This window comes from Glycine max, chromosome 13 (assembly GCF_000004515.6).
Source record: "Glycine max cultivar Williams 82 chromosome 13, Glycine_max_v4.0, whole genome shotgun sequence".
NCBI lineage: Eukaryota > Viridiplantae > Streptophyta > Magnoliopsida > Fabales > Fabaceae > Glycine > Glycine max.
This window is the reverse complement of record NC_038249.2, coordinates 30791927-30861958: the sequence shown is the minus strand read 5'-3', so window position 1 is coordinate 30861958 and position 70032 is coordinate 30791927. Positions and strand designations below refer to the sequence as shown.

The 70032-nt window shown below is 30.9% G+C and overlaps 5 protein-coding genes, 2 long non-coding RNA genes and 1 pseudogene across 12 annotated transcripts; 2 read left to right on the top strand and 6 right to left on the bottom strand.

Annotated features, from left to right (window-relative positions):
• Positions 1-1239: 1239 nt before the first annotated feature.
• LOC121173318 (uncharacterized) lies at positions 1240-2780 on the bottom strand. Its single transcript, XR_005887930.1, has 3 exons — positions 2700-2780; positions 2515-2596; positions 1240-1631 (listed from the first exon to the last, which is right to left on the bottom strand). It is a non-coding gene; the product is annotated as an uncharacterized lncRNA (long non-coding RNA).
• Positions 2781-9858: 7078 nt separating this feature from the next.
• LOC100787075 (chaperone protein dnaJ 10-like) lies at positions 9859-16781 on the bottom strand. 3 transcript variants are annotated; one of them, NM_001255471.1, is given in 10 exon segments: positions 9859-10201; positions 10358-10438; positions 11519-11691; positions 11795-11953; positions 13508-13637; positions 13742-13907; positions 15418-15500; positions 15729-15788; positions 16358-16476; positions 16619-16702. In NM_001255471.1, coding segments are annotated over 9 exon segments (1020 nt in total). In that variant the 5' UTR covers positions 16445-16476; positions 16619-16702; the 3' UTR covers positions 9859-10120.
• A 4692-nt stretch (positions 16782-21473) lies between these two features.
• On the top strand, positions 21474-24313 carry LOC106795686 (uncharacterized). Of its 4 annotated transcripts, none has more exons than XR_001384376.2 (4): positions 21474-21818; positions 22945-23105; positions 23277-23354; positions 24000-24313. It is a non-coding gene; the product is annotated as an uncharacterized lncRNA (long non-coding RNA). The 4 variants fall into 4 exon arrangements; XR_005887929.1 differs by having other exon boundaries at positions 22482-23105; XR_005887928.1 differs by having other exon boundaries at positions 21474-22531.
• Positions 24314-26066: 1753 nt separating this feature from the next.
• Positions 26067-27386, top strand: LOC100793245 (aspartic proteinase CDR1). The gene is made up of 2 exons (XM_041007941.1): positions 26067-26529; positions 26599-27386. The coding sequence occupies exons 1-2, from the start codon at positions 26067-26069 to the stop codon at positions 27384-27386; spliced, it is 1251 nt and encodes a 416-aa protein (XP_040863875.1).
• A 10372-nt stretch (positions 27387-37758) lies between these two features.
• On the bottom strand, positions 37759-39243 carry LOC100792722 (aspartic proteinase CDR1). Its single transcript, XM_003541554.2, has one exon. It carries the CDS (start codon positions 39241-39243, stop codon positions 37891-37893), a length of 1353 nt encoding a protein of 450 aa, XP_003541602.1. The 3' UTR covers positions 37759-37890.
• A 4494-nt stretch (positions 39244-43737) lies between these two features.
• LOC100786530 (flavin-containing monooxygenase FMO GS-OX5) lies at positions 43738-52421 on the bottom strand. The gene is made up of 6 exons (XM_003542794.5): positions 51686-52421; positions 50939-51091; positions 45942-46024; positions 45679-45814; positions 45328-45501; positions 43738-44139 (listed from the first exon to the last, which is right to left on the bottom strand). Exons 1-6 carry the CDS (start codon positions 52277-52279, stop codon positions 43960-43962), a joined length of 1320 nt encoding a protein of 439 aa, XP_003542842.1. The 5' UTR covers positions 52280-52421; the 3' UTR covers positions 43738-43959.
• A 5043-nt stretch (positions 52422-57464) lies between these two features.
• LOC100786014 (proline-rich protein 4) lies at positions 57465-59824 on the bottom strand. The gene is made up of 2 exons (XM_003542793.5): positions 59475-59824; positions 57465-58368 (listed from the first exon to the last, which is right to left on the bottom strand). Exons 1-2 carry the CDS (start codon positions 59587-59589, stop codon positions 57683-57685), a joined length of 801 nt encoding a protein of 266 aa, XP_003542841.1. The 5' UTR covers positions 59590-59824; the 3' UTR covers positions 57465-57682.
• An 8116-nt stretch (positions 59825-67940) lies between these two features.
• Positions 67941-69825, bottom strand: LOC100792192 (zinc finger protein 512B-like; annotated as a pseudogene).
• Between the last annotated feature and the right edge of the window lie 207 nt (positions 69826-70032).

Sequence of the window (70032 nt, the reverse complement as noted above, 5' to 3'; positions counted from 1 at the left end):
TATTGGTCTCAGTCATTTTATCCAATGGATCAGTTACCTAGCTAGTGGAGTGCTTCCATTACCATCCATCCAACTTGTTTAGTTGTTTTCTTTAAATGGGATTTTTTTTTTTTATATATATCTCGGTGTGGTGTTGTTAATCAGTTTTAACAGTGAACGTTTTATTGCCCCAAAAATAGACGGTAGTCGGAGAAATTCAATGGTGACACGTAAAAAGTAAGTTGCACTTTGGATCAATAGAATATGTATACGATTGATTGGTTTAGCATTTTTAAATGGGATGTTTTAGTTATTTTAATTTATTTTGTAGTCTGGTCGATCAAAACCCACTTTGCAACCTGTGTTAGAGCACCTCCATCGAGATCCTTGGTGTTTATCCAAAATATAGATCGTTGGAATTCATGGAGCATTTGTTAAATATTATGTTTTTTTATCCATAAAAATTAAACGATACAAGAAATTTACAATATTTATACATATAATTTAATCAATTGAGTTAAATCTCTTTGATATATTATGTGCTTATTTAAACATTGATGCTAATACACTGTAAGAAAATTATATATATATATATATATTGGTGAATAAATATATACAAATTGTGAAAAACAATTCTATATTATTATTGAATCACAATTTACAAATTAAATTTGATTGACTTGCATAATATAAATAATGTTTGCATATATTAACATATGCAAAATAATAGTACAAGAAAGCAATAAAAATATAAATTTTGGTTGGTTTTGTGAAACTTTGAAACAAAACAAGTGCTGGACGTACAAAATGTAAATAATGTTTTTGTGAGTTTATAACATGAACACAACTGTGAAAGAGATCAAAAACAGAATCTAAAAATGTTACAAGGTTAGATTCACTAAATATTTACTCGCTCTCTTCTTGCATAAACATGTCATATATATTCCATTTGCTTTCTGACGTTAAAAACCAAAAAAAAGTATTGTTAATCCTAATTCCTTAATTACGTAAAAAGAGTCTTATAACCTTCTCTATGTCTTGATTCCTCAACAACTTAATGAATGTGTTAGCTTTAAGCTTTAAAGATTATCAACAAATTCAACTCCATTTCCCACTGATGGAGCTTATTATTAGGTATATTACTTCAAATCTAGACTATAAAAGTGTTTTTCAATATTATTCATGTAAAAAATCATGCCATGTGTGACCAATTCACATAAGTTTAAGTGTAGAAGAAAGATATATACTAACAGAACACAAATACGCAGAATACATATATTAAACCATATAAAAGATACATGAAACAGAAATAATTACATCTAATTCTTTACAACTGAAGAACTGATGACCATGATCAGCTCCAAGTTACACATGGAAGGGCAAAGAACAAAAGAGAAAGGTTTTCTCGTAATAGAAAAGTACAGAGATTAAAAAATTATCCAGAACGGAATGAGGGAGAGTGCTTTTACAAAAGAGGATCAGGCCGATAAATACAAAAGCAAAATTTTTATTTTAATTCAGTCACATTCTGATTTAGTTGACTGATAGATTCTACTATTTCATGACATTTTTGCCTCAGCTGACCCTTTTTGAAGCTTCAGTACTTCTGATCCAGCTCCAAATTGTGTTCTTCATCTCCAATCTCTTTTTTTCTAAAAAGAAATGGGATAAATTATTACAATATAACTAAGAAACTAAACAACTAGACTGAACTTTAATTACTTATGAAATTAAAACAAATTGAGTTAAAGCAACCCTCTAAATAAGGAAAAGAGAAAAAATATTTATTCAAAAATCACTTAAATTAAAATAAGTAATTACAGAAACTTAATAAACTTGCTAACAAGTTTACAGGTGCTTAAAATTACAGGCTAGTTTCCTGTACTTAAACGAATCTAACGAGTGGAAGAAGGATCAAGAATAGTCAAGCCGCGAAAAACGATGGCACTAACAAAGAAAAATTAATGTGCCGAAGAATAACGCTTCCCTTGTAGTCACAGTGCAAAGATTCTGTAATTGGTGAATTTATAACTTTGGCAAGTGAACATCCCCAACCATGCTAATCAGAGAAGACCCAACATATCTCCCAAGTTAAGTTTTGGTCTCGTGAGCTGGTTATTATGAGATTAATTCTTAGTCTAGAACCATAGCTATATTTAATGTTTTTCGTTTCTCTCCAAGAATATATATTCTGTGAGAATCAAATTAGATTCTTTCCCACAAATTCAATGTCAACTGAGCTATACCCCAATGAATATGTATTCTATATATAAGAAGATGGGAAACAATCTGTGTGTGAAGAAAAAACACCGGGATGAAAAGTGTAATGCGGCCACGGTGACACACTACTTTGCTAATAAAAGCGGAACTGTTTTTAGCAGTGAAAAAAACATGGGGTTTTCAGTAGTTGCAAATATTGAAGCATCAGGTGGCAATTTGGATGTAACGGTAGAAGGGCCTTAACAACACCCTGCTAGTGCATTATTATACATGTTTGATCATGTTCATAATTAAAACCGGGATTTGGAAACCTACCAAGTGCCCTCATTGTGTTCTTCAACCACCACATCGTGGAAGCCAGCAAAATGCAAGAGGGATCGCCAATGATGGATGGTTCCTAGGAAATCATAACGGTAAATAATTACATTGAAAATTTAAACAATACTAGTAATAATTATGCTATGGTTTTAAGGAGATCATCAATGCATTGGCAGTCTCACAGTGAAAACAGCGATGGCTTCATACCACCGCCTCGTCACAGCCTGCAAAATGCAAGAATTAACTACCGTTTTTAAAAAGTGATTAATTAACTAGCTAGCAACATATATATCACAGAAGTCAGCTAGCTATCAAATTGGAGGAAGAAAATAGTGTAGCTGCATGTAGTCCTTTTTTTTAGTACACAATAATCTATAGCTGGCTGTATTATGCAAAGAGTATTTTTATATACTGAGTACAAAAATATTTTGCAAAAACTCACTAGTGAAAAAATTCTAATATTGAGCAAATGTTCAAAAACCAAAACCAAAAAACAAAATTTTAATATAGTTTTATATGACTAATTCCTTTAATTTTACGGAAAAATAAAACAAAACAGTTACAAATAAATGCAGTCTAAATTGTTGGAATAATGCCTCGCGCTTCATTGAAGGAAACATTTTTTTTTTTATCTCTAGAGACTCGGTGTGGCATGCCAATCCAAAGTTTCTAAGCATGTGACATGCCAATCTGAAGTTTCTATGCAGAATCCAATGCTAAGAATTGCTGATTTCTACTTGAAGAGGTATATGTTCGAGACGCTAGAAAGGAATCCACCTTGGATTCTATGCTAGGTCACAAATTTTTTTACTAGGTATTTAATGTTTGAAATGATATATTACGTTGACATCTAATTTTGAGGTCCTCCCATATACTTTTAGTCCAACGTCTAAGGATGTTGGACCAATGTTGGATCTTGACATTGTATTTATTGTAGATTTCTTTCTAACATTTCTAACACAGATCTTCTAGTGAGAATCAACAATTTCTGACATTGGATTCTACATAGGAACTCAAGATCAAAGTACCACACTTAGTCTCCAATTAAAAGATGCTACTTCCTTCCGTAAAGCCTGGGGCACCATTCTAGTACTTTAGACGCTATATTCATTTGTAAGTGTTTTCTTTATTTACTCATAAAATTTAAGGAATTCCTCAAAAAAAGTCATACTAATTTTTTTTTCAAAATTTGGTTAATATTAAAAAATTGACTAGTGTGTCAAGAAATAATAATAATAATAATAATAATAATAATAATAATAATAATAATAATAATAATAATAATAATAGTAAAATGCATTTTTGTTCCTTAAACATTTGGTCAAAATTAATTTCTCTTTTATTTTAAAAAAAAATATTGGTTTTGGTCCCCTAATGCCATGTGACACACACGTCACATGTGGCAGCTATTAGGCACATGAGCAAAAATGTTAACAGAATTGGGATGAGAGATCATTAATTTCACCTATGCTTGTATAATTGATATATGTTTAATTGGGATATAAATGTGGATTGCTTTGCCATTTCCGCACTCATCATTATAAACCATCCAATCTATAATAGTAAATTGTGGTCTTTTAAATCAAAACCTCTTCAAGTGCATATTCCACATCATCTACATAAGAGCAAATTAAATTTCGACATTGATCTTATACTGATTAAATAGTTTAGATATTGTTAGGAGTACTAAACTTTGGCATCACTATATGCAGCACTCAGAACCTTCAAATCTTTTCGAGTTTTGATTTTCCTTTTTATTGGTGTCAGTCATTTCATCCAATGGATCAGTTACCTAGCTCTAGTGGAGTGCTTCCATTACCATTCATCAAGCATGACTCAACTTGTTTAGTTGTTTGCTTTAAAAGGGAATTTTTATATATCTTGGTGTGGTGTTGTTAATCATTTTTAACGATGAACGTTTTATAATTGCCCCAAAAAATAGTCGGTAGTCGGAGAAATTCAACGGTGACAGGAAAAAGTATTTTGCACTTTGGATCAATAGAATTTGTATAATGATTGATTGATTTAGCATTTTCAAATGGGTTGTTTTAGTTTTTTAATTTACTTCGTAGTCTGGTCGATCCAAATCCATTTTGCCACCTTGTCCATGTTACAGTAAACTGTATCACTTTGGCACATTGAAATTTGTTTTAAATACTAAGTATATTAAATATGCTTAAATTACTAAATAGAATTTTTTATAATATATATAATATTAAAATGAGTGGAAATAATTATTATTAAGCTATATTTTTAATTTGAATAAAAACAGCGATTAATAAAATAAAAATTAATAATAAAGAAATAACCTAATTAATACAATTAATTATTTTTCACCTGTTTCAATTTATCAAAATAAAAAATCATTTTTTATTTCTTAATTATACTATCAGTGTATTTAAATTAAGTCAATTCAAATAATGAAATATTAAGCTTTATATTAGCCGTTTCTTACTGATATTTAATTATTTTTAATAATTTTTATAACTCTAGCTATTTGTCTAAATAATACTTTCAAATCTATTTTTGTTTTTCTTATTCTCTTCTTTTATTCATGTAGTTTTTTAATACGGCTCTTTAACACTTTTTAAATGAAAAAAATAAAAAAATAACAAATAAAAATAGAGATAAAAAGTATCATTTATACCAATAATATTATAAAAATTCAAAAAAATATCTTATATATATAAATTGAAAAAAGGTGAAAAATAATTAATTGTATTGATTAAGTTTTTTTTTCATTCTTTACTTATTTAATTAAAAGACATCTATATAAAGATGAGAACTACCTATACGTGGACAAAATTAAAAATCCTATGAAACTTCATTAGTTTTTGGGATTGATTTTAGACTTTTTTTAGCAGGAAGGAAAAGATGGCCTCCTTCAAGGAGAGGGAAGGGGGGCATACTACCACTCCAGAAGCTAGAATGTTCTAACCCTGTGACAAAACCTATAGGTCGAGAGACAGTCTTAGGTAGAAGTTTCTATGAGGTGTAGGTCTCGCCAAAGATAATAGAGACATGTAAAAGGTTTCCTTGAGCCAAATGGAGATTGACTCTTGAGTGCAAAAGTAAAAGAGAGCTTGATTGCAAGATCCACCCATTGAGTAGGGACGAAAGTCGGTCTTATTGATCCAATGGTGTCAAGTGGAAGGATCATTGTTCAATGGATAAAAGTTAATCTATAGATAATAGGTTGATCTTCCCTAATAGCTCACATCAATGGGAAGGTTTGACACTTTGATGTTCCACTATTTGCCACTTGGGACTATAGTATGTTCCAAGGATTTGGTTATTGGCCCATTAAAGTGATAAGTGAATTGGGTTCATAACATCATAAAAATAGTTTAATCCATATTTGGTGTAGGCGTTAGAGCATTAAAAGGACATTTATCTAATACGAGAGGACAAGGAAGGACACACCTCTAGTGTGTCAGATATCATGCTCCTAGTAGGGATATTTAAGTGATAGTTTTTGTAGAAACCAAATGGTCCTATTGGTCGAATACCTAGTGACAAACTCCTATGTTCCTTTCATTATAATATTTTTGTACAAGTTCTTGGATAACAAGCCTAAGGGTACGTATGTTTTTTTCCTTTAAAATCAGTGAAGAGTTCTTATAAAATGGTACCAGTGGTACCTTAAAAAAATTACAGAAACATGTCCGCAATGGTTAATAAGTATTAGAATCCAATAATTAGATAATAATACCTTTTAACCATTGTCAAGAAAGTGAAGCATTGCCACATAAACTCCTACCCAGTAGCCAATAAAAGTGGTAAGCCCGCCCAAGTGCGTATGTAAATAGTCAACTATGAGTATTACAAAAATTAGACTAACTTAAGAAATTACAAAACAGCTGCATACACTTCTATTTTTACAGAACGCAAGTCCAGCCTTTGCGCACATCATCACCCGCCGTTGTTGTCTTTGTTTTAATTTCTGATACAATTTCTAGGACAAACATACCATTGATCATATGAATAATCAAATGATATATGTCCAGATTTTTTAACCAAGTCTAAATGTGAAAGAGAGCTTCATGGATGTTACTTTGTTTATCAAACAGAGATCCCCTAAAGACTCTTCTAATTGACATAGGAATGAAAGAATTTTGAATTATGGTCACCCTCCAAAAACCACTTTACTCTAGACTTTTATTTGATGAGAGATTTGTTACAAGATAACATCCTCCAAAACTCTCCTTGTAGTTCCCTCTTCCTCACTACTTCATCCTCTTCCAAGCCACCTTCATCTTCTTTCAACTCAATCAAGTTCAATTGGTTTGAAATATGTGATTCTCTTTTTTCCAAGTTTCCAAAATGCTCCAAGTTCCACACTCTTAGATATTTTTTCAACTCTTTTAGCTTTTCTTTTAGTACAAGCTCCCCATCCTTCACATCTAATAGCCTTCCAAGACTCCACGTATTTTGAGAACTTTTTATCCGAGAACCAATAATCAAGGACCTTGAAAGATTTTGGTCCCCAATCAACACAATTATTCTTGACAAAAATTGGACAATGATCCGGTATATTCCTATCAAGAATGTATTGTGTACTTCCCGGCCACATTGTGAACCAATCTCTTGTTGTCATCATTCTATCAAGCTTGCTCCTTGCCCTTCCATTTGGGCGGTACCAAGTGAATTTCCTCCCTACACAAGGTGCATCTTCTAGTTCCATGTCTCTAATGAAAGCATTGAACTGATCCCTCTCAGCAACATTTTCATCTTCCCCCGCTACCCCTACTCTCTCATAAGCCCTCTTCACACAATTAAAATCTCCTATCAAACACCAACAAGTAATTGTGCTACTTGTTTTTTTCTCTCTTAACTCTTCCCACATTCTTCTCCTACCCTCAATGTCATTAGGAGCGTAAATATTGATTATAACAACATCCCTCTCCTTATCTTTCCACAACCCTTCTAGTCCTACATATCCTCTCCCTCCAAACTCATTTTTAAGTAGAAAATAATTTGAATCACACATACAAAGCAACCCTCCCGCATGGCCAATAGATGGTGAGGCTACCCACCCTACATCATTATCTCCCCATAAATAGTAACGTAAGGGTTTGCCATTTACCTCTTTTTTTTTTTTTTCTTTTCTTCTCTTGGATGCATATGAATTGAACTTCTTCTTTTTGTATGATTTTTCGGATAAACTTTCCTCTTGCCGTCCCCCCTAGGCCTCTAACATTGAAAGAGACTAGCTTCATTGGTGCATCTTGCTTGACCCCTCCTTGTGCTTCTCCTGAGCTTGGATTGCTCCTTCTTGATCACTGTCTTTCCATATTATATATTGATTTTTCCTATCATTGTTTTTTCATTCCCTCCATATGACACTACCACTTTCTTCTCAATCTCCCAAACTTTCCCACCAACCTTGTTGTCATTCTTGACCCATACCAAAGGGTTGCAGTTTTTGATGCCATATGTTGATATTTCGCTGCTAAAATGTTCCTGTTGAATCTCCTTCGAGCCACTAAATTTTTCCTTTCAAGAATCATCTTCATCCAGCAATGGTTGTCCTCTGATAGGGCCTCTTGTAGCCTCTCTCCTAAGTAACCAAAACCTGTTTCCATTGCCAATACTTGCATCATCTTGAGGTGCAGGAGCAACAATAATAGAATTCTCCCTAGACCACCATCTGAGTTGTCTTTCTTGTTTTTCTAAACTTCTTTTCATCAGCCACTTCTTTCCCTCTATAGGCTTAGGTCGTTGAATCATTTGGGCATATGTTGGTACCCCCATCACCCTCTTTAGTTTCCCTCTCATCTCTCTCTTGGGGTTAAGGTCAGCCACCCCTGTAGTATTAACACAATTTTCACCCCAAGAATTTTAAGTTAATGTTCAAGTTGATTGCAAAGATAACACAGGACAGGTTAAAAGAAATGAGGAATTCAAACCTTGCATGACACCTTGGACAGCATCTAGTACTATGGAAATGACAAGCAAGGGTATCACTGAAGCAAACTCCTCTTTAATTTTAGCACTATCACTGAAAAGCTGAATCCAAGTGCCAAAGCAAAACAGAAACTAAGGAAGAAAGAGAGCTGCTCCCAATTCATTGGACACCCTTGTACTTTAAATTTAATTTTTAACTTTTCAGTACATGTACTAGAATGTTGTTTCAGAAGATATACAACAATGCAATGCAAGCAAAGGAGAAGAATGTGTTCAACCAACTAACCTTCCAGCCGCACCGAGACCAACAGGGACCATGCATGCAATCAAGGCTACGTATGTATTTGAGAGTGTAAAGAGTTTTTATATTTTGTTAATTTTTATAATAATATTAATTATTTTAAAATTTATGTTAATAATTATTTTATTTGATAGTGTAATTTTTTATACTACTAATACATAAAATTTAAATTCATTTTTTGTGTATTTTTTAGAAAGATAAATTATAATCAATGTACATTGTACAACATGAAACTGAGACATATTTACAGATGTTCTTCCATTCCATATGAACAAAATTTACATACAATTCTATAGGATGTGTTGTTGTCCAATTATAATTAAAGTTTTACTCCGGTAATGTGTAATTTTTTTTTTCCGCCTATTACCTAATAAAACTCTGATTTTCGTTGAAAAACTACACATACAACACTTTGATTATAGTTTGATTAGAAAATAGAAAATGCGTAACATAAAATTGTGTCACACATTGTAGGTGATTTTATAGAAGATTGCGATCATAAAATAAGTCACTAAATTGGTAATTTTTAAAACTTCCGATAGCATGAGTGACATACACGCACACATGCGAACGAAGCAAATCTATTGCAATCTAAATTTAAAAGAAGCTACAAACATGATAGCACGCATGCCCATTTAACTTTTTGGGTTGAAAACATCTTATAATTAAAATTTTACTGCAAAAATATTTTCCATTAACATATTTTTCTACAAAAATTAGTTAGAAACAAATCCATTCTAAGATATTTACTCGTTGGAGTGTTCTTCAAACAAAATCGGCAATATAATTTACAAAAATAGCTTTGGGAAAACTATGTCACTATATATAATGCAACTTGAAGAATTTTATTATTTTTTATCAAATTACTATAGTTTATACTTCAACTATAAAATTATTTTTATAAGTATAAATTTTATGTCATTACTAAAAAAAATCTACATGGTAATATAAAAATGACACATTACTGTACATCCAATAATACCATTCACATCCAGGTGTGAATTTGACTCTTTCAAAGTAAATAAGGATAAAATAAATTATCTCTATTATTGATGGAAAATTAACAATTAGTATTTCAACTCATTTGTAATTTATATATATGTACACATAATATCAACAATCAAGATTACTTATTTTGCCCTCTAAAATAAGTTCACTTCATACGAACTAGATCTCATATGTGTAGATATGGTAAAAAAAATGAAACGAAATCAATTATCAATAGATGATAATAATTAAATACAAGTGTGTGTAATTATGGCAGCTTAATCCAATCCATAAGTCCAAGTGAAATTACATACCATGCCTATTAACAGCACTGTAAGAAACAATGTTCAAAATCCACTGAGTCAGAAGGCCATAAGAATACCGCTCATGACAAACTGAACAAGATGACTATGATGAGGAAGCAGCATCTGATGTTTTGTCACTTTCCTTGCGTAGGCTGTTTTCTCTGTTATAAGCAGACTTAGCACCCTGAGAACCAAAATGAAATATTCTTAATTACAAGTAAACAAAATGTCACAGTTGATTAGTGCAATCATATATATTAGTGATGCACCAACATCAGAAATCAAACACTTATTAGAAACATAGTGTTTGATGCACTAATATCAGAAATCAAACACTTACTTGAAAGATAGTTCCTAACTTTTTCAATGCTTTGGCTCGAGACTTCAGAACATCTTTGGAGGCACTTGGATCTTTAAGAACCTGAGAAAAATAACAAAGACATTTTCTTAAAACTTGTGATGTGATTAATTGATATTTCATAAATGTCATACTTTTCACCGTTTTACAATTAAGTGCTTCCATCACTTTTCCTTTACATAAAACTCTCAAAATTCTTATTTTATACTCAAATAGTTACATGTTTAAGATGAATTTGAAATAGAAAATAATCTATATAAGGTTTAGAAGTTAATAATTTGATGAAATGCCGAAGAATTTACAGGAAGTGAGGTTACGCTTTCGAAGAGGAAAAAAATGAGACTTTTTTTATTTTAATTTTAGATGAAATAGAATGTTTTGATTGGTGGGTTTTAATTGAATGTGGGTTTAAAATAGTTTAAGGGGTTTAGTTTACGGATAGTTTCAGAAAAAAAATGAGAATTCAAGAGTTTTAGATAGGAAAAAAAAGTAACAATAGGGCTTGATTGTAGCAATTAAAAAAAAAGTAACAATAGGGCTTGATTGTAGCAATTAAAAAAAAAGTAAATTACACTAACTACCCCTGGAGTTTTGTAAAATTACAAAAATATCCCCTGATTTTTCTACTTCTACACTATCCCCTTTAATTGATTGAAAAATATACACTGACATTCCCATATACATTAAACTAACCCCCTTAATTGTTTGAAAAACATTATACCGTGGTCCCCTGTAAGGGAGGTTACTGTAAATGTTAAAAAAACAGGAAGTGTTTGTGTAGTTTCACAAAATCTTAGGGGTAGTTAGTGTAATTAACTAAAATATTAAAGGACTTGATTGTCAAAATTAAAAAATTAGGGGATAAAATTCAAGCAAAAAAATGATAGGGGATGAAAATTGCAAATAGGCCATAATAGAGATAGAGGGGCAAAAAACTCCAATGAAGCCTAAAAGATATTAGCACAGTGATCCAAGTTGTTTCTAGAATTGAGGGTTAAAAAGATGAATTCTTCCAAGTAGGCCAAAAATTGCAAATTAACAAATGTCATGCACAGCAGGTAAGTAGGGGGAAAAACTTATATTTCTGAGTTATCAGCCAAGACTGTTATTTTTAAATGATAGAAAGTAAATACTGCAACTTACAGCTTGGCAAACACGTGACAGAGTTGATTCAATATCAATAACATTGATCTGCCATAGAGAATTAATCATGGCATCCTTCTTATCTTCAATAGCTTTGACTATGCTTTCTTCTTTGTTTTCTCCTTGGTTTAGCTTCTTGAGTTCTTCTTGTATTTGAATGAGGGACACAGCTCCTACAGAAATGGATAAGTTCCATTAGAACATCCCAAATTTGGGAAATGTCCATATCCTTTCAACTGATAGACAACACAAATATAACAATAAATAGTCTACAACCTGAGGCTGCTGTTACTTGTGATTTTATACGGTGTCCTTTGTCTCGCACCCACTCTGCCAAAAAGGGAACATTCATATACCGCATATCCTTTCCAAGTTCTCTTGCAGATTTTCGCGTGTAGATGTAACCAATTGTATGTAGCATGGCTTCTCCAAAAGCTGAAAATAATGCCAGAAATGAGTTAACAAAATTCCAGGGGAAGAAAAGAACTAGGAGTGAACAAACATAGTGTTCCTACATGAAATTAACAATAGCCCTGTCATCCTTTTAATGTGCAGCATGTTAATTGCTGTTAGAGATTAAAACTATAAGATGAAGATGAAGTGATAAACATATGATGAAATTCTGTTTGAAGTACATGGCGGAGGTTCTATAATGTAGAGAAATGGATCCTCTCATGTTGAATTTTCAAGTGTCATGTGAAAAATGTTTTGGCACAGTTGTTAGTTACAACTTAAATTTCTATTCTCTCTTATTCATGTTTTACTCAAGGTAGTATAGTTGTATGAGGCGAAACAATTTATTGGAGAGATAAAAATTCAGTTATCTACAATTTCAATAAGGGTACTTGTCATTTCATGAAAATAACGATGGTACATCGGGAAAAAAATTAAATCCCATTCCATGGAGCATATGGAATCATAACCCCCCATCTTTGGAATGAGAAATTCTAAGAGTAATACTCCAATGCTCGAAATTCAATCTAAGTTTGATAATGATTTCAAAATTGGGAGAGACTTGAACCTCCTGAAAGTCCAGGAGTGTTCATTTCATTGTCCTTGCCTTGTTCTTGATTCATAAACAACATTGAGGCCAGGATTGGGAATTAGGGTTCTTAATGAAAATTTATTCCTTGGGAGCTTAATCTGAACCAATTTCTATCAAGGGCGAGAACAAAACCATTTAAGTACTTCACTAAGCATCCCATACAAGTTGATGTGGGAGTGGAACTTGAACACCCCATATACTCAAGTCCCTATCAATTGAGTTTAGTACTCTAAGAGTACATAAGAATCTAGCCTCAATGGGATTTCACGCTCAATTTAAGATACTGTAGAATGAGGCCTAGATTAATGTCTTTTCCTACTAACAAGCATAGGATCACTCAATCGACAGTATAAGCATGGAATAGAATCACCATTCAAGCATAAATGTGGAACAGCTACTACGAGCTCAACACAACCTAATAACATTCCTAACAAAGTAAGAATCATAATAATCCAACTACAGAAAGCCAGGACTATTACAGACTAAGAATTTGGTAGCTTGATATGCTTACAAATTAGACAGTATTCGGACATTGTCCTTCAGTGGGAAATAATGTAATAACATATTAAAGCATTCTGCAAGATTCTAAATTTCACCAGAATGAATATGCGTTTTACTTTCATTGAATAATGCCATTTATATTTCAAAACTGAATAAACATAATTTGCACCTCTACAAAAATTTTGTTATACAAAACTACAAGTATATATTACTTCAATAAACCAGGTTAATTTATTGCAAGCCCTTTCTATACTAAAACCTCAAATAGTACTAAAAAATGGTCTCAGTTGATGGCTAGCTCTAGAATGCATGCTGACATACCTAGAGAATAAAATGACATTCTTGATAAAGAAAAGTTTCAGTAATTGAAACTTCTAAGTTCTGGAGTCACTATCCCTAAATAATAAATAATTAAAATTACATGATAAACAGAGGGAATTTACCAGCTTTAGAAAGACTACGTGCTTCTGATTGTGCCCATGCTGTAAATTCATCTTCTCGATCATCAACAAATGGTTGCAGGCGATCTTTCAGAATTGTTGAAAGCTTCTGCTCCCTTTCCTTCTGCCATGCCTATGGTTAAATAACAAGAAAACAGCTTCAGCTACCAAAATATCAGGGGAGCCATAAAAAGGATTTGGGAAAACTGTCATAAAGAACTAGAAGAAACAGAATACTTTCATCTTTTCTTGAATTCTCTGCCTCAGAACTTCAGGATCCTGTGAGTCTTCCTCGATTTCTATAGATGATAAAGAAGCAAGTGCAAGTTTTCCAATATATTCTTCAAAATATTCACTTCCAAAAATCATTCCAAATACAGTTGTAGGGTCCATCATGGAATCTCTGAATAATAATAAAAAAGAATCAGTGTATTCTGCAGGTTTTCTCAATCCATGAAAACATTCTGCTACATTAGATTCATCTTGAAACATCTAAATAAAATAATGATATTAGCGAAATTCTCTTAAACAAAAAGCTTTAATTGGGTTGATTGGTTGATACTAATTTTGGGATTTATTATGTTATATATTAATTTTAGGGCTTTAATTTTACTTTTAGTTTTCTTGTAAATTAGCTAGGATTGTTTGTCTTTCCTTATTAAGATAATACATAGAATCAATCTGGATATTATGGTACCAGACTTGAAATCATGGGATGAAGACACTGTCCTCTTGTCTTTTTTCTGTCTTTCTAGTTCAATACAAAACAGCTTTATCAATGGCAGATAGAAGAAGGCCGAAATTCTGCCATATAAACACACCATCGTGCCTCATGGCGGGCCTCCCTTCACAAATTTTCTATGGCGGTTGGCAGAAAATCTGCCATGCCATTCCGCCATGGTGGGCGCCATAGCTGCTATTTAACAACACTGATACAAATAGAGTAGTTCATTCTCTCATCCATCAAATAAAATGATTTTTTAGCAGCAGCTAGTAAGATTCTATTTGTATTAGGTCTCCACTGTAATTTTGATACCTCAACATCGTGGAAAATACTCACAGGACTGGCAAACTTAGGTCAAATTATAGATTTTTATAAGCAACATCTCTGCAGCTCTAATTCTTGCTTGAATTGATTAATTTTGAGAGGAATTTCTTTTTTTTTTCTTCAAAAGCTTAGCAAAATTATGATTATAAGGTATATTTTGTCAAAATAAGCTAACCCGAATACATACTAAATACCTCAAGGAGTTTCATTAAGATAGTTCCATTAGACCTGCTTTCTAGCTTGCAACATGAAGAAACATAACCTATGAGGTTGGCAAGTACTACTAGCAATATAACAAAGACCATGCTAGGAACCTTCCTATGCTTGATCATGCGGGGAATGAGATATCAGATGGACGAAAAGGGTAAGTCTGAATTTTGGAGAGTGAAATTCGGATAGGTTGAGTATAAGAGAGAAGGAGGGGAGATAAAGGGGGCACAAAAAGGTTGAGTGTAGTTTTGGCCTTTTGGGCAGTGAGGAAGCAAGCCCTCTAAGTGTCTATAGTGTCTCTATCCTTTTCTTCTTGTTATTTCTTTTACTTCTTTTTACAGTAGCTTTTAACCCATTTTCTGGACTTGAATCACACCAATATTTGATCAGATTCAGAAAAATACAGAGTATATTCAGTGAATAATACATATTTTTAATTCCATTTTCAATCAGTAATAACTGAATATAGTGACAAGAAAAGGAAAAGTCAATGAAAGAGATTAAACAATTAGATCTGAAATTGCTTTCTGACAACAACCTACACAAGTTATCTTTGAATAGCAAAGGCAGCACTGCACCATTTGATGGAGCATGAATTTCTTGCACGCAATTATTAGCTAATTACTTTCAGTCGTGTAAGATCGTATAAACTTACTGTGGTACTCCCTCCTTTCCATGCTCATCATATGCTGCACGCTTCCCAGGATCACTTAAAACCTGGTAAGCCTCACCAAGTTTCTGGTAAAGATACCAGGCAACCAGACAGAAAAATATTTTGAGAAAAATAAAGCAAACTGAATAGAGGGAGGGATCCAAATGTATAAATTCTCCTATGATTTATACTGCCAAACATCTAACAGTAAGGACTAAGAAGGATGTAAATAACTTTGTTAATGAAATCTAGTAATAAATTAATAATGTAAAATTGCATGGTCTTATGAAGCCAACAAAATTCTTAATGATTACCTGAAAATTTTCTGCGGCCTTAGGATCCCCAGGATTTTTATCGGGGTGAACAATTCTAGCCTGCAAAGGGAAGAGAGAGAGATTAATAGTCATTAAAGTGACACAAAGGAGGAACTGTCAAGTTTAAGATTCAGTCAGGAAAAATAGAAAAGGTAAAAAACCAGCATTAATGTGGTCTTCTAAATATCCAATCTAAAAATATGTAGAAGAGAACCATTATTTCCTTTACTCTCTCCCACAAGCCACCCTATAATTTTTCTGTGTCACCAATTTGGTTAGCACATTCGTAGGCAGAACAAGATCATTAAACAACTTCAGGAGTTGACTCTTTGGGGCATATTGAACTCCAAATTTCACAAACAATTCAAAATAGAAAACATAAAAATAACCAAATCAGCTGAGTTATCTGAATTGTGTAGCACCAATCTCAGAAAGGATACAAATTCAAACAACAAAGAAGCTGAAACCATATTTATGTAACTACCTAATTGTTTCCAAAACATAAATACATTGTATAACAAAATTCAACATTCCCTCAGATCAGATAATAATACAATAACATCCTCAAATCTGAGTTTCTGGTTGCACAAATCAGAAAAGTGAAGGGCATTCATTTCATTATTTATTACCTTGACATAATAAGCCTTCTTGATCTCTGCAGCAGATGCATCAAAATTGACACCTAATATGTCATAATATGCAGTGTCCTTCACCATTGCTTGTGACTTTCAAATAACAATTCACACCTCTAAAATTAAGCAAATTGAATAAATCCCAAAAGGGGGCAAGAAAAAAAACTAGTTAGATGCATGGTGTCAATAGAAATCACTTAACAACAAGAGAGTGAAAAACTCGTGAAAGAGTTTGCTGACACAGATTATGGAACCGACCCAGAAAGCGAAAATCGAAAAAGTTTCCAACTTGAAATTGAGAGAGTTAACAATTCGAAGGAATCTCAAATTTCAGGTGGATCCGTGCCACAGAGGAAATGGTGTCGTTTTCAAGAGACCACGTACTTGATGATAATGCTTTCTGATTTTTTTTTTCTTTTTCTTTCTAAGGATGAGACATGTGGATTCTAAATTCTAATAATAAAATGCCACGTTGGTGGAAGGAAATTAGGTACTCTTGCATTTCAATCTCAACAATTTCAATTCACTAGACATTCCTGAGTTTCAATATATAACATATTACCTAATTCATTAACATTAAAAAAATTATTAATTTAATTTATAATAATAAATTTATCTTTACTTTTTTTAAAATTATCTGTCATTAATATTTTTTATTTATAAATATATTTTATTTCCTTTTTTAATGAGAAATACTTCTAATCTAAAAATAATTAATACAAGAAATATTATAAATTATTTCTTATAAAAGAGAACAACTAATATCTTAAATTTTATAAAAAATAAGTACAATGTAAAAAATTAATAACATTGCAAATAAATTTATATCCGGTGTCTTAATTTTTAAAATGAGGGCGAGCCCTGGTGCAGCGGTAAAGTTGTGCCTTGGTGACTTGTTGGTCATGGGTTCGAATCCGGAAACAGCCTCTTTGCATATGCAAGGGTAAGGCTGCGTACAACATCCCTCCCCCATACCTTTGCATAGCGAAGAGCCTCTGGGCAATGGGGTACGAAGTTTTAATCCTGCCTAGGGTAGCTTTGCTATTCTTAGCCGGTCCCAAGCCCGGATAAAAGGAGAGGGTTGTGTTAGGCTTTCGACAGCCAACGTTAAACTTTGTCGAATCTCTATGACATGGATCAATTACGTAATAATGTGAATGCTAGGTCGTTGCCCGGAAGCAACGCGCTGTATGGCTCGAGTACAGTGTCAAAAGAGCAAGAGCCGCTGCATCGCCGCCCGGATGTAGTGAAAAGTAAGCAAGGGTTCCCACATTTTCGTGAACGGGTGTGGGTAAAGAAGCTAGTTCATGACAGGAGGATTCGCTTTGGTACATGGAATATAGGCACACTTACTGGAAAATCTATGGAAATAGTGGATGTTATGGTGAGGAGGAAGATCAATTTTATGTGCCTACAAGAAACTAAGTGGACAGGTGAAAAAGCGAAAGAATTAGACAACTCGGGATTTAAGCTGTGGTATACGGGAAAAATCAGATCAAGAAATGGGGTAGGGATTATTGTGGACAAGGAGTGGAAGAAGGATGTCGTGGATGTAAGAAGAGTAGGAGATCGTATCATAGTCTTAAAATTGGTAGTGGGACAGGACACCTTTAATGTTATTAGTGGGTACGCACCTCAGGTTGGGTTAGCAGAACACTTTAAGGTAAAATTTTGGGAGGATCTAGAAGGGGTACTTCAGGATATACCCCAAGGAGAGAAAGTTTTCCTAGGAGGGGATCTCAATGGACATGTAGGTAGCGTGGCTAGAGGTTTTGAGGGGGTGCATGGGGGTTTTGGCCTAGGGGAGATGAATGGGGAGGGTAAATCCATCTTGGAGTTTTCGGAGGCTTTGGATCTTTCTATAGCCAATACATGGTTTAAGAAAAGAGAGGAACATCTTATCACTTACAAAAGTGGAGGGACATGTTCTCAGATAGATTTCTTCCTTATCAGGAAGTCTGATAGGAAGTATTGCTTGAACTGTAAAGTTATCCCGGGAGAGAGCTTGACTACCCAACATAGAGTTTTGGTTATGGATGTAAGAATTAGAGATAGGGCAAAGAGAAGAAGTCCTCTGGTAGCACCAAGGATCAAATGGTGGCACTTGAAGGGTGAGAAACAAGGAATCTTCCAACAAAAGATATGGGAGGGTTGGTGTGGACAATCACAAGGAAGTGCAAATAATATGTGGAACAAGATGTCCCAAGAGATTATTAAAGTGGCTAAAGAGACGTTGGGTGAATCTAGAGGTTTTGGACCTAGGGGTAAAGAATCGTGGTGGTGGAATGAAAATGTTCAGAGCAAAGTTAGAGTAAAAAAGGAGTGTTTCAAGGAGTGGTCTAGGTGTAGAAATTCTGAAACTTGGGATAAGTATAAGATAGCTAGAAATGAAACCAAGAAGGCGGTGAGTGAGGCAAGAGCCCAAGCTTTTGACGGACTATACCAAGCTCTAGGAACCAGGGACGGAGAAAGATCTATATATAGGCTTGCTAAGGGTAGAGAGAGGAAGACTAGAGATTTGGATCAAGTAAAGTGTGTTAAGGATGAAGAAGGCAAAGTCTTAGTGCATGAAAGAGATATCAAGGAAAGGTGGAAGGCGTATTTCCACAACTTATTTAATGATGGATATGGACATGACTCTAGCAGTCTAGACACAAGAGAAGAGGACCGGAACTATAAGTACTATCGTCGGATTCAGAAACAGGAAGTAAAGGAAGCGTTGAAAAGAATGAGTAATGGTAAGGCAGTGGGGCCAGACAACATACCTATTGAAGTGTGGAAAACTCTTGGAGATAGAGGTCTTGAGTGGCTCACCGAACTCTTTAACGAAATTATGAGGTCAAAACGCATGCCGGAGGAATGGAGGAGAAGCACGTTAGTGCCAATCTATAAGAACAAGGGGGATATACAAAATTGTGCAAATTATAGGGGAATCAAGCTCATGAGTCATACCATGAAATTATGGGAAAGAGTGATCGAACGGAGATTAAGAAAGGAGACTCAAGTTACTGAGAATCAATTTGGTTTCATGCCGGGAAGGTCGACCATGGAAGCGATTTATTTATTACGGCGGGTGATGGAGCAATATCGCATGGCCCAACAAGACTTGCACTTGATTTTTATTGACTTGGAGAAAGCGTATGATAGAGTGCCTAGAGAGATTTTGTGGAAAGCTCTAGAGAAGAAAGGGGTTAGGGTTGCATATATTCGAGCTATCCAAGATATGTATGATAGGGTATCGACTAGTGTTAGGACACAGGGTGGAGAGTCAGACGATTTTCCCATCACAATTGGTTTACATCAAGGGTCAACCCTTAGCCCCTACCTTTTTACCTTAATTCTAGATGTCCTCACGGAACAAATCCAAGAGATAGCGCCGAGATGCATGCTTTTTGCAGATGACATAGTCCTCCTTGGAGAGTCGAGGGAGGAGTTTGAATGAGAGGTTGGAAACTTTGGAGACGAACTCTAGAAACACATGGCTTTCGCCTAAGCAGAAGCAAATCGGAGTATATGGAATGTTAAGTTCAACAAAAGAAGGAGGGTTTCTAACTCAGAGGTGAAATAGGAGACCATATTATCTCTTCAGTCACACGGTTTAAATATCTTGGGTCTGTAATACAGGATGATGGGGAAATTGAAGGGGATGTGAATCATCGCATTCAAGCAGGATGGATGAAATGGAGAAAAGCATCGGGGGTGTTATGTGATGCAAAGGTACCGATCAAGCTAAAGGGAAAGTTTTATCGGACTGCGGTAAGACCGACGATTTTGTACGGAACAGAATGTTGGGCGGTCAAGAGCCAACATGAGAATAAAGTCGGTGTAGCGGAGATGAGGATGTTGCGGTGGATGTGTGGTAAGACTCGACAGGATAAAATTAGAAACGAAGCTATTAGAGAGAGGGTTGGAGTAGCGCCTATTGTAGAGAAGATGGTGGAAAATAGACTTAGGTGGTTTGGGCATGTAGAGAGAAGACCGGTAGACTCTGTAGTGAGGAGAGTAGACCAGATGGAGAGAAGACAAACAATTCGAGGCAGAGGAAGACCCAAAAAGACTATAAGAGAGGTTATAAAAAAGGATCTCGAAATTAATGGTTTGGATAGAAGTATGGTACTTGATAGAACATTATGGCGGAAGTTGATCCATGTAGCCGACCCCACCTAGTGGGATAAGGCGTTGTTGTTGTTGTTGTTGTTGTTGTCTTAATTTTTAAAATAACAAATAATATTAATGTAAAGAAACTAATTAAGAACAATTTAATTTATTTAACTATGTAAATAAGTTCATAGTATGTAACCGAATAATAATTAAGAAATATTGACATAATATATATACCAGTTTTCTATTTTTTAATTTTTAAGTTTTGTAAAATTGTAGAATTATGCTCAATTTACCCATCTTTAAAATATAGTATATAAAATACTATAATATACATGTAAAATATTCAACATTACAACAAATGGATAGCAATTTTTTTTACAGGAAATAGACAATAAAGTAAATATACTTATATATCAATCAAAATCACAATCAAAATAATTTTAAAATTATTAGATACATGATAAAAAATATTTTAGAAAAAATATAAAAAGTGAAGCAAATTGAAGATTTTAAACAATTATAACAAAAGGTTACTCATTTTTTAGTTTTAGAATAATATTCAATTACTTATCATACAAATTTGGTGATGCATTCATGTCAAATATCTAGCATAATTATAAATGGAAGCATGATGAATTAATTGAGAAACTATGAGGAGTCTACAAGTTGTTAAATGGGGAGAAATAAGTAATTAAGTAGGAATAATAAGTAAAATTGAATTTGATTAATTATTATTAATAATTTAATAGAGTAACTAAGGTACTCATATTTAAATAATAGCTCAAAAGTTTTCAATTTTATATACATATATATATATATATATATATATATATATATATATATATTTTCTTTAGATTTAAGAAGAAGAAAGAGTATGAAAGGATGACAGCAGAGGAAATTTTTTTATACAAATTGTTAAAGGTAAGTTGTATTTTAAAAAAATTTAATTTATATATATATTGACCCTTTCTATTGTTTTGAAGCAACATGCTTCTACTGATTCTTTTGTTTTGCCTCTTCGCCACCATGTGTTTGCTATATCTAGATATATAGTATTATTTTATATGAGTGGAGAAATCATTAACCAACTTTGTATGTTATAATCTGCAGGTTGATAATATTGGAACAAATGAAGCAAGACAAAATGAAGAAAATCTAGCCTCGCAGTGCAAGCATGACACTATTTTAATGAGGAAATTCGAATATACTGCAGATAGTGTGGTTGGATTGCCACTGAAATCAAATATATCACACCATGATTTGAAAGCACAGTTTGAATTTGATGAAGATTTCTTTACTACATGGATGTCTTGGCCATTTGTAATGGCCTTACTAGCTAAGACAGCTTTAATGGGTTTGTGCCTCTGTGGTTCTAGTTGAGAAATGAAATTCTGTTCATTTTAATCATAATTACATGCTTTTAACTTGAAAGTTTTATATTCTTTGCAATATGAATTCAGCTAAATTTGTTTGGCTGTATTGTTCCCCTTGGATTATTAAAACAATTTCCTTGACAGATTTGGCTATCCATATGCAAGGAATATTTTAATTTTTATATTCAGTTACTATTTTGAATTATGAATAATGTTAACTTGGTATCGAAATGTTATTTGCTTGTATATACAAAAACATATAGGGTAGGTATAGTTCAACCATTTGATAGATATACTACTCACTACTGCTACTGTTATTACTGCTACATAGTTTTTAAACATGCGTGTGTATGTTTCTTTCTTAATTCTGATTGGTGAAATGAACCTGATTGAATGCCATCTTCACAGTAATTCTGTCTGTTACTTATTGTATTTTAATTTTCACAGGACATCTTCACTTTGTAAGCTTGTTAATAAAATATAGTACTTATGTTGTTAGAGTGGATTAGCTTCATGGCCCGCAAGATTGACTAGTCCTCCTCCTAGATGAACTGTCACACTCTGATAAAAAAAATGAAAATAACATGTCACACATGTCTTAGAAAATTATAGAATAATTAACTGTTCTCTTTCTAATTTTTTAGCACCCCAATCTGGTTCATCACAATGCTTTTTCTCCTGGTTTACACTGATGGTAAGTGACTACATCTTATAATAATTCACCAAGCCAAATTATTTTAAGGATTATTAATTAAATGTATTACTATGATTACATTTTCGTGCATTATTTGTATATGGAGAGACTATGATACTCTTATTATTGGCAGGGGGATTTAATGACTTGTTTATGATCTCTGATGTTTATCATAATTGTAGAGATACAATGTATTTGTTCTAGAGACTTCAGTTATATTACTCTCTGGATTTTGATTTTTTTTTAAACGTTTAATTGGCTAGATCTTCAGCACATGCCGTCTAATTAATTTGATAAGTCATTGGTTACTTAAATACAATTTTATAAGGCAGAAGCAAGTGATTCTATATTGAGAAGCAATCTTTCATGACTAGTTTTTATATACATATTTTGTTCATCTTGTGCTTTTTCAGTCATGGATAGGGATTTTGAACACAAACACGATCAGAGTCTGGTGCACTCAGTGGAGGACAACGGAGTAGATTATCTTCTAGAAAGGGAGGGAAGCAACTGGGATGCGAATTTAAAATGAAAAGACATTCTTTCTCTAAGAGAACAACAAAGATTGGGGATGGTATGTAAATATAATCTCTTGAAATTTTAGACAGAATTTTTTAAATTTCTTAAGCATTTTTGTTTCATAGAGGTGCCCCTTAGAAAGTCTTCAACTCCTTTTCAGAGAAATTGTTGCTTTTTTTTCATTGTTAATCTTGTTTCATATCCTAACAAAAAATAGTGTTGGCAGTGCAATAGTGTTGATGTTGAAGAACACCTATACGGGCTTGCAAAAGATATGGGAATCACAGTTGTTACTTCCTCACAAGTAAGTTGATTATATATGTATATTGAAAAAAAAAATACTGTCATGGTAAATTTAGTGAATCAAGAGTACTTCACTAATTAGTTGTTTTGATCTTGCCTCATTTCGTGTACACTTATTTAATTTCTTTAGTTCTATATATATAATATGCATGATATAACATTTTAGTAATAAATTTTGTCAAACTTTTTTAAATTTATATTTTCCTAACACATTTTTATTAATAGTTAAAATTTATTGAAAATTTCATCCAATTTTTTTATATTAAGAACTATAAAATTACATAAGTCTCACTTCTTGTATAATAATATTTATTTGCTATTTTATAAATTTTAATAAATTATAATTAAATTTATAAAAATATAATTAACAATAAATAATATATTAAAAAAAGTTATAAAAACAGTTTTATTGTATGCTTTCTCCCTTGCATATACTATTTTATTAAAAAAAGTTATACTATTTTAATAAATTATAAACATTTTTTCTTATTTTTCACCACATACGTGAAGACAAGAGCTTAATAGTTAAGCTTAGAAAATGACTGATGAATTTTCAGCCTCTCGAAGGTCTTCTATTATTTCAGCTTTGATATAACCTGAATTTTCAGTTTATTTTCAACTTGATGCTAAATTTTGATGTGTGTAGATTCGAGTAATTTCCCCGTGTTAAGAGAAATCAAGGAAGAAACCTCTGTTAATTTGGCAAGCAAGGTAATTAGTCATGTGTTCAAAGCGAGTTGATACAAATTTACTTTTACATGTTTGGGTAAAATTGTGATGATGTCTGTTACTGGAAATTTGTCATAACTAAACAGTGACCCTTTTCAAGTACTCTATGTATATGATATGATATCTTTTTTTGTACTGGATTGTGGGCAATGGAGTTTTGGCAAGTGATTTAGTGGTAATGACATGCCAAGAACTGTAAAGTTATTGATTGGATAATTTTTTTTATTGATATTATCAAAAGCATCACTTGGGTAGCATCAGCAGTATATCAATTAAATTGAACAAAAATAGGTCAAACATAATATTCTATTATATAGACCACATCATACATTGATCAATGACGCAAAATTTCAATTTAATCATAGATCTCGAGTTTGGATTTTAGAGATGTAATTTCATCGAAAACTCAAAGGAAAAGTTGGCTGCCTATGTCTTGCAAGGCTCGACAAAATTGTTTTCCATGTCAGATATTTGTGGTTTAGACTAAAAAAAGTTAAAAGTGAATGTTGAAAGAATAAGTTTACGATACAGAAAGTTTTCGATATTGAAAAATATAATAAATATAAAATCCAAGAATTAATTTATTTAGACACGCATATTAAATTATTATATAATGTAAAAATTAATTTACTTCAATATTTATCCTCTCTGACAAAAATAAATATTAAGTAAGATTGAATTTTAATTTTATATTTTTTTATAATTTTCAATAATACATGCAGGATGTAATAAATTAAATTTTCCAATCCTATTAATTTATTTATTCTTTATAATAATCTAATATTTAAAATTTCCTAGAAATTGCATAACCTTCGAGGTTTTAATTATTCATTTATTAATTGTAATTAATAAAATTCATGTTTTTTGCGTGCAAAACATATAAATACTGTGAATGAAAAATATTAGATTAAGTTAATAGTAAAAATATAAAATAAAATTAGAAAATATTAATTAAGGATAGAAATTAGGTCATAGGAGGGTGAGTCAGGCTCTAAGACCAAGTAGATGGATATAGTTGATGGACAACAAGTGAATATTCTTGGAGGAATTCATAAATTCGTTTGACTTTGACTAGATTCTAAGCTAATTTGATCAAAACATGGAATTGCAATTTTTTTTGTTTTAGTATGTTTATATATTAAGTTGCATTTAATTTTTATTTTTTTTATTTCAAACTTTAAACTAAATTGATTTCTCTTTCCTGAAAAAAAATAATAGGATAAGTCAATTTGGTTTAATATCTCAATTAAATCACACCAAAATAGATAAAATCAAATAATAATTTCTATTCTATTTTATTCATATTTCCAAATTAAAGGTGAATGCTGAACAAATAGTTATGAATATTGAAATTCATGTTTGTTTCTTTAAATTCAGTTGATATGAACCTAAAATTTGATGGCTGCTCTAAATGTTAAAAATTAAAAAAATGGAAGAACAAAATCCAAAGATTTATTTCTTTACACATACCTATGATTGCATGATACAAAAAATATTTTCTTCATATTCTTATGGAATTACATAATTAAATTCTAGTTTTAAAATTGTATTCTTATGGAACAACAAAATCCAAAGTTTTATTTTTTTACACATACCCATGATATTACGTGATACAAAAATTATTTTCTTCATATTCTTATGGAATCAAATAATTAAATACTAATTTTAAAATTGTATTCTTATGGAAGAACAAAATCCAAAGTTTTATTGTTTTACACATGCCTATGATATTACATAATCCAAAAATTATTCTCTATATATTGTTATGGAATTACATAATTAAATACTAATTTAAAAATCGCAAGATTTTAATTATATGTGTGTGGTAAGGGCATAATGAACAAGTACTGCATTTCAGGCCATACTCATTCATAAATGCCACAATCTCTAGAATCTTATAAAAAGGCATGCAGTAAGAATTCACAAGCAGTTACAATTCTAAATAATCTGAGAGGTTGTGTATTTAGTTTTGTGCATCTTAGTGATGGCAATGATTACACGTTATTGCTCTCTTGCTCTGGTTTTATTGTGGTGTTTATACAACATCTCATTCTTGAAGGCCAATGATGGTGGCTTTAGTGTGGAAATGATCCACCGCGACTCGTCAAGATCACCATTGTATCGTCCAACAGAAACTCCGTTCCAACGAGTTGCGAATGCTGTGCGTCGTTCGATCAACCGTGGGAATCATTTCAAGAAAGCTTTTGTGAGCACAGATTCAGCCGAATCGACTGTAGTAGCAAGTCAAGGTGAATACCTAATGAGATATTCAGTTGGAAGCCCACCATTCCAAGTATTGGGTATTGTTGACACAGGTAGTGACATTCTTTGGCTGCAATGTGAACCCTGTGAAGACTGTTACAAGCAAACCACTCCAATATTCGATCCTTCAAAATCGAAAACCTACAAAACCCTACCTTGCTCTTCTAATACGTGTGAATCTTTGCGTAATACCGCTTGCTCTTCGGACAATGTGTGTGAATATAGTATTGACTATGGTGATGGTTCACACTCAGATGGAGATCTTAGCGTGGAAACCCTAACTTTAGGGTCCACTGACGGTTCTTCTGTCCATTTTCCTAAAACCGTGATAGGATGCGGGCACAACAATGGGGGGACCTTTCAAGAGGAAGGATCTGGCATAGTTGGCCTTGGAGGAGGACCCGTGTCTCTTATATCTCAGTTGAGTTCTTCAATTGGTGGAAAATTTTCCTATTGTTTGGCACCAATATTTTCAGAATCTAACTCATCTAGCAAACTCAATTTTGGAGATGCTGCTGTGGTTTCTGGGCGTGGAACTGTCTCAACCCCTCTAGACCCATTAAATGGACAAGTATTTTATTTCCTAACCTTGGAAGCATTCAGTGTGGGAGACAATAGAATAGAGTTTTCAGGCTCCTCCTCTTCTGGATCTGGTAGTGGAGATGGAAACATTATAATTGACTCTGGTACAACACTCACGCTTTTGCCACAGGAAGATTACTTGAATTTGGAATCAGCAGTATCAGATGTAATTAAATTAGAGCGTGCTAGGGATCCAAGTAAACTCTTGAGCCTATGCTACAAAACTACATCAGATGAACTGGATTTACCAGTCATCACAGCACATTTTAAAGGTGCAGATGTTGAGTTGAATCCTATCAGCACCTTTGTTCCGGTGGAAAAGGGAGTAGTATGTTTTGCTTTCATTTCAAGTAAAATTGGTGCCATCTTTGGGAACTTGGCACAACAAAACCTCTTGGTTGGCTATGACCTCGTAAAGAAAACTGTCTCCTTTAAGCCCACAGATTGTACCAAGGGGTGATTTCCTATGGCCTCTTGTTTGGGTCCAATAAAATCAGACAACCCCCATTATCATTATTCATTCTATTCTCCCAATATTTAATAATTAAGAATTAAATGTTTTTATTCTCTCAATTATTTAATAGTTTTTGTTTTAATTCCTATTCTAACCTTAATCCTACCTAAATTAATATGCTAACTAATAAATATTTTAATCAACCTGAATTTAAAATCTGCACTAAAAAAATTCTACCTAAAGTCTTCATTTGCTATACATGTCACGAATCACGATAATACACAGATATGCTTAAAAGCACTACCCTAAACTGTTTCTCATTTGGCATAATTTACCGCAAGAATTTGTCACCACACTAATCATTGTTTATTTTATTTTCAAATCAATAGCATTTTGATTGTGAACAATTACTCAATAATGTATCATTTATGTAGGCTTCATTAAAAAAATATTTCAATTAGCATTTTAAATGAAATTAAAGGAAATAATGTTTAATAATAAGAAAAGTTATCAAATTGAAGCGAATATATGATAAAATTAAAGTTTATGGTGTTTATTTGTAAAAGAGATAGAGTTTAGGGAGGCTTAGTGTTGGATAATATACAAAATTTTAAATTAGTATTTAATTATGTAATTGCATAGAAATATAAAGAAATTAATTTTTGGATTATGCAATATCACAGGCATGTGTAAAAAAAATAAAACTTTGAATTTTGTTATTCCATAATAATACAATTTTAAAATTAGAATTTAACTATGTAATTCCATAAGAATATGAAGAAAATAGTTTTTGTCTTATGTAATCATAGGTATGTGTAAAGAAATAAATCTTTGGATTTTGTTCTTCCGTTTTTTTTAGTTTTGAACATTTAGAGCAGTCATCAAATTTTAGGTCCATATCAATTGAATTTAAAGAAAACAACATGAATTTCAAACTTTCAATATTGATAATTAACGATTTGTTCAGCATTCACCTTTAATATGGAAATATGAATAAAATAGAATATAAATTATTATTTAATTTTATCTATTTTAGTAGTGAGATAGTCAACCGAATATTTTTTTTAAGGAAAGAGAAATCAATTTAGTTTAAAGTTTGAAATTAAAAAAATGTAACTTAATACATAAACATACTAATAATTTATCTCCTAATTTCTATTCTTTATTAAAATCATGAATAAAATACTATTGATTATTTAAAATTTAAATATACTTTTAAAAAAATCCTTGTTTTAAATTCTTAAGTTTCATGAAAGTCCTTTTAAATTTACAAAATAAAATTGATATTAGTATAATTCTAATATTATTTATAATTTTATTTTACGTTTACTATTAATTTAATCTAATTTTTTTTATTCATTGTATTTATATTTAATGGGAAAAACATGAATTTTATTTACTATATATAAATTGTTATATAAAATGAAAAAAAAACAATTATATTGGAAATTTTAATTTATTACATCCTTCAAGTATTATTGAAAATTATATTAAATATAAAATTCAATTGCAATCTTAATCTTTATTTTTGTTTGAGAGGATAAATATTGAAGTAAAAAAAATTACAAAAGCTAATGACACTAATTTTTGGATCTTGTAATTCCATGTTTTGGTCAAATTAGCTTAGAATCTAGTCAAAGTCAAATGAATCTATGAGGTCCTCCAGGAATATTCAGTTGTTGTCCATCAATTATATCCATCAACTTGATCTTAGATCCTGACTGACCCTCTTATGTCTTAATTTCTATCTTTAATTAATATTTTCTAATTTTATTTTATATGTTTACAATTAATTTAATCTAATATTTTTCATTCATTGTATTTATATTTTATGCACACAAAAAAACATGAATTTTATTAATTACAATTAATTAAATAAATAATTAAAACCACAAAGGTTATGCAATTTCTAGGAAATTTTAAATATTAGATTATTATAAAGAATGAATAAATTAGTGAGATTGGAAATTTTAATTTATTACATCTTGCATGTATCATTGAAAAATATAGTAAATATAAAATTCAAATTCAATTTTTACTTAATATTTTTTTATGATAGGATAAATATTGAAGTAAATTAATTTTTGCATTATATAATAATTGAATATGTGTGTCTAAATAAATTAATTTTTGGATTTTATATTTTTTTATATTTTTGAATATTGAAAACTTTCGGTATCCTAAACTTATTCTTTCAAGATTCACCTTTAACTTTTTTAGTCTAGATCACAAGTATCATGCATGAAAAACAATTTTATTGAGCCTTGCAAGACTATTACATGTGATAAAAATTTTCCTCTAAGTATTTAATGAAATTATATCTCTAAAACTTAAACTCAAGATCTCTAGTTAAACTTATACTTTACATCATTGATCTACATGCTATGTCGTCTATATCAAGGGATATGTGTACGCAGCCTTACCCTTGTATATGCAAAGAGGCTGTTTCCGGATTCGAACCCAATTCGAACCCATGACCAACAAGTCACCAAGGCACAACTTTACCGCTGCACCAAGGGATATGTGTAAAGAATGGAAAATAAATATATTTAAAAATATGAATGAAATATAATAGAATACAATGTAATAACATATTATTATTTTTTTATCTATTTTGTGCAATTTAATTGATATACTCAATTAAATTTGACTCAACTCTTTTTAATTTAATTTATTTCATAAGAAAAGAAATACTAATTTATTTAAAAATTTAAAAAATTAAGAATCAAAGGAATGGGGAAAATATATTCACTAGTGCAGAAAGACCATTCTACGATGGTCAAACTAAATTTTCTATGGTGATTTTGAGTCGTCTTGAAATGTAACATCTTGAAAAATCAAGATTTTTCACCATCGTTTAGAGAAAATCTTAAAAATTTGTTTTTTTATAACAGTTTTAAACTAAAAACCATCTTAGAAATGAATTTTTAAAAGAAAATAAGAAATATTGATAATTTTAAGATAATTCTTTCAAAAATAATCTTAAAAAATATACTTTCTAAAATGATTTTTTTAATAACCATCTTAGAATTTATTTTAAAAAATAAAAAAAATTAATGAAAAAAGTTCTAATAGATTCGTTTAATTTACAAATTTGGCTTCAGTTAAGGAAATGCTTTTTTTCTCATTCTGCCTCCATATACATAAATGACTACCAATTATGCCAACATTCTGAAATAATAATTTAGAGATTTCAGAACCATAAAACTTTATTAAATTAAATATGTTACCATAACGCATGGACTGAAGCTTAGAAATGTTGATGTCAGCCAAAACATATAAATGAGAGAAGCATTTAAACGCATCAACTTGTATATATAGATAAGTGACATTAAAATGTGCCCATGAAATTACCCTACCCGATCCCAAGTCCAGTTAGATCCAACATTTGCAGACTCCAAGAATGCCTTGAATACATCTTTAACCTCCTAATAAGGAAATATGATGAATAATTAATGGCTAGGAACATAACACATACATAAAATATTGATATTCCACTTTCATACCATCTTATTTGCATAAACTAGGGGTTCTGGCTTAAGAGAATTTGTATCAACTCACTTTGAACATATGACTAATTACCTTGCAAGCCAAATTAACAGAAATTTCTTCCTTGATTTCTCTTAACATGGGGAAATTACGCGAATCTACATACATCAAAATCTAGCATCAAGTTGAAAATAAACTGAAAATTCAGGTTATATCAAAGCTGAAATAATAGAAGACCTTTGTGAGGCTGAAAATTCATCTCATTTTCTAAGCTTAACTATTAAACTCTTGTCTTCATGTATGTGGTAAAAATAAGAAGAAATGTTTGTAATTTATTAAAATAGTATAACTTTTTTTAATAAAATAGTATATGCAACGGAGAAAGCATACAATAAAACAATTTTCATAACTTTTTAAATATATTATTTATTGTTAATTATATTTTTAGAAATTTAATTTTAAAATTTATAAAATCACAAAAAATATTACTATACAAGAAGTGAAACTTATGTAATTTTATAGTTCTTAATAAAAAAACAATTGGATGAAATTTTCAATAAATTTTAACTATTAATAAAAATGTGTTAGAAAAATATAAATTTAAAAAAGTTTGACAAAATTTGTTACTAACATATTATAACATATATATATATATATATATATATATATATATATATATATATATATATATATATATAAACTAAAGAAATTAAATAAGTTTACAGTACAGGAAAATGAGGCAATCAAGATCAAAACAAACAATTAGTGAAGTACTCTTAATTCACTAAATTTACCATGACAGTATTTTTTTCCAATATACATATATAATCAGCTTACTTGTGAGGAACTAACAACCGTGATTCCCATATCTTTTGCAAGCCCGTATAGGTGTTCTTCAAGATCCACACTAGTTGCACTACTGCATTATTTTTGTTAGAGTATGAAACAAGATTAACAATGAAAAACAAGCAACAATTTCTCTGAAAAGGAATTGAAGACTTTGTAAGGGGCATGCTGTATGTAACAAAAAAATTTAAGAAATTTAAAAAATTCTGTCTAAAATTTCAAGACATTATATTTTCATACCATTCCCAATCTTTGTTGTTTTCCCAGAGAAGTAATGTCTTCCCATTTTAAATTCGTATCCCAGTTGCTTCCCTCCCTTTGTAGAAGATAATATACTCCGTTGTCCTCCACCGAGTGCACCAGACTCGGATCGTGTTTGTGTTCAAAATTCCTATCCATGACTGAAAAAGCACAAGATGAACAAAATATGTATATAAAAACTAATCATGAAAGATTACTTCTCAATATAGAATCAGTTACTTCTGCCTTATAAAATTGTATTTAAGTAACCAAAGACTTATCAAATTAATTAGATGACATGTGCTGAAGATCTGGCGAATTAAACGTTTAAAAAATTCAAAATCCAAAGAGAATATAACTAAAGTCTCTAGGACAAATACATTGTGTCTAAATAAATTAATATTTGGATTTTATATTTATTAAATTTTTAATATAAAAAACTTTCCATATCGGAAACTTATTCTTTCAACATTCACCTATACTAATTTATTTGAAAATTAAAAATTATAAAAATTAAGTCTATATTAATATATTAATATATAATATTTTATCTCTTAATTTCTATCATTAAATAATATTTTGGAAAAACTATTATGAATTGTTTGAAATTTAACTATATATTAAAACATTCTTGTTTCTGATTCTTATATTTCATAAAATCATTTTAATGTTCAAAGTTAAAATTATAATTAATATAACTATAAAATATTTATCATTTAATTATATGTTACACATTAATTTAATCTAATTATGTTTCAGTCATTGTATTTTTATTTTATGCATCAAATCTCAAACATGAATTTTATATTCTGCAAATAATTAAATGAATAGGTAAAATATAAAATGCTATACAATTTATCTTAAATTTTATATTATATAGAATGAACAAAATAGTGGGATTATTGGGGAAAAAAGTTTTTCTTGCATCTATTTAGGAGATGGGCTACAAGGTTAAATGGAGGGGTAATTAGAGCCCAATATTGAATTAAGATAATAAAAGACCACCTGTCACCCACCCCCATCCCACACATCACCAATTAGTGTACATCCCCCAAAAAAATGTAACTAGAAAATTAAATAACTATACTCCACCTTGTAGAGAAAAAAGCTTAGACAAGGAAGGGCTTATAAATGGCTATTAAGGTCTAACAAATGGGTTGATCTCTTAACCTAAAACAATGGAATGTTGAATTAAATAATAGATTGATGCTAACGGATATAGAAGTACTTTTATTGGGTGTTAACTAAATTTGGGCCCAATAGAGTAACCCATGGGTGAGAAATTTATGAGAGAGACTAAATATAAAAAAGGAGACGGGTTGTTGGGAGCTCAATAAGTGGTTATGTTATGTAAATGTTAAGTCACACTCACCTAACTTTCACTTAAATTAGGAAATGTGAAGGAGGAGAGTGGCAGGAAAGGCATAGAGAGGTAGGGAAAAAAGAAGAAGGATCCAAAGTCATGTTTAGCATATCGTAGGCAAATCCAAGGTTTAGTGCAACCCATTACAAGTTTTTTCCTACCTATAATTGTATTGATTCCTTCTACTTCACCCCTAGTATGTTTTTCTAATTCTGCCATGTATGTTTTGATTCATGTTCTTCATCTATGTTGTATAAGTATGTTGTGATAAGGTTTTTTTTTTTTATTAATATATAACTAATGAGTTATGTGTTAGGGTTTTGTTGATGGTGAAGTCTAATAAATATATTTGTATATGAGTTGTATGATATATGTCAAAATGTTTATTAGAGTTCACCATCAACAAAACACCCATACAAACTCATTAGTCATACATTAATACAAAACCCTCTTTTTAAACCCTATCATAACATATATGACGCAGATGAAAAAGATGAATCAAAGCATACATGGAAGAAAAGGAAAAACATGCAGGGGAAGAATTCAAAGGAAACAATACAATTAATGGGGTCGGAAAACATGTTAGTGGCTGCACTCACCTTGGATTTGCCTAGGATTTGCTAAGCATGAGTTTGAATCCTTCTTTTTCCTTGCCTCAACACCCGTTGTCCTCTTCTCCTTTCATTTTTCCTTTGCTTCTCTTTAGGTCTCGAAAGTGAGTTGAGGGTGACCTAAGGTTTACCTAACTACTTAATCCCTTATTGGGCATCCAAAAACGCATTCCCTTTTTATTTAATTTGTTAATTAAATAATTTTCACTCATGGGTTTCCATGTTGAGCCAAATAAATGTCAGGTTTTTAATTGTCAGATTTTTGGAGAATTTTTATTTTTATTTGTTTATCGTGGGTAAAGTTCAAGTTCACATTAAATATTATTTTATCAACTACACTTTTATTCATTTTCTTGTCTTTAATTAATTTGCACATACATTTATTATGAAATGGAAAGAAAAAGGCGTGAAATAAAAACTCCACACATATTTTATTAGAATCAAGAAAATTTATTATATTTATCGGTTTCTAGAAAATAACCTTAAAAGACAAATCAAAAGAAAAAATTAAAAGAAAATCAATATATAAACATACTAATAATTTATCTCCTAATTTACATTCTTTATTAAAATTATGAATAAAATATTATTAACTATTTAAAATTTACTATTTTTTTTATAAAAAATCCTTAATTATTTTAAATTCTTACAATTTTTAAAAGTAATTTGAAAGTTACAAAATGAAATTAATATTAATATAATTCTAAGATTATTTAAATTTATTTTTATTTTACATTAATTAATTTAATCTAATATTTTTATTCATTGTGTTTACATATTATGAAAAAAACATGAATTTTATTTACTGCAAATGGATTCTTATATACAATGAAAAAAAGAATTGGATTATAAATTTTGATTTATTACATCCTTCATGTATATATTATTGAAAATGTAATTAATATAAAATTCAAATACAACCTTACTTAATCTTTGTTGTGGTTTGAGAGGATAAATTTGAAGTTAAAAAATTATGAAATATAATGGGATTAATTTTTTGGAATTTACAATTCTTTGTTATGTTCAAAATAGCTTAGAATCTAGTCAAAGGAATTAATAAGGTCCTCCGTATCTTACCAAACACACTAGTCTAATCAATATATTTAAGTTCATATCAGTTGGATTTGAAACTTTCCATATCGATAACCAACCTATTTTTTCAACATTCACCATTAATTTTAAAATATGAATAATATAGAATAGAACATATCAGTTAATTTTATCTATTTTTGGTGTTATTTAATTAATTCAGATACTCGATAAAATTTGACTTCTATTTTGTTGTTCTAAAGAATATATATATATATATATATATATATATATATATATATATATATATATATATATATATAATTTTTAAAACTAAGACTAAAATAGAAAATTAAATGTAAATTAATATTATTTACATACATGCACACATAATTTATGAAAAAAAACATGAAATTTATTTACTACAAATAGATTATTATTATATCCAATGAAAAAAAACAATTGGATTCAAAATTTTAATTTATTAGATCCTTCATGTATTATTGAAAAATGTAATAAATATAAAATTTAAATGCAATCTCACTTAATTTTTATTTTTGGTTTGAGAGGATAAATATTGAAGTAAAAAAAGTTATAAAAACTAATGACATTATAGCCCATTTCAGCGATTGCGGATTTTTATTTTTGGTTTTCAAATCCAATTTAAAAACAAAACATGTTTGGAAAAAATAGAGATAAAATGACTTTTAAATTTTTTTTAAAACAATTTTACCCTTATTTTCAAAATCAAGAATTATTTTTTTATGAATTTGATTTTTAGTTTAAAAAGTGACACTTTTGTTGCCCCACTACTATCATTGTGACACCATTTACCCCACATAAATCTATTTATACAAATAAAACAAGTGAAATATAATATTTAAGATTTAGAAAAAAAATTCTTATAAAGTAAAAGACAATGCATGACTTTAATGTCTTTGTAGTCAACGCATAAATAGATAATAAAAAATAAAAATGTATTTGCTCTCCAAAGGCCATTTCAAATACATAACTAAAATTATTACAATTAAAAACATAAATTTAAAGAGAAAAATAAACATAGGTTTAATCCTGATGTCACAACCTATAAGAACATTACATATCATAAGAAAATATAAAATAAATTCATTTTAAATTAAAGTCTAAGTCCCTCCTCAAGATTCATCATCACTATGGTACTAAATCTCATCCTACAAATGACAATAAGCCCATACACAAACAACACAAAAAGATAAGGAAGTGAGATACATTTCACCACATATAACATATTAAGTATTTAAAACAAGTAAAAATAATATATCATCATACTAGCAAACATTTGTACCGTAGTCACACAATCATTTACATTCTCTTATACATGCATGTTTTATGATGCAAATTCCACCTAAGACTTTATATGCATGTGATGTCAATAAAAATACTTTTAAAAAAAAGCCCAAGAGAACATGCAATTGTCAGATTTTCACACCATGAAAAATCTGACAATTGCGACAGACTTCAGAGACGACCGAGCAGGTCTAAAAGGAGACCTTCTTCACGTTGGAGGGAACATGGCTATCTAACTTGACAACGTTTCGATCTGCATATTTGAGGACCCGCGTGCTCCTTGGTGAATGAGTAGAGGATGGCGCAACGCGTCAAAGCCTTTGGGAGAGACGTTTCGGACCACCTTGTCTTTGAGGGAAAAGAAGAAACCCTACTTTTCCATTTTGAAGAATGAGAAAGAGAATTTAGAAAGTCAATAGGTCATGAGACAATAAAAAATATAAAAAATGAAAGGTGCATTTAACATGGTTTTACTAAAACCGATTTTAAATATCTTATTCCAAGATGGTTCTATATAACCGTCCTACAAAGTGTTGTAGAAGAGTATTTATTTAGTAGTGTTCATTGAGATGAGACTATCAACAACACGTTATGATTATCTTATCTTACAAGGATATTCCAATTTATGAGATCGTCATCAATCACATGGAGGTTCAAAATCAAATAACCCATAAGAGTAAAATCATACTTCAACTCTTTCATGTTCTTTCTGGTTAATTCAACAACATCCCTAAAAAAGAATATAGTAAAAAAGAACCATATAAAAGTTTTAATATGATAATTAATGAATCAAAATCAAAACTGAAATTTTGAGATTTTGATGATATGAGCAATCTTTTCCCGTTTTCGCCATCTGTTTTCTTGCAATGCTGTTCAAGCAACAATTACCCCAAATTATAAGATCTGAAATGGATTTGGGCAGACCTCACGTCCAGTTTTTCAAAACCCAAGGTTTCCAAAGAGGGATTAGTTCCAAATTAAAAGCTCCTTTCATCGAGGCAATTTGGAGGAATCTGAGAGATTCGCCCCTTTTAGATTTGATGGGAAACTTCCATCAGCGGACAACTCAAGTTTGGAACAATTGTCTACCACTAAGTAATTAAACAATAGATCAAAGGAAGATATGCATGCATTAGAGCAATGATTCTAATTGAGAGCATGCCCCAATGAAATCATCTTTAGATTACTAACACTACGTTGAGATCAAGCAACTTGAGCCTAATTATTTGCAAAATCATTTGTGCCTATAATGGTAGAGTTTCATTATACATATAATCAGCAATATTCATAATTTGAATCTAATTTGCTAATTATTTACTAATTCAAAATTCACCAAAATTAATCTTTTATTGTTTTTCCTTTATATGTATTAACAATTAATAATTCACCAATGACGTTTGTATATAATATAATTTATAACAAATAATAATTCACCTATATATAGTTTATTTGCAAATAACCAAAGAAACTCAATATAATTTTAGGAGAAAAAAAAACTAATCCTTCTATTGAGAGAGTAATAAAATGAACAATGATAGTAAAAAAAAAATTGGAAACGTAATTCAGTTATTTTATTTGATCCAATAGTAAAACAAACAACAACCAATCACTCCTGGGTACAATCTGTAGGCTTAAAGGAGACTGTTTGCTCCATAAGGTCATAGCCAACCAAGAGGTTTAGCTGTGCCAAGTTCCCAAAGATGGAAACAACTTCACTTGAATGGAAAGCAAAACATACTACTCCCTCAGCCACTTGAACAAAGGTGCTGATAGGGTTCAATTCAACATCTGCACCTTTAAAATGTGCTGTGATCACTGGTACATCAAGTTGACCAGATGGTGTAGTTTGGTAGCATAGGCTCAAGAAATTACTTGGATCGCTAACACGATTTGCTTGAATTGCATCTGCTACTGCTGATTCCAAATTCGAGTAATCTTCTTGTGGCAAAAGAGTGAGTGTAGTACCTGAATCAATTATTATGTTTCCCTCTCCATTACTAGATCCAGAAGAGGAGGAGCCTCCAACAAACTCTATTCTTTTGTCTCCAACACTGAATGCTTCCAAGGTTAGGTAGTAAAATACTTCTGATCCAGTTTTTGAGACTAGAGGGGTTGAGACAGCGCCAAGCCCCGAAACAACAGCGGCATCTCCAAAATTGAGTTTGCTAGACGAGTTAGATTGTGAAAACATTGGTGCCAAACAATAGGAAAATTTTCCACCAATTGAAGAACTCAATTGAGATATAAGAGACACGGGTCCTCCTCCAAGGCCAACTACGCCAGAGCCTTCCCCTTGAAAGGTTCCTTTATTGTTGTGCCCGCATCCTATCACGGTGTTAGGAAATTGGACAGAAGAACCATTGGTGGAACCTAAAGTTAGGGTTTCCACGCTAAGATCTCCTTGTGAGTGTGAACCATCACCATATTTAATAGTGTATTTACACCCAATTTTGTCCGAAGAGCAAGATGGAGTACTTATCACTGATTGACACATGTTGGAAGAGCAAGGTAGGGTTTTGTAGGTTTTGGATTTTGAAGGATCGAATATTGGAGTGGTTTGTTCGTAACAGTCTTCACAGCGTTGGCATTGCATCCAGGTAATGCCACTACCAGTGTCAACAACACCCAATATTTCGAATGGTGGGGTTCCAACTGAATAGCTCATTAGGTATTCTCCTTGACTTGCTTTTACAGTGGATTCGGCTGTGTTTGTGGAGGCAACAAAACTTTTTTTGTTGAAATGATTCGCACGGTTGATGGAACGACGCATGGCATTGGCAACTCGTTGGAACGGTGTTTCTGTGTGACGATACAGTGGTGATCTTGACGAGTCGCGGTGGATCATTTCCACACTAAAACCACTATTAAGGACCTTTGAGTTTGAGAAAGAGATATTAATGTAAAGACAAAGTAAAACAAGAGCAAGAGATGACGAAGAACGTGGCATCATTGCTGCCATTACTAAGATTGGCAACAAAAGTGAAAAAATTAACAACCTAGCTCTCGGATTACTTAGAATTGTGTAATTGCTACTAGTGCATTCTTGGTGGCTTTTTATAAGATTCTAGTGATTGTGGAATTATATGGAGGAAAAGATTTTGCAATGATTGAAATGAATGAGTATGGCCTGAAATGTAGTAATTTTTAATTTGTTTCATTACCACATATGATTATGATCTTTCTCAATAAAGCATTAGAATCTACAATTTTAAAATTCCATATTCGTATAAAGATTTTTGGTTAAAAATTCAAAAGCAAAAACACCCATTTATGGCACCCTTTTGCACATTAACTATGGCAATCAAAGGGTCATTCATGCTTGTCAATTGAGTTTATCACTAGTCTTAGGCCATTAACTCTTATTTCTTTCACAAATAAAAAAATTGGAACCTCATTCCTTTTCCTCTTGCACAAGACCTTCAAGGGAGGAGAGGCCACCATTTTCTTCTTTTAAGCTCCATACTAGTGTTCTTGAGACTTCTTCTCTCCAAGTTTTGGTAAGAAGCTCTTAAACCTCTCTTTTCTTCTTATTTCTTCATCATTTTCGTCCAAAACTATTATTTTTTGTTCCAAAATTTCTTTTTCATTCTTTGAAACTTGAGACTTCTAGATCTGAGTCCTTGTTCCTTTGAGAATTTTGTGTCATATGTTTCATTCAAGGTAAGGGAGGTCTTTCCACTTCTCGAACCCTAACCTTGTTATCTTTGGAAATTAGGCTTCATTGCAAGTTGTATTGACAATTTAAATTTAATATCTGCTCTCACGAATGAAACTGCCAAATATGGTGTTTTCTTTAAGTTTTAAGATTAAAACTGAGTTCTTTAGGTGTTAAAACTTAGGGCTAGTCTTAAATTTCACTTAAATCAGAGTTTTCTAGCAAAACTTATGAATAATACAAGTTTAAGAACATTTTGTACAATAAAATTTTGTCATAAAATTGAGCTGATTGTTATAGTTATATGGATTGTTAAAGTTTTAATCTCAAAAATGAGTTAGGTAGATGTGAAAATGTAGAGTAACATATAAGATTCATGAAAAACTGATTTTCGAAACATCGAGAACCCTGAAATTAAGTTTAGAAGTGGAACTTTGTAAAATTGAATGTCAAAGTAATTTTAGACACTAGACCGCTTAACATTGGAATTCATGCCTCTAGACAAAGTTGCCATAGAATTATTTATTTTGGAACTATTGATTTAATTGTGATATTATTGCTGAGATATATTGCAAAATCTGAAGACTAATGCATGCTCTGAAATTATGGTGATTTTATGTTGATAGAATTTCTGAGACATGTATATTATTTTATTATTATGGAATGGTAAGACTGACAGAGTGTGAATTCTGATAAATTATATTTGTGGCGTGCAAATTTACATTTTGATATATATATATATTATTATTTTATCTGTACACGTTGTGGTTTGGGTTCGAGGATGTTCAACCTTTGACAAATTGTTTGTTATGATTGTTAGATGGTTGTAATCATAGTATTATGATGTCTGATTGTTTGTGTAACAAGTGATTTCTGCCACTTAAGGGTCCACGATTGGTACCTTGAAAGTAGTATATAAGCTTAAGCCTCGTCTCTCTTTCTTGTTTGTTTAGATATGTGTGGCACGAGGGTTACACACGTGATGCAGCAGTAGAAGTCAAGAGGATTGGAGAAAGAGTAAGAAATCAATGGTTCTATTTTCTTATGTGAGAAAGTGAGATTACATTGAGAAAGTGAATGATAAACAAAGATACATTGGGATATAGTGGGCGGAGAGGTTTGAAAACCTGGGGGAACTAGCAAGTGATGACTATCTGACATTTGGTGCGCTCATTTAGCACGGATGACTGTTAACGTTTTAATTATGTTGGGATTTACGTCGGCCAAGTGCAAATGAATCCCAATTGTAGTAATGAACCAAAGCTTAAGTCGTCTTCCAAGGGAATAGTGGAAGGATGAATATTCCAATTAAAACATTTTAGATAAAGATATTTTTGTGTTTTTATATTTTAAACTACCTAAAACTAAAACTAATCAAAACAAAAAATAAAATATATATTTTTCTAGAGAGATTAATGTGCTGAAAATTTAATGACAAATTAAAAGAAAAGGTAGAGTTATTTTTTACGCAATAACAATTGTAAACAAAAACAATAACATTGAGATGCTAAGATTGTACTTGGAATCCCCCTATTTGTTGCAATTCCTTACACTTCTACGTCATTATATCGTTCATCCTTAATTCACTAATGTATTTTATCCCTAATCCTTTGGATGATGGACCCTAAGTCACTTGTCTTGATTCTCAATCCCTTAGCCAACCAACACAAGTAATCAACATTATCGTTTGGAAATTAGTGAGACTTAATCAAGATTATTTTATCCCTGGAGATAACCCCAATTAAGTATCCGATTCAGTTCAGGTTTTAACGAGATTCACCAAAATACACGTCAATCCCTGGAATCATCTATGAGGTGCACAAGTTCACAAAGCAATATTAAGTATAGAAGGTGAATAATGAACTCAAATAATATATTAATGCGAAAAAATTACATCAAATAGGATTCAATCTTTTTCTCTCCTAGCTAAGAATGAAACTAGCCACTCGTGAAATACAAAAAGAGAGAAGAGAAGAGGGTTTTTTAGTAAAGGGTGATGTGTAGTGGTGTATTTTATGTTGTTGTTTATACCTCTCTATTTATAGAATCATAGGTATGTTTAATAAATACAAATAATCTCCTTAATTTACAAAATAATATAATCTATACAAAGAGGAAATTATCTCTTCAGCTCATATAATTTGTTTTAATTGTTACAATTATCCTTCAATGAAAACAGTTATTATTTATTATTTTTAAATAATAACTGAAAATGGAAACAAAAGAAAACAGTTAAATTGAGATTATTAATTTTGATATGAAGTAAAACTGTAAAACAGTTAAAATTCATCATAATTATTAATTTTAATTTAATGGTTATTATTTGTTTAAACTGAAATTCTGTAATTTTTTATGAATTGAGGAGATACATTCCCTAAAATTTTGTATTGGTATATTAAGGCTTAACTTAAACAGAAAATTAAATCAATCAGATATTAAAAAAATGCAATCAAATTGCTCTAAAAATTTTAATATGATATTAAGATTTAATGAAAAAAATAATCATATCAATCTTATATTAAAAAGTGATATCTTATTGGTCTAAAAATTTATATTCGATATTAATATTTATCTCAAAATTTAAATCTGATATTAAGATTTAAAGAAAAAATAATTATATCAATCTAATATTAAAAAGGTGACATCTCATTGGTCTAAATTTTTTTATCCTATTTAAGTTTTAATTTAATATTTATTGCAAACAAAAAATCGAATGAATCAGATATTAAAAAAATAAAATCAAATTGCTCTAAAAAAATTTAATCTGATATTAAGATTTAATATAAAAAATAATCATATCAATCCAATATTAAAAAAAGAGATATCACATTTCTCTAAAAAGTTTAATATGATTTTCCTAAAAAAATGAATATGACATTAAAATTTAATGAAAAAATAATCATTAATATGATATTAAGAAAGGGTATATTCTTTTTTTGTCCATGAAATTTAAAAATATTATTTTTACTTCTTGAATTTTGTAAAATTATTCTTTTTAGTCTTTAACATAATAAATTAACATTTCGTTACATTTTTTTGTATTTTGTGATAGTTTTCAAATGTAAATTTAAGCATGTAAAAATATAAATTAATTTAAACAGCTAAAAATTGTCACAAAATATCAATTTAATATGTTAAGGACTTATTAAAACCTCTTAACAAAAAACATCTTGGAAAAGTTACTTTTGATAAATTAGTTTCATCATTCACAACTCTTTTTAGATAAAAAATCCTACAAATGTGCGTGTAAATCATAAATTGTAATCAAATTTAAGTGAATGACATCTTGGATTGGTGAATTTGGTGATTCCATAAAAAAGATAATCTTATTGTCGTGTGTGACGAGAAAGACACTACACATAGTGACAATGAAGGTGAATGGAGAATCACATCCGTATAGATCTATAATGAACAAAATCAATGAGTGTCTCATTACCTTTTGAAATTTAGAGTGTAAAAGGATTTTGAATGGGAAACTTTGGAGAGCTTAGATGAAGAGGACAAATTGATGTTGGAAGGAGGGAAAGCTAATGAGGTTAGATGCTGAAAGTTTTATCCTTTAAAAGAAGATTAAAGGTTCTAAGGAGAGAGAAGGAGTTGGAACAATTTGGAAATTAAAGATTTTTTTATTTTTCTTTTTAGGATAACTTTTAATTAACGGTATTTGAGTATCATTAATGACATTAATTTCAATATAACGGAAGAATCATCTTGAATTAATTTAAAAAGATAAAATATCAAAATAAACTTTTTAAAAGATAAATGAATAAAATAAGCCAAAAAAATTAAATAAAAATATTAAAAAATAATAATTAATATATTTAAAAATAAGTTATCAACAAGATAATGAGTACTTCATGCTGATACTGTAACGACTTAAAAAAATAGGCCTATATTTCTTACACACTCGTAAAAAAATAAGCCTATATTTCTTAACAAGATTTATTTTCAATGATTAATTTCTCACTGAACCATTTATTTTTTCTGAAGGAAAAATCTCGCAGGGAAAATATACCATCTTTATTTTTCTGAAGCCGGAGCACCATGAATGATGGCATCCCAATAAGTATCATCCCATTCATCTCTGTACTTTTCATTCATTTCAACAAAGTTCTTAAAGCACTGTTTAAGCATATTCTCTTTCCATTCTTCCAACGGAGGCAATCCAATTTCAGCCACTAGCCAGTGTTTATAGTCAGCCTGCAAAATAATTTTTAAATTCAGAAAATTAAAGGTACTTGCAGTACTTTCGTAGCTGTACCACACTGACTCCATTAAACTCAAGAAGGTCCAACTTTAATTTTATGATTTTTTTTACTTTAATTTCTATCTATTGTTAGTATAATTTTTTACATTAATAATCAATTAAAAATTATTATTGTATAATTTTTAAAATAATTATTTTTTTCTATATACTATTGTAGCTATGAGTACAGATATGACATGTAAAAATTGTATCCTGACAAAAAACAAAATGTATGTATATTTCACTGAGAAGGGTATAAACAAATTCTAGTTCCTTACATTGATTCATCCTAGTATAAGAGAGTTTTAAATAGTATATTTCACTGAGCAAGGGTATAAACAAATTCTAGTTCCTTACATTGATTCATCCCATTGTGATTAATTTTCTGATACGTACTACTCCATGTGAACTGCAATATTTTATATGATATATATAACTATCAGGGTATTTTACAAACACTATATATTATGAGATTAATTTCTCGATCAGGTCTCATGATCAGTTATAAGTAAGACACCTTTTAATAATTATTATTTTTCTAGATTTTTAAATTTACCTTTTCTCTAAGAATATAGCTTGTTTAACAACAACTCAACCAATCAATAAGAAGTTATTTTTAAAAAGACAATCAATACCTAATTTTTCAAGTTGGGCTATTTGAGCATCAATCCCAAAATTCAACGTTGACCGGATAATATTGATTATCACGTGTCATAATCTTACTATAATATGTGATACTCATTATCCAATGGGATTATGACACATGACAGATAAAGTTATCCATTATTAGTCAATGTTTAATTTTGAGGCTGAGGATTCAAATAGTCATATAAAAAAAATGAACTTAAATTATAGAAGGACCAATTTAGTGAGTTGAAATAAATAAGAAAATTATTTACAATTAAATCTTTTAATTTTAATGTTAATTTGGTAGCATAAGTTTAAAACCCATCTCTCGTTATAAATTATATTTTGTACTAAAACCTTATTGTTGTAAAATAAATGAACAAGCTAGTTTGATATATTACAATGCAGGTCTAACCAAGTCCAAATGTTGAATATCTGGTTAAAAGAAACAAAACTCAAAAGAAAATATTCAACAGGTTGTTTAGTTCGATTTTTTTTAATTAAAAAATTGTTACCTGAAGTGGATAAAGGGAATGAGTGTAACGCTTGGGCAACCCATTTTCCTCCATGAGTTGATAGTATTCTTTAACAGATTCCATCATTTCCTTTTCTGTAGGTAAAAGAACTTTACCAGACAAAACTTTTGCAACCCACTTGCATTGCAACTCAATTATTTGGTAGACTGAATTCTGGCCACATCAAGTTATATAATTCACTTTAATAATTACAACAAAATATCTCAACCTATAAATAAAAATAATAATAAATTTAATTTAATGAACTTTGCATGAAAATAATTTATTTATATGAATGACTATAAAATTAGTATAACTTTGTCACCCAAATTAAAAACTTGTGATATTAACCTTGAAGGTTAAACCAATGAAAGAGAGCCATGGAGACAATGCAGGAGGAAAGACGTGTTTGTATAGTGGCCCAACGCGATTATCATCAACGGTTACTAGTCCATTGGTTTCAAGGAAAGGAAAGTGGTACTTGTATCTGTCATATTAAAAAAGATAAGGTCTAAAAAAAATGTGTACACTGCACCAAATGAGAATAATATTTTCCTTATTATTGTTATAATTAAATAAAATATAAGGAAAAAAATGAAACTTTGTGATTGTACCCTGTACAGTGGATTATGGCATCTGCATAAACGGAGAATCCATCTTCAAAGGCAACCAAACCATCTTCAAATACACATTTGACCTGGCAAAAAGACAAGAGTGAGGATCAACAACATCTTCTCATGCATATTAATCTTGAAAAATTAACGAATATATATTGTGTGAAATGCATATAAAATACAGAAATGATTTAAATTACTTAGTGTGGATATGGGATACTTTTCTCAGGTATATCTCTTGATGTATCCATATAATTCTAGTTTAGAAAAATAATTTTTTTTTAAAAATAAACAGAAAAGAAAGAAAGTAGTCCTAGTGGTGTTACCAATTAAAGTTTTGACACAAAAGTCAAGTTAATTAAGTAACTTTGGTCAGCTTTTAATAGTTTTGGTCCGTGACCCTGCATATTTGAATATAAAACTATTTTCTAATAAATTTGATATATGGAATTTTCACTATTCCTTCTTAAAATACTTTCTTCTCCATTCTTGAAATTCCAATTTCTGGTATCATAGAACACATGTTCAAATCATAGTTTTCTGCTACAAAAGATTCGTGAGTTCATGGAGGTAGAATCATCAGTTTCTCAATAGCTTCATCAACATAACAAGATCGTGATCATGACAAGCTCGAATGGAAATCTCATGGGCAATCTTCCAATTCTTGATGGAATGAATTGGGGAGAATGGCGGATTCAGATGCAAGTTGTATTTGGATTTCAAGATGTTCCTGAGGTTGTGGAATGTGAAATTGCAGAACTTGAAAAACAATCAAGTGATCTGCAGAAAGCCGCATGCAAAGATGCCAAGAAAAGTGATTGCAAGGCTTTATTTTTTATTCATCAAAGTGTGGACAAGGCAAATTTCCAGAAGATTGCTCATGCAAAGACAACAAAGGAGGCATGGTGCATCTTGAGAAAGGCATATTCAGGAGATGCAAAGTTAAAGAAGGTGAAATTACAGACTCTAAGGAGATAGTATGCGATGATTCAAATGGAACCAACTCAGAAGGTAGCTGATTATTTCACAAGAATTCTCAGCATTACCAATTTGATGAAGGGCTGTGGAGAGAAGCTTGATGATCAGATGATTATGGAGAAAATCTTGAGGTCACTTTCACCTCGGTTTGATTACATTGTGTGTGTCATAGAAGAATCCAAGAATCTTGAGGATTTGAAGATAGAGGAGCTGCAAGGTTCATTGGAAGCACACGAGCAAATGCTGAATGATAGAGACACAGAAAGATCCACGAACCAAGCTTTACAAGCTCATTCCTCAAAAGGCAAAGGAAGAGGGAAGTGGAGCACTGATAAAGGAAAGGGAAGTCACAAAACTCATAGCAAGAATTCTAAAGAAACTCAATCAGAAACTAGAGAATCTTCAGGACAACACAAGAATGGAGTGAAGAGTGGAGAGGAGGGAAAGAACTTTGATCAACTACGGATACAGTGTTTCAATTGTAATAAGTATGGACACTTTGCCTTAGAATGTACTCACAAATAGAAAGAATGGAGGAACAAGGCTGGTGATGAGGCAAATTTGGCAGAAGGAGTTAATAGTGACTCTGAGCAGGTTTTGCTAAGGGTGACTAAGAAATCCGACAAAGGAGGATCAAAAGTTTGATATTTGAACCTTGTACATACGGTGAAAAATTGTATTTTGTAATCTTTGTAGATGAGTTCACAAGAATGTTGTGGGTTTATCCAATCAAAAGGAAGAGTGAGCTATTTTTCATAAATTTAAGGCATATGCAGAAAAGCAAAGTGGAGCAACCTTGAAGATCTTGAGGATAGATGGGGGAGGATAATACACCTCTAAGGAATTCGAAGACTTTTGTGAAAGCAAAGGCATAGTACATGAAGTTACAACACCCTATACTCCTCAGCACAATGGTTTAGTTGAGAGAAGGAACAGAACTTTGCTAAACATGATAAGGAGCATGCTAAAATTAAAGGGGCTATCAAAGGAACTTTGGGAGGAAGTAGTCACCACAACTGCTTATATACTCAATAGATCACCTACAAAGAAGTTAGAAGTGATCATACCAGAAGAAGCATGGACAGGAAAAAAGCCAAGGGTGAGTCACTTCAGAATTTTTGGCTCACCTTGTTGGAAACATGTCCCAGATGAGAAAAGAAAGAAACTGGATGACAAGAGCACTGAGATGATCATGGTTGGTTATCATCCCATTGGAGCATATAAACTGTATGATCCAATTGAGAAGAAAGTCACTTATAGCAGGGATGTGATTTTTTATGGAGAAAGCTTGTATGACTGGAATAAAACTAAGAAGGTTCAGTCAAAAGGCATGTCAGTGCTTGATGAACTTGGTGAAACCAGTGGAGAAGAGCAATTGGCAATAGCATAGGTGGGGCATCTCCTGCAGTAGCTTAAAGACCTCAAAGAGTATCAAAGCCTTCTACGAGGCTAAGTGATTTCGAGGTGTACACTGATGAAGCAATCACAAGTGAAGGAGAATTAGTTCACTTTGCTCTTCTAGCTGATGCAAAACCATTAGGATATGTGGAAGCACTGAAGGAAGAAGTATGGAAGAAGGCTATGCTGGAAGAACTGGCAACAATTGAAAGAAACGATACTTGGAAACTGGTTAGGCTGCCAAAAGGAAAGAAGCCTATCAGTTTGAAATGGGTGTTCAAGGTTAAAAGGAAACCTGATGGAACTATTGCAAAGCATAAAGCAAGACTAGTTGTAAGAGGTTTCATGTAGAGGGAAGGTCTTGATTATACTGAAGTGTTTGCTCCAGTTGCTAGAATTGAAACAGTCAGGATTGTAGTGGTCTTGGCTCATTCAAGAGGTTGGAATATGTGACAGTTGGATGTAAAATCAGCCTTCCTCAATGGATTACTTGAAGAAGAAGCCTATGTAACACAACCACATGAATTTGAGAACAAGGAAGGTAGAGACTTGGTGTTCAAACTGAATAAGACTTTGTATGGTCTTAAACAGACACCAAGAGCTTGGAACAAAAGAATTGATGGGTTCCTACTAAAATTGGTTTTGAGAAATTTAAGGTGGAGTATGGAGTGTATGTCAAGGAAGAGAATGGAGACATAATCATACTATGCCTATACGTGGATGACCTTTTAATCACAAGCAGTAATGAAGTTGTGATTCAAACTGTCAAGAAGCAGTTGCAATAGGAATTTGATATGACAGACCTGGGAGTCATGTCTTATTTCTTAGGAATTGAGTTCATTCACAAGAATGGAGGACTGGTGATGCATCAAAAGAGTATGCATAGGAAGTTCTTAAAAGATATAAGATGGAAGAATGCAACTTAGCTAAGAGTCCAGTTGAGTTTGAATTAAAGCTAAGTGTTGGTCTTGATGAAAAGCCAATGGATGCCACATTGTTCAAGCAAATGGTGGGAAGCTTGAGATATTTGTGCCATAGTAGGCTAGATATTGCTTATGGTGTGGGTCTGGTAAGCAGATATATGAATGATCCGAGGACTTCTCATATGGCTGCAACAAAGAATTTTGAAATATGTGAAGGGCACACTTGATTATGGCTTGTTATTCTCCAAAGCAAATCATAATCAAGGAATAAGGTTAATTGGTTTTTTTGATGCATACTGGAGTGGTGATGTAGAGGACAGCAAAATCACCACTGGATATGTCTTCAAATTACTTGGATCAACAATTTGCTGGAGTTCTAAGAAGCATGAAGATGTTGGACTTTTAACTTGTGAGTCAGGGTACATGGCTGCTGCCTCAGCAGCTTGTTAATCAGCCTGGTTGGAGTCACTTTTTGCAGAATTGAAGATTCAGCTTGATTCAGTTGTTCAACTTAACATGGACAACAAGTCTGCTATATGTCTTGCCAACAACCCAATTGCACATGGAAGAACAAAGCATATTGGGACAAAGTACCACTATCTCAGGGATCAAATGACGAAAGGAAGAATAAGTTTGGCTTATTGCAAGTCAAAAGAACAAGAAGCTAACATTCTAACCAAAGCACTTCATGGAGAGAAGTTTTACAAGTTCAGAGAAAAACTTGATATAGTGAATTGCTTAAACTAGAATTAGGGAGGAATGTTGATGTATCCATATAATTTTAGTTTAGAAAAATAATAAAAAAACAGAAAAGAAAGAAAGTAGTCGTAGTGGTGTTACCAACTAAAGTTTTGACACAAAAATCAAGTTAGTTAGGTAGCTTTGGTCAGTTTTTAATAGTTTTGATCTGTGACCCCGCATGTCTAGATATAAAACTATTTCCTAATGAACTTAATATATGGAAGTTTTACTATTCTTTCTTAAAATATTCTCATCTTCATTCTTGAAATTTCAATAATCTCCTCCTAAAATCACGCCAAATTAACTCATTTACGTGAAAGTTAATATTTATTAATTTTGCAAAATGTGAAAAGAGAATATATAGGTACCTTAGGTAATGGTAACCAAACAAGGTTGAATAATATAGTGTGTTTAAGTCTTTGCATTGGATGAAAGTTTGGGAAATTCAGCAGGTATGTATGGCAGTTTCAGATCACATGCAAGTATTAATTTGCTTTTCAATTAATTATTAATTTGATTTTTAAATAATTCAATTTGGTTTTAATATTTTAAATGATTCTGTTTACTTCTCGAATTCTTAAAAATTTAAAAATTAAATTGATTCATTTGTAAGAATTTAAAAATCAAATTAAATTTTAAAAAAATAAAAATTAAACTGATTCATTTTAAAAACTTTAGGATTAAATTAAAATTTTAAAAAATCTAAAGATCAAATTAAATTATTTAAAATATTTTAGAGATCAAATTAATAATTAAATGTTACTTTTACTTGTTTAGAGTATGTTATTTTATATCATAAAATTGAGAATCAAAATCATAATCATATGCTTATGTTTAAGGATATAGTTATCTAATTTAAAGTAAATGATTAACTTTAATTCAAAAGATGCTAATAAGCTATATCAACAAAAACCTTATAAATATCTCCTAAAAAGAAAAAAAAAACCTTATACATACCGCTGTGCGAAACATTATTTTGCCATAATCTCCGAGCTTCATTCCCGCTAAATCTGGATTTAGTCTTGTTGCTACATGAACTTCCCTTGCTACTTGTGCTATTTCTCTTGAGATGTCAAATGCACTTGGTCCAAGACCAATTAAAATCACAACCTATTAAATTGAAATTAATTTACATGGAATTAATGTAATTAAATAATAATAAAAATGATATTAAAGTTAATTTTTTATAGCTGCTTTACCAATATATGAAATCTTATTTTTTTTAATCAAGAGGAATGATACCTAGGCATCTCATTATATCTTTATAAAAAAAAAACATCTCGTTATAAACATCCCACCGTCACCTATGATCATTTCTCTTTGTTTTTTCACTTTTTTTTTTTTTTTTATCAAATCATAAATCTTATTATCCTTATATTTTTTATTCTCTTTTAAACTGTTGTCATGGGAGTTTAATTAGGATGTCCACTAAACTTTTTTCTTATCAATATAAGATTATAATATGGCAAATGCCAATAAGTACTTTAAGTGCACTAGTTAAGAAATTAAGAGTAAATTTTTTTTATTCAGAGACACAAAATTATAATTTACATGAGTTTTTTTAAGATTTACACATTACACTTGTTAACCATACCCATATAATAATAAACTATATTTTATTCTAGAACATGGTCAACAACGACGTAGACGATCATTCTGTGATATATAGATACTTAAAAACATGGAAATTTTATTCTTCTGTACCTGATTATGGAAAGGTTGAGGAACTCTGTAGTTATGCGAATGCATCTGGAACCCCCGCCACGTGTCAATCCCGGGTACCTCCGCAAGTTTGGGTTCCACAAAGTGCCCCGAACAAACCACAACCGCGTCGAACCCCTCCCGACTCACTGAGTCACCGTCTCGACTCGTTCTTGACTCAACCACCCACTCGTTTCCCTTTCTCTCTACTCTCACAACCTCCGTTTCAAACTGGGTCAACTCGTTAATCCCGAACTCGCCCGCGAACCCTTCCAGAAACCGCAGCACCTCCTCGTGACCCGGGAACGTTCTCGGGTCACCCGATTCGTTTTTTACAAACGGAAAGTCCGAGAAGCCCATGAGCTGGCGCGGGAGGTTGGTGCGCAGCGAGAGGTAGAGGCTACTGTGGACGGTTTCGCGGGTCGGGTCGAGACCCAATGGGTCGGAATCTGTTTTTGGGTCGTAGGCCCACATGCCGCCCACGTGATTGGACTTTTCCAAAACGACGACGTTGTGGCCCTCGTGGCGGAGTTCGCGCGCGGCGGCGAGGCCCGAGACGCCGGCGCCGATCACCGCGACTTTCAGTGATCGATGCATTGAGAGAAATAGAGAGAGAGAGAGAGAGAGAGAAAGTTTGGTTTGAAGTTTTGTTTGGATTGGAAGGTTGGGTTTTGCGAAATGATTTTTAAAGCTTAAACGTTTTGAATGATCTTTTTATGCTTTGATTGACTTTGTCTTTATTTGTCTACGCAGAAATAACATAAATATGCTTTCAAATAATTTTTACTTTTTGAATGCAGTTTAACTTGGGTAAGGCAAATAAACCCGCAACCAGAGCTGTTATTCCAAACCTGCTCTCACTTAGGGGATAATATCCATTTTTATCCAATATGGATAAGGATATTTCTCAAATTGTTAAAGTGAATATAATTATTAAATTATACCCGTATCTGTACTTATTATTATTATTATTATATTATTTTATAATTTTTCACAACATATATACCTAATATATATATATATATATATATATATATAAAAGATTTTAATGTTATAATTTTTTAAAATACAAATCAATTAGTTTAATAATTAAATAACAAACTCAAAAATATACACTTAAAATTTTTAATTTTTTAACTTTAATTTATTTTTTATTTATTGTATTTATATATTATTTGAACTAAAATTATGAAAAGGTATAGTGAGCTATTTGTGGATATATTTAAACTCACAGAGAGATGAGTATTAAAATTCTAAATTAGTCTCTTTTATACTTGTATCCACCTCATCTTTTGCGGAGATGGGAAGGATTTAATCCATCCTTCACCTACTTTGTTGTCATCACTATTTGACTGTTAGAGTATCGTGTAGTTGAATGTTTGGTTAGAGTAGAATTGAGTTGGAATTTTTAGGATTCATTGACCATTCTTTTTTTTTTATATATATACAAAATACTAATGAGTTTATTTAAATTGTTTTGACCATTGATAGGAAATAATTACATATTTGATCAATAAAAATAATCATTTTTTTAATTTTGATAAATTAATTAATTGAGTCTTATAAATATAAATAAATGTAATAAAATTGACAGATAATTCTTCTTATTCTTTATATAAAAGAAAATAATTAATTCATTAAGTCTAATAAATGTAAGTAAGTTGATTAATTTAATTAATAATATTATAAATTTAAAATTACTAATTTAACTTCAACTATTTCTAGATTGAAAAATATTTTTAACAATTTAAAAGTTTAAAATTTCAAGAATTCAGTTATAAAAATATTTAAATAATTAAATTACTAAATATAAATATAAATTTCATTATTAATTGATTTCATTGAATACTTTTTCTGCATTTAATAGTATATATATTGAAATTAAATAATTAAGGAACAAACAATAATCCACACACATAGTTTTTTTTTAATTATTCCTGCATGTAATTTTAGTAGTATATATTAAAAGAATAAAGGAAACAATAATTTAGATAATTGATGATCAGAAAAAATAAGCATTATGTGTTTCTAAAAATAAAAGTACGACTTTATGATAAATGGTGGATCTAAAAAATAACTTAGGAGAGTAATGAAATAACCTATGTAGTTGTGCGAATGCATGTGGATTCCTAACTTTGAAATTTCGGCAGAAAATCTTCAAACGGTTGTGTGATCCACACGAAAAGATACACAAAAAGCTGTCTTTTGGAAGAGAATTTCCATCCATTTGCTGTCTGGTACGCTACCTCATCCGGTCCATGTAAATTGTAATACCTTAAATTTTAAATTAAAAATATTATTTGAAAACACTCATATTTAATTTATTTTAAAGATACGCGTCACAATTTTTAATTGTCTCCAATAATTAGTAAAGTCTCATAACATTTCCAACCCAAATTTTTTATATTGATTTCTTATTCATCTTTTTGTGGTCCCCGCGTCACTTTTTATAGTTCCCATATTGTCATATCAATCATAAGAAACTCATTCAAAATTTTACTTCAATACAAGAAATCACAAGAAATTTAAACATTTAAATTATTTTATTATAAAAATAATTAATTTATTTTTTGTAAAAGCTTTCAATAGACTTTCTTTTCTTCCTTTCCCACGATTGTTTTCTTTCTTTAGATCAGGGCTCTTTCCTCCAAAAGCTTCCCAACAACACTGGCAACAACAATAATTTCTCCTCTCAAACACAAATCCTTCCTCATCAACATGACCCAACACCAACAATGCCCTCCTCATCAACAATGCCTCTCTCGCCTGAGCCTCCCTTCCTATGCGCCAATGAGGCCGTCATCGCCGGACTCCTCGACGCCGAGTCACACCACATGCCGGAAAAGGACTACCTTCGTCACTGTCGTGACAGCTCCGTCGACATCACCACTTGCTTGGCCGCTTTCGCACCTGGACTTTTCGTTGTCAAGGTAGTTTCATGCTTGGAACTGTTCATCTTCTTTCATTTTGTTTCAGTTTCTTTACATATTCTATGAAAATAATAATATTTTATTTGTAAGGAACCGTTCCTTATATATGGAATCCAAAGTCCACTGAAGAAATTCAATCTGCCACATCACTGTGTGCTCCAATGCCGAAGAATTTGCAAGATACCGTTCCTTAGCCTAAGAAATCGTGAAAACACCTCCCATTGGAGATGCTCTTATATTTTTTTAAAACAAACATGTCAATTGAAAAACGATAAATCTTTATATTGAATTAAAATAAACATGGATATAGAATAATTTAGTCTTCATACATAATTAAATAACATCAATAATGTCACACGAGAAATAATACAGATACAACTCATAGTAGTATAAAAGTAAGCAAAATAAATTTTATATCCTTATCACAACAAAATACATGCCCTCGGAGAAAACATTTCTTAAAATACATCAAAATCAAAAGAAAAAAAAAACCCATAAACTAGAGCAGACCATTATCATGCTAATCATCGCTCTCTCCTCATATGTCGGCTCTAACTGCCAATGAAATTCCCTGTACTCCTCAATCTCCTCGGATGATATGTCTGAATGGTCTTTTCGATCCTTTATTACTTCAACTAGGTGTATTGGCTCCGCGTTATATATGAGAATGTTACCCTATCCATCATACTCCACTAGAGTCCACATGAATTGCGGATCACGACGAAGCTCTTCTAGTCCAAGATACAAGCGAAAGTCCTCATAATAACTGAGCTTTGAGCGGAGATATAAATCCCCTTAACGTATGGTCTACGATTTATAATGCTATAACAAAAAAAAATCCTCATCATCTATCATTATCAATGTCTTGATTTATAATGCTAAATTAATAAAATAAATAGTATAATCATTAAATTAAGAATGTAATATAAAAATATCCAAAACCCTATATTTTTTATTGTTTTTCTTTTTTTACTCATTCATATCGAAGAATTTCACATCAAAATATTATAAAGAGAACCAATCAAAGCATTGTTGTATAGGGAGTGGAAAAATAATTAAAAACACCATTACATGGAAAAAAAAAAGGTTAGCATGCTCACTGTGAAATAAAATGAGGGGGTCTCCACATTGGAGTAAAAAAATAAAAACAATAAAACCCTTATTTATTTAAAAAGTGTAAGCAATAGATTTGATAAATACATTAAAAATAAAAAATTAAGAAGATATAAAAAGTTAGAAGCTATTATTTTAAAAAATGTCATTTCAAGAAGCATTTAAAAAATATTTAAAAAACTTGCTTATTAAACAACCAAATAAGTTTTACTAAATATAAAAAAAAATATAGTGTTATTAAAGGCACAATCTGAATCTATACTAATAATAAATTATTTTGTATCCACATTTCATTGCACAGTTTTTTTAAATCACTTTTTAAATTTTTCTTCGAACCTACAGTAATTTCTGACTCTTTCTATATTGTTATTTTTTTTATATTTTGTCACTTTTAATTTTTTTATTAACTGCATTTAACTTCTCTATTTTCTTTTTATTTTTTTATTTAAATATTTAAAAATTTTAGAGAGACACGGACTTCCCTTTACCAAGAAGAAGAATATCAAATATCACAATATCTTCGACAAATACCTAAGAGTTTATCTCATGTACGTGGTTCATGGTTTCATTTTAAATTTAGGGTTAATTACAAATTTAACCATTCAGCTTTCATTATTTTGTAAATTTTATTTTTGCAAATTTTACCATCTAAATTTTCAAATTTTATGCATTTTGCCACTGTTGATGAAAGGATGATGATTTTGACTTTTGACATCAATTTTAATTATCACCGAGGTAGAAAGTCATTTTTCTACATTGATTATAATTATAACCGATATAAAATTCTAGAAAATTGACTTTTCATATGATTTTGTCACCAACATGATGGTAAAATACGCAAAATAAAAAAATTTGAATGGTAAAATTTATAAAATGTTGAAAGTTGGATAGTAAAATTCATGAAAAAAATTTCAGTGATAAAATCCGTGAAATTATGAAAGTTAGGTGGTAAAATTTGCAAAAATATAACTTAAGTGGTAAAATTAGAAAAATAATGAAAGTTTGGTGGTCAAATTTGTAATAAAACCCTAAATTTAATAATGATTTTAATCTTTTAGTTTAATGAATTAATAATTACTTAGCTTAGCTATATAGGTTTGAATTAGATTTTACTACTAAATACTTTTAACAAAAAAGGTACAAAACAAAAAAAATATACATATATTTATAGTAAAAAAATATGAATTGATGTTATTTCATTTTTTTTCTTTTTGGTAATAATATTTGTGTAAGTTTGATTTGATTTTATAAATTAATTAATTATGCAAATAAATTGTTTGGGTCAAACATTTCTTGATATCTTAAAACCCTTTTGTCAATCCCCTATTTTTGCAAATGTCTTTTTGATTTTGTTTCTTTTTGCAAAAAAATTTCACTTTAGTTCTTTTTAGTCCAAAATGATATATAACAAAAATATAATGATAAAATATTACAAAAGATTATTTTTCTTTTTTCTTTTATAAACTGAAGGACTAACAGAGGGCTTTTAAAATCTTACTAAATAAAATGTTTGATTTGACCTATACAATTTCAAGAACTAATTTAGTGATTTACTTGTCGTAATATTGTTTATGATAAAATGTAATGGTTAAGATTTATCTCTCATATAAAAAGTTGCTACATTAACGATGAGCCTCTCTCACCCACACAATTAAATATAATTTCATAAAATATAAACCGGAAATACTATTTAAAAACATTATTTAAGCAAAAAGGAATAATTGGTAAAAAAAAAAAGAGAAAAGGAATAACTGGTACCATCTATTACATTAATATAATCGATCTACAAACGATCACACCGAGAACTTCATTGAACAGAGAGCATGAACTACTTATTTTCCATTACAGTACACGAGAGGAGTACGAAGTTTATTTTGAGATACGATGTAGCTGTACTTATAAAGGCATTTAGAAATGGAACCGATAACTTTATAGTTTGAGATAGAGTATTATACTCTTATGGAGTTGGAATTGGCTTGTGAATTGGCAATGGTGGTAGAAGTGGTTTCTTGAATTTGGGGTGAAGTGGTAGCTTAGGAATAATAGGCTTTTTGAAGAAAGGCTTTGGTTTTAGAAATTCCTCCGACTCAACAGTCGGGATGGGCTTTTTCACTATAAATGGTTTTGGGATAGGCTTAATAATGGGAATTGGTTTTGGCACAGGTTTAATAATTGGAATTGGTTTAACAACGGGAATTATCTTTGGAACAGGCTTAATAACAGGAATTGGCTTAACAACAGGAATTAGTTTTGGTTTAGGCTTATAAACTGGAATAGGAATAGGTTTAACAATAGGAATTATCTTTGGAATAGGTTTAACAATAGGAATTATCTTTGGAATAGGCTTAATTATAGGAATTGGCTTTGGAATAAATCCTTTGAATTTTTCTTCTTCATTAGGAATTGGCTTAGCAACTGGAATTGACTTTGGAATAGGCTTAACAATAGGAATTGGTTTTGGAATAGGCTTATAAACTGGAATTGGAATAGGTTTAATAATAGGAATTGGCTTTGGAATTGGTTTAACTATAGGAATTGGTTTTGGAAAAAATCCTTTGAACTTTGCTTCTTCATCATGTCCTTTTAGACTTGGTTTTGCTAACTCTTCATTTATCACCTTCCCATCTGTGTTCACTTCATTCCCTACATAAGAAATGTAAAAAAAAAAAAAAAAGTTAAACACAATAAATATTTTTGTTAATACCTAGTAAATTTGATTTTGTTCAAGAATATAAATAGAGTAAAAAAAATATAAATACAAAAATAATATAAAATTTCATTGAAAATCATAATAGATACTCTCTCATCAGATTATAATTATTGTCCTAAATTGTTTTATAAAAAAAATAAATAAAAAAAACAAATGAAAGAGAATATTAATATTACAAAATTAACTTTATTATCATTATTTTTTTATTCTGTAGCTCATATTATTAATATTATAAGAAATATAATTAAAAAATTAATTAATGTTACATTGAAAAAATAAAATGATAATTATTTTAAAATAAATAATTTCTTTTTATACGACAATTATTATGAGACCAAGGAAGAATATAATAATATCTCTCTCGCATAATTAAAGACTATAATAATTAGCTATTGCATTGATCAGGTAGGTAGTAGTTTTTCGTTTATGGGAGCCACTAAATCCAGGCTCAAGGGGCAGAACAGAAAAAACCACAAGTTAATTTCAGACATATATACTGCATTCCAAGATAAATGATTGAATTGAATTTGGAAGACAACAATATCAGTCAAAGAGTAATTAAAAGCACCATTCATTGGCTGAATCTTGTGGATGAAGGGTCGATCTTAATTTTTACTTGAAACGTAGGCTACCGACATTCGTACAGTAGTACTTCATGAATAATTAAATTGTTCATTTCTAATTAGTATTTGCATGTCAAGTATATATGGATCTGTTCTTCCCAACCTGAACATAATTACTACGGTGGTCACACATATAGGTGTACGTATTTTTATACATATTAAATAACAAAAGGACTTACTTATATATACTTTTGGTCGTACGAGACTTTTTTTTGAAGAAAAATTAACCCAAATTTGAAATCAATAATTTTTAATTAGTCCTTAGATTAGAGATTATTATTCTGTATTGTCAAATCACACATGTAAATATTAAAATGAATAAGTTTTTATTAAGGTCGAACACAAAGAAATTAACATCATGTTTCATAAACTAAAGTATAACAAAATTAATGTCAGCAATAGGATGAGGCACAAACCTGAAATTTCAGTTGTGGCCGAAACAGAAGGAGCATAGCTGAAGCTAGCAAGCAGCAACAAGGGAACCCAAAAGCGCAGAAGTGCGCAATGCATAGTGGAAGAAGCCTTTCTCATCGAGAAAACAACAACTAGGCCACACTAATCAAAGCTCAGAAGGGAAATATCTGAAGGCTTGAGTTACTCTTGTCCCATACTTGCATTATTTATAATACTTAACTTGGGACTAATTGTACGTTCATGGCCCTATTGGTCATTACATTTTTTCTTGAAATGCAAACCGGAATTTCAGATTTGGTCAGTGATTATTATTATTTGGAGGAGTGGTTGGAAGCGTGTTTAGAGAGATCACGTTTAACACCGTTATAGTTGATGAGATTATTATATTGGTGCTCCCTCCATTAAATGAGCCTCACATTTTAGGTGTTTCTTTTCTTTTATGGTTTGTAATTAATCTTCACATATAGCATGACGACTAGCCATTGTAGTGCATATCATTGAGTGTAAGTATCGTAAAGATTTACTACAATGAAAGGTAATTAACTACAACTACAAGCATGCTGCATGCATCGATAAAGGTATCAGAGCAATAGATGCAAGCTCGCGAGAGAGAAAGTGTGAAAGAGAGAACTTGAATTGAGTGAGGATCGAAAAAATTGACTGTTTAAGAGTGTGTACATATGCCATTACTAGATACCAGTATTAACTAATAATTAACTGATTCGAATTTATTTTTCACCCCGTACAAACTCAATCAAGGCTAGCTAAATATGGAGTTTGTATAGATGGACATTAAAGATTTTCACTTTTAGTATCTAAACAAAATTTTGATTGGTCTTAAGCTCTAAACTTCTAAAAGTGACAGAAGAAATGGCAAGGGATTTTTCGGAAGAATCTACAATTCATAATCCCTCAAAAAAGAAAAAGAAAGGTCTAAAAGTGATGTAAGGGGAAAGTAGAATACTATGAGAATTAATTCTAAAAGTGATATGAATTTGATGGACATATCAAGCTTTTAAATGCGAGGGAGTGTTAAAAATGAGAATCAATTTATGGCCTTCTTAGCATCTGAAAGTGATATCAAAGCTTGATTTGATGTGCAACTCATGCTTCAATGCCGTTTTGGATATGGAGAGGCAACTCCAGACCACCCTAACATTGCCCTCCAAATTCATGAAACCCACAAGCCCACATGGTTGATGACAATGAAAGGGGTTGGTTCAGTAGTTCGATCAATGATAAACTCATATTTGACTGTATTTCGATGTGAGTTTTTTGTCATATCCATGTCTTTTGACATGTCTGTATTTTTTTTTATTGGGGTTTCTAGTTTTACAATGATCATGAGTAGCTAGTCTCTCTAGTTCAGGATTATGAAGTAATCATACTTTTGTACTCCTTTTTTGATTTTAATGAAATCTTCGATGTTTTTCTATCAATTAAATCTCTTCTTTATTCTTTATTATTAATTTAGAATTGATCACTTCAAATCTTAATCTATTGCATGACATTGACCATCTATGTGTAATTGATTGGTTTAGGAAGAGATTGCTTCTACGTAACTTACATGATCAAACTGGTTATGAGAAATTCTAGTTGATTAATTAATTGATCACCTTTGTTTTGATCATAATCCTTTGACCTAATATGATATTCCTATGATCAATTTGAGTATTGATTAAGTTAAAAAGCTTATTGAACTATGATCAAAGGTTAATAATTGAATTTGAAAATACCGGTAATTGACAATATATATTTGAGATTTTGTTAGAATTAGAATTGGGGTAAATTGAAGTGTGTGAAATCACAATCCTAGGTTGCTTATTATAACTGCTTTCACATCAACTTTTCTATCTTTGATTCTTATTTACTAAATTGAATAATTGACCTAAACTATTTTTCATTTAATTTAACCTTAAATTTTAGTTTTACAAAGTTAATTGTTTGGGAACACAACTAGTTCTTTGGATTCGATATCTAAACTTTTTGTCCACTCTTATTATTGCATAGGGTACACTTGCTCTTGTGCGAGTACTTTTTTTACGCATCAAGTTTCTGCGAGAATCAATTTATGGTTTTCTTAGCATCTGAAAGTGATATCAAAGCTTGATTTGATGTGCAACTCATGCTTTAAATGTTGTTGCGGATATGGAGAGACAACTCCAGATCACTCCAACACAGCCTTCCAGATTCATGAAACCCACAAGCCCGCATGGTTTATGACAACGCAAGGGTTTGGTTTAGTAGTTCGATTAACAAGAAGTTCATCTTAGATTGGGACGATTTTGAGTTCTTGGTCTTGATTTGGAGTTGGGTTTGGATCTCTCATCTACTGTTGCGACTTAACACTACACTTCTCTTCGCTGTCGTTGAGATCTGAAATACCCAAAGCCAAAATCACATCTGAAGCCACTATAAACTAAAATACCTTGGATCGTTTGGTGTTGATGGGGTAGAAGGAGAAGAGAGAGAGAGAGAGCGCATAGAAGGAGTTGTTGCATTTGGTGTTACCGTTCAAAGTGGCTCAGACCTCATATAGCCCCCTCTATGGTGCAGCACTTGGAAGAGTTAGTGTTTTGTTTTGTTTATTTTAATCTTCTTAAATATCTCACAAAGCAATTTTGGGGTGGTTTTTAACTGTAAAAAATTGAGCTACTGTAAAACGTAATTAAATAATAATAAAGCTAACACCATATTAACACTTAACAAGATTTAATGGCAATGATTAAAAATATTGACTAACAAAAAGATCCAAGACTAAGATTGGTCATTTTTTTCAAGGACTAAAAGTGAAAATTCAAAAAAGTTTAGAGACTAAAAACATAATTAACACCAAAATATATGAGAAGCATAACAGAGAGATACTCCATACAAGAATTTTTATATTGGTTCATCCTTAACCTTATTACATCCTATCCCTATCTCATACGATTTTTCACCACAATCACACCAAAATACACATGTATTATTTCTTTCTCTTCAAGCACCTGTCGGCTTTCCATACAATATTCTTAACAAGCTTTTGTAGGCTACTCTCTCAACTTATATTCTTATTCTTTGCAGGTCATAACACACAACAAATATTCTTTTTTAAGTTTCTTCAGGATTAACCACTACCAAGCAATATTTTTTCAAGCCCCTTTAGGCTTCAACACCTAACTATTTTTTCATAAGCCCCTCTAGGCTTCAGTCACAACTCAATAGCTGAAGTAACTCAACTAATCTAATTGTGCACTAAACTCACTCTAAAAGCACCAATCCACCTAATTGATCTTTTGAATTCCTCTCTTTCTCTTTTTACATATAGTTCATTGGATAGATTTTTTTCTCTTTCTCTCAAATCACATAATAACGACAATGACATACATACATTGTGATATTAAAAGACTTTTATAGACTCGATCTTTAAGATTTTACAAGAGATGAACACAAACTTTAGAGTGTTCGATAAAGGAAGACTCACTTAGAAGCATATTTCTCTATCTTGAAGTACAAATTTATGAGTTTATCCCCCATTATGTTGCTTTCCTTCCTTGCAATGAGTTCTTTGAATGGAGGTTGCATTTATAGGGTTCAAAGTAGTCGTTTGTAATTGTTCATGACAAAGTCAAACTTAGTCATATGATCATCCAAAGTTATATGTGCTATCCTTTTTCACACAATTATTCTTCGACTGATTTATATGTCTTATTTGCTACTTTTGGAACATTTTCCTTGTGATTTCCTTTAGCCTTTCTCAAAATCCACAACTTTTATTTGAATTTGATTTCATTACAGGTGGTGTGAACTAGATTTCAGGCAGTATATTCTGTAACAACTTTTAATATTTTTTTGCCCGATGCTTCTTGTAGTTGGTTTTGAATACTTTGATGCTTCTACATCAATCTTCTTTTCTTCTTGTTGCTTTGTTTGCATCAATTCCTTATGATCTAGACATGCCCTTTCTTCTTGACACTTATGGGTTCAGTTTTGAGGATGTTGTTTAAGAATTTGTAGCTTTGTAGTTTTTGATTAATTTAAATATTAGTATCCTATGTTTTGTTCAGACATTATCCTTTGCTAGATCTTTTGATCATATTTCTGATCATACACAACTTTTGATCCTGCAGTACTTTAGTATTATAAACGAATGTTCAGCCTTGTATACTTTACTTTGTTGACTATATTATGCATATGTATTACTCTATGCCTGTTTTTGTGTATGACTTAAGCTTATTTTGTGAATTCATGTTGATGATTGTTGTATCTTGGTAAAACATGAAAAATTATACATATTTTTATAAATAAATAATGAGGGGTTTTATATATAAAATTCAATCATATAGAAAATAGTTATATATAAAATTCAATCATATGTCTTATTGGTCGAGGATAAGTTACATTTATTGTTTCTATTTGTATATGCTTGCTAGTCATTAAATTTGGTTTTTGATATTGAGTTTTGATTCTTTGCGGATGTACTTTATCAGATCTAACCATTGATACTCTTTGACCCCAAAGAATGTTAGGAATGAATGCTTTTTAAGATTAGTGGTAAGTTGTATTGTATGTCTTATTTTCTAGAGATTTGGGGCCTTGGTTCGGTGCTACTACCCGATGAGGAAGGAAGGGCTAAGTTAATTTGAGGCATAAATTTTGAAAATGAAAATATAACCAATGTAAAATACACTATTTACATCAGTTATAATTGTAACCGATGTAAAAAGTGTTTCTTTTTACCCTAGTTAAATTAAATTATATTTGATATAAGAACATTTCATATATTTTCAAAATGAAATGGCATGGTGGCCGTTTCAAGGAAATGAAAGCGGCATATAAGGTGCAGTGTGGTGTTTCCATATTCATGAAAGTCATGGCGGAGCCATTGTGGTTGCGGCAGGTGGTATGACAAAGCTCAAATGTAGATATGAGGATATATATGAACAAATAATGTAAAGCTTTTTTGTATGAATTGGGGCTTTTACATCAGTTGTTACAATAATTGATGTAATTTTTTTATCATCGGCTCATTGTCTGATTCAAAATATATACATTCTATAACAGACAATATCTACACCGATTCTACAATCAATGTAGAAACTCATTTTTAACAAATGTTACATCCCCTTCCCCTTATATTATTATTATATACTTCTATATTATTGTTGATATTATAACTCTATATTAATGCTTTTATTATTTTAATTTATATATATTCTAGTTTTGTAACATATTAACAATAAATAAAGAAAAATCTTTTAAAATAATATACCATTAGCGTCTACTTGACTAACTTATGCATTTTGTAGCTACATAGTGTTAGACTAAAAAAACAATGCTAATAGCGTCAATGTGAAGACAACTTTAGTAACAACAATTTTTAAGGATTTTCATGTTTGCCATGTAGACCCTAAGATTGCCCGACCCTGAGTAGTGTTTGTGTACAATGCATAATGGATGCAAAAGTTTGGTTTGAGTGAATCTAACCCACTTTTGGTGCAAAAGTTGACACTTTGTATGTAGCATTATTTTTATTTGTTTATGTGATTTTCTTATAGTACCTCCTTTCACCACTTAAAAAACCATTTTTCGATGGTTTTAAGAGACTTTTTATAATAATTTTCAACCGTTCTTGAAGTTGCTGTAGTGGAAAGTTGATAGTTTTTAAACCGTCTTAGAATGATATAATTTCTAAGACAGTTTTATCTCGGAATCGTCTTACAATGTCATTTTAATAAAAAAAAATAAAAATTGAAAAAAATCACCTTAGAAAGTAAATTTTTTAAGACAATTTTTCAGAGAAATGTCTTAAAATATTTTTTTTTTAATTGGAAAACTTGAGTTTTTTAAGATGGTTTTCTAAAAAATCGTCTTAGAATATATTTTTTAAAAAAATAAAAACAATCAAGGATTCTAAGACGATTTTTCCTAAAATCGTCTTAAAAAGTAAATTTTCTAAGACGATTTTTCAAAGAACCATCTAAGAATGTCTTTTTTTAAAGAAAAATTAAAAATATTATTTTCTTTATAGATATAATAAAAATATTATTATTAAGAACTAAACATCAGAACACTTACGGTCCTATCTTTGCTTGTTAGTATAGTAGAATATAAGATATTAATCACATTATAGAAAAAAAATGTAATATGTCCTTCAAAAATGTCTAGAACTTTTCTGAAATAAAATCTTAATTAATGTGACAAACTTTAGTATGAGAAAAATACAATTATTTCTCTCTACTGAAAATAATAAAATAAAACATAACATAATGTTAAAGTTCATTCCATCTACACACCAAAGGCTACCAAATATATCTATTCCTTCTGCCATCTTTTTATTGAAAGAAAGATAACGAGATGGCTCAATGTGCTGTGGTTCATCATCTGGATCCCACTCTATAAGAACAAACATAGTGTTTTTAATAAGAGTTATCCTAAGTAGACATTAGTTAATGTAGTCTCTATTGACATGCTTAAAATAAAGAATCAAGTAACAAATTAAACTTCATAAAATTCCCTTTACCTTACAAAAAAAAATGTCAATATGAAGACTGAATCAATTCAATCACTAAAAAGAAAGCATTGAATGGCTGAAATATGAATTGGAAGGCTACTTTTGATGGCCATTTAAATTGTCGCAAAAATTGCCGTTATAAGTATTTGGTTTTTCCCAGCAAAAAAAGTGGGCTTTACCAGCACTCACAATAAATGTCGGTTACCGATCCTGGATACTCCGACGAAACTTAAATTGCCACTAAATGCCTTAGTAGCAATTTTTATTGTCGGTAAAAAGGAAAACAAATGCCAGCAAAAGTTAGTTTTGGTCTATTGTTTGCAAAGTTACTGAGAACAATAATATAGGGGCGCGAAACAAGGTTTGGACCTTACACCTACATCCATTAAAAACAAAAGGATTTATTTAGGGTGCCAAATTCGAAGCCATTTGGATCAAGCTAACCAATATAGTCATTAAATAAAATTTGTTACCTTACAAGCTAGAAAAAAAAATATGATTACGTTGATAACATAGTTCCCACTTGCATCAAGAGTCAGCAAAACTTCAATCAAAATAAAAGGGGTAAAGGTACATGAAAACATTAGACAATTCAAGTATCATTGTTGAAGCTGCGTCGTAAAAGACTATTTTTTTTAGTAGTGTTTGGTCTTAACATACTTAATCCATATATACTCTCTCTCTCTCTCTCTCTCTCTCTCTCTCTCTCTCTCTCTCTCTCTCTCTCTCTCATTTATCTCAAATACAAGGGTTTCTTATTTAGTTTCTACTTAGCATTGCAATATCATCAACTTCCACTTGTATGCCACAAATTAGCTTCCAACTTTCTAGCATCAACCTCAATGCATTGTAGTATAAAAGAGGCCCCTGCTATAAACTTTTCACAATAATGGTTGTAGTTATGTAATGGTGTGAAGTTTTAGGACATGGTGTGAAGAGTGAGTCCAGTGTAAGGATTTGAGTTGCATCTTCTTCCTTTTATTTTCTGAGAGCTGGTTTGTTTACCCTTGAAAGCTTATTTAAGTTTATGTTTGTTTTTGTTTTTTTTTGTTGTGTGTGTGTGTGTGTGTGTAAGAAGGAAGTATCTAAAGTTTCTATTTGACACCTACATGATTCTCCTTCCACTAGGTTGGTCTATTTTTGAGTAAAGTTATACCTTTAGTCATGATTCCATGCCCAAGTTGAGAATTCAAACCCCTGAATTTAGTTAAGTATGTTAAGACCAAACACTACTAAAAAAATAGGTTTTTACTGAATAAAAAAATTTATTGAATTATGGAGAGAGACTAAAAACACTACAACAATTTTAATTAAGAAGCAAAAGAAATTTATTGAATTTTGAGATAATTACTTTTTACACATAAGGAATCTCATCGCTCCCCATCATCACATTAAAATAATTCCTTTTCGATCTATAGAAGTCCGAGAGAATGGCCTTTTTACAATAAAGTTTTCATTTGTCCTATGCACTGCAATTTCCAAATCTATTTTTTTTCTCTGACGTGCTTGTGTTTCTCATATTAGGTTATTCTTATGGAGAGAGACTCCTTGCTAGCAATTGTTCCATGGAAGACAAAGCGTATTAGCCAAAAAAGTTGAAGACACTTTCTACATTAGTTTTATTAATAATGGATGTAGAAAGTTCCCTGAATCAACATCCGCAGGATCTACATCGGTTATATGATTTAATGATCTCTCTCCACACACGAACACAATTAAATATTATATACTAAAAAATAAAAAAGGAAATACTTATTTAAAATATTACTTAAATGAAAACTGAAAAATTATTACCATTTCTTACTTTAATATAATCAACCAAATAAAAACTTTAATATTAAGAACTTCGTTAAGGAGAACACATTAACTATATATATATATATTCCAATCCAGTACACAAGAGGGGTACAGAAGGATTATCTAAATCATGATTGAGGCTGGAGCGTGCAAATATATATATACATATGTATCAGGTGAAATGAGTGTTTTATTATGAGAGGTGAGAGGATTAAATAAGAACCTTTAAATTAAAATAGAAGATCCAGATTTAATTGCTAATTAAATGAGATGAGAGAAAAATTATATGTGCATTTAACATTGGCTCTCTCATGCACAATATTTTTCTCTCAATTTATTTAATTAGCAATTAAATCAAATCTGGACATTCTATTTTGATCTGAAGGATTGCTATTTAATCTTCTCACCTCTCATCATAAAACTCTCACCTCACCTGATATGTCCCCTATATATATATATATAGGTGTTAGAAATGGAAGGGATGCCCTTGTTGCTTGTAGACGTAGAGTGTTGCATTTTATGGAGTTGGAATTGGCAATGATGGTAGAAGTGGTTTCTTAAATTTGGGATCAAGAGGTAATTTTGGAATAGGCTTTTTGAAGAAAGGCTTTGGTTTTAAAAACTCCTCTGGCTCAATGGCTCAGCAGCAGGATGGATTTTTTCAGTTTTGGTATAGGCTTAACAATGAGAATTGACTTTGGAATAGGTTTAAGAATATGAATTGGCTTTAAAATGGGGATTGACTTTGATCCAGGTTTAACAATAGGAATTGACTTAACAATGGGAATTGGTTTGGGAATAGGAATAGGTTTAACAATAGGAATTAGCTTTGGTATTGACTTGACAAATGGAATGGGCTTAATTATGGGAATAGGTTTGGAAAAAAAAACCTTTGAATTTTGGTTCTAGAATTGGAATTGGCGTAACAATCGGAATTGGTTTTGGAATAGACCTATAAAGGGGAACAGGAATTGGTTTAATAACAGGAATTGGCTTTGAAATAGGTTTAACTATGGGAATGGACTTTGCAATAGATTTAACAATTGAAATTGGTTTTGGAAAAAATCCTTTGAAATTTTCTTCTTCATCTTGTCCTTTTAGATTTGGTTTTGCTAACTCTTCATTTACAAACTTGCCATCCCTGTTCACTTCATTCCCTACATAAGAAATTAAAAAAAATATAAGTTAAACACAAATAATATTTTTGAAAGAGGTAGTAAGATTATTTGATTGTTTTAACAGGCAAACAACACAGATTTTAAGCTAGTTAAGAACATGGCCATAACTAGTTGAAGAAATTGTTACCATGGAGGGATCGGATCTCCATATCTCTTTTGAATTATTTCTTTTTTCGTGGGAACTATATATAGGAGCCACTAAATCCAGGCTCAACAGGCAGAATAGAACGCAACTTAATTTCACGCATAGACCTCATGGCAAGATAAATGATTGAATTGAATTCCAATGATAATAATATCAGTCAATGATCGAGTAACTAAAACATAGGCTAGCTACCCCCTTATATAAAGTTAATCTCACATGCCACAATAGGAATGTCCTGATCATATGCATGTCAAGTGTGCATCCAACCTTCCTAACATGATCTATGTATATAAAGTTTTAGACATATTAAATAACAAAATGATTTATATTATATATACTTTTGTTCTTATGTCAGATTTTTAAATTAACCATGTTCAAAATTAATTATCAATTTTAAGTTATAAAATTTATATAACTTTTACTTTTAGCATCTTACAAAAACTGTAGTTCTGCTTTTTTAAATGTAATTGTTAAAATGAATAAATTTTTTGTTGAGGATTGAGGACTAACACAAATTAAGAAACATCATATATATATTTTTTGGAAGGCTAAGAAACATCATATATAAAAGCCTAACAAAATTATATTGAATGTGTCAGTATTAGCACGAGTCTCAAATTAGCCTGAGATTTCATTTGTCGCAAAAACAGAAGGAGCATAACTGAAGCTAGCAAGCAGCAACAAGGGAATCGAAGCCAGAAGCGCAAAAGTGCGCATTGCATAGTGGAAGCCTTTCTCATTCTCATTGAGAAAACCAACTTAACTAGGCCACACTAATCAAAGCTCAAAAGGGAAATGTCTCAAGGCTTGAGATACTCTTGTTCCATACTGATCCTTTATTTATAAATTATAATAGCTAGCTACGGACTAAATGCACATTAAGTGTACTATTGGCCATTAGTTTTTTTCAATATACTCCGAAATTTTAGATTTGGTTTAGGGATTAT

What these genes read in the sequence shown, in the direction of transcription:
- LOC100786530 (XM_003542794.5), bottom strand. Translation starts at nt 52,279, where the DNA reads ATGCATCGATCACTGAAAGTCGCGGTGATCGGCGCCGGCGTCTCGGGC. An exon ending in CTCAACCTTTCCATAATCAG is followed by an intron (nt 51,092 to 51,685) that starts GTACAGAAGAAT and finishes TCAATTTAATAG; the next exon opens with GTTGTGATTTTAATTGGTCT. An exon ending in AAATAATGTTTCGCACAGCG is followed by an intron (nt 46,025 to 50,938) that starts GTATGTATAAGG and finishes TCTTTTTGCCAG; the next exon opens with GTCAAATGTGTATTTGAAGA.
- LOC100786014 (XM_003542793.5), bottom strand. Translation starts at nt 59,589, where the DNA reads ATGAGAAAGGCTTCTTCCACTATGCATTGCGCACTTCTGCGCTTTTGG. An exon ending in GGCCACAACTGAAATTTCAG is followed by an intron (nt 58,369 to 59,474) that starts GTTTGTGCCTCA and finishes TTTCTTATGTAG; the next exon opens with GGAATGAAGTGAACACAGAT.
- LOC100787075 (XM_006593355.3), bottom strand. Translation starts at nt 16,444, where the DNA reads ATGGTGAAGGACACTGCATATTATGACATATTAGGTGTCAATTTTGAT. An exon ending in AGGCCGCAGAAAATTTTCAG is followed by an intron (nt 15,501 to 15,728) that starts GTAATCATTAAG and finishes TATCTTTACCAG; the next exon opens with AAACTTGGTGAGGCTTACCA. An exon ending in AGTTAGGAACTATCTTTCAA is followed by an intron (nt 10,202 to 10,357) that starts GTAAGTGTTTGA and finishes TTTGGTTCTCAG; the next exon opens with GGTGCTAAGTCTGCTTATAA.
- LOC100792722 (XM_003541554.2), bottom strand. Translation starts at nt 39,243, where the DNA reads ATGGCAGCAATGATGCCACGTTCTTCGTCATCTCTTGCTCTTGTTTTA.
- LOC100793245 (XM_041007941.1), top strand. Translation starts at nt 26,067, where the DNA reads ATGGCAATGATTACACGTTATTGCTCTCTTGCTCTGGTTTTATTGTGG. An exon ending in TAATACGTGTGAATCTTTGC is followed by an intron (nt 26,530 to 26,598) that starts GTAATACCGCTT and finishes GTTCACACTCAG; the next exon opens with ATGGAGATCTTAGCGTGGAA.